The 53,429-nt window shown below is 41.4% G+C and overlaps 2 protein-coding genes across 2 annotated transcripts; one reads left to right on the top strand and one right to left on the bottom strand.

The window, feature by feature from the left end:
* Positions 1-2,274: 2,274 nt before the first annotated feature.
* LOC124118851 (meiotic recombination protein SPO11-like) lies at positions 2,275-14,204 on the bottom strand. The gene is made up of 13 exons (XM_046481122.2): positions 14,025-14,204; positions 13,379-13,492; positions 12,414-12,502; positions 11,814-11,880; positions 11,352-11,460; positions 10,954-11,040; positions 10,272-10,308; positions 9,884-9,993; positions 9,341-9,440; positions 8,690-8,727; positions 6,188-6,264; positions 5,109-5,220; positions 2,275-4,359 (listed from the first exon to the last, which is right to left on the bottom strand). The coding sequence occupies exons 1-13, from the start codon at positions 14,159-14,161 to the stop codon at positions 4,240-4,242; spliced, it is 1,197 nt and encodes a 398-aa protein (XP_046337078.1). The 5' UTR covers positions 14,162-14,204; the 3' UTR covers positions 2,275-4,239.
* A 255-nt stretch (positions 14,205-14,459) lies between these two features.
* Positions 14,460-46,310, top strand: LOC124118852 (ADP-ribosylation factor-related protein 1-like). Its single transcript, XM_048400135.1, has 8 exons — positions 14,460-14,532; positions 17,255-17,375; positions 18,498-18,585; positions 19,448-19,530; positions 20,124-20,205; positions 21,024-21,094; positions 29,713-29,813; positions 41,939-46,310. The coding sequence occupies exons 2-8, from the start codon at positions 17,283-17,285 to the stop codon at positions 42,027-42,029; spliced, it is 609 nt and encodes a 202-aa protein (XP_048256092.1). The 5' UTR covers positions 14,460-14,532; positions 17,255-17,282; the 3' UTR covers positions 42,030-46,310.
* The last annotated feature ends 7,119 nt before the right edge of the window (positions 46,311-53,429 follow it).

The following is a 53,429-nucleotide window of genomic DNA, read 5'->3' on the forward strand; positions in this document are numbered from 1 at the left end:
TATATTGGTGAGTATGTCTGTATAAATGTTCCTGGTCTATATTGGTGAGTATGTCTGTATAAATGTTCCTGGTTTATACCGGTGAGTATGCCTGTATAAATGTTCCTGGTCTATATTGGTGAGTATGTCTGTATAAATGTTCCTGGTTTATACTGGTGAGTATGTCTGTATAAATGTTCCTTGTGTATACAGGTGAGTATGTCTGTATAAATGTTCCTGGTCCATACTGGTGAGTATGCCTGTATAAATGTTCCTGGTCTATACTGGTGAGTATGGCCCCTCGTGGAGGAAGAGAGTTGTTCCGCGTGAGCTAATCTGTCAACGCTGCCAATGCATGTATTTTTTCAATTGCTATTATTTTGTTTATAAATAGGGACACATAAATCTGAAAACTTTTAGAAAGTTTTGATAATTGTGTACAGCGAACACAAGAAGCAGGTTCAGACAGATGGCCTGTTGTTATTTTCGCCTTTTGCAAATACCTGTACACAGAAGTCGTGAGAATATCCCAGTGCACCAGAATGCCTCATGTCGGTGCACACTGTTGCATATCATCTACGCAGCTGACAAGCAGCAGTTTCTGCATCTGTGTTATTTTGAACAAAACGTATGTGAATATTTTCTTTTAAATTCATTACTCTACAATGAGCCATTGAGCTTGGAAGCAGCTGTTATTATACAAATATGAGTTTTTGTATAATATATATCAATATAAGATAAAGACAAATTGTATTGTACGTATACACCCAGGGGCTCGGAACATTAAACACATTATACACTACGAGGGTAAGACATCTTAAACAGTAATGATAATGATAACACACAATGTCAGAGTATTGAGTAATAGCACCGTGGTGGAACCTACCCAGTTAGAGCACTTAGAGCAGTTCAAACATGCTGTGAACTGAACAGGGTGAACTTAGAAGGTATGTTAAAGCAGTATTATTGTCAACATAGGTAATATTTAGTACGGAAACGAAATATTTTCTATTTGCGATAATGTACCAGTAACAAGGTAAATTATAAAACGTAATTATTATTATTATCATATTTTTTTATATTATTATTAATATTATTATTATTATTATTATTATTATTATTATTATTATTATTATTATTATTATTTACAGGGCATAGATAAATGAAAATAAATTAGTATATCTGCTTCATAACAACTCAATGTGTCATTCAGTGGTGTATATATGAAATACCGGAGAGTACTCGTCGTTAGGCGAGCATCATAAACCGGGACATACTTTCTCAACGTCTACTGCCAACCCAGCTATCAAAATGACAATCTTGGTTTCGTTTCTATCCGCCCTGTCAAAATTAAAATCAGAAGTAAGTATCCCGACTCCAATAAAGTAATAAATCAAGCGCCTGAAAGGGGACTGTCGTTCCACGCACCACACTCCAGTTAGTAAAGTCAACACGAGATTAGTTAAGTGCACTTTAATAATACTTTAACTGTACGACCTAATCCATTACAAGAGAATGATAACTCCTCGACCAAGTCTACGGACACTCCACAGATTATCACATCGTTCATATAAACACGGCTGACTTTAATATAAATAATGTTCACAGATAATCTGACCGTGAATATATTTATATTAACGATTTATCGCGAGAATAAAATAATACAAAAATATTGCAATAATTTCCCAAAACGCAAAACATATATCAAAACTACATGGATATAATAAAACACAACTACAAATGAATGTATTTCTTTATTCCACTTTCTAAAAAAAACAATTATAACAAATTGACAAAAAGGCTTTATAAAATGCAGTGGTAATTATGTGGCCGATCATTGGACGAATGACCACATTGGTGTCAGGAACCATGCCCTGGTTGATGAATAATATAGCAATGTAGGGTTCGGATGTATGAGGAAGTCGTCAGTCAATTACTAGCAGTCTCTGTGTTTGTCAGAGTTTGTGTACCAACATTGCTCCTGGTTCAAGCACTTGTACATATTTTTTGTGTGGTCCGATGTAACTAATCTGATTGTGCTTTGCTAACAACTGTCATTCAAATTTAACATCTGCATTGTGTTGATGGCAAAATAAACACAAGCTATTAACACATGTTAATTTGATAACAAATCACTCATTACCGCAGCACCACCTGAAAACGGTTGGTAGTCAGCCGGTCTGTCGTGAGATTTGGAGTATTGGTAGAGCTAGTAAACAAAGATGACACAACGAGATAATGCGCGTCCTATACACGCCATGTCCTGCCACACATACAGGGGGGGGGGGGGGGGGGGGGGGGGGTGACGGAGATGTTGAAATAATTTATTTCGTGCTGCTGTAGTATAAATATGTCGAGAGTGACGGATGTGACGCCTCTCGTTGTCGAGATGAATTATGACACCCCGTTAGCTCGCTAGGTAGACTTTTTTTTGCAATTTAATAGACGAAACCAACCTATTCATAATCCAGATTGATCTTGATGGGCGGTCTTTCAGATACATCAATCTTTTAAAATAAGTGTCAGATGTATTTATTTGCAAGCATGACACCGACCACTGCAGTCACAATCAGCGTTACAACTCAGAGAGTCTTGTTAGATCTCAACTCACCTAAACACGAAATGATTGAGAAACTTAATCAAAGGGAGGTAATCCCACAAGAGGGAATTTGACAGGAGTTGCGTTCAAAAGAACCAACAACTGTTCGTATCCCCTTAGAGATTTTTTAATGCATTTACTTTATAGATTGTCAACAGAGTGGGAAATTATACAAGAAACTCGTGTTTTCAATATATGCTATTTCAACCATGTTTGTGGTCTGAACTCTATTTCTCTATGGCCCCATGTATTAGCAGGCCCCGATATACCCTCTTGTATCGTGTTCAAGCATATATTCCCATGGTAAGGCTACAAGAGTCAAGTACCCTACTCCAAACCTGTCCTATCTTATCTGTCGCTATGTGCTTGTGACAGATCACTTAATATTATCATACATCAAGTGGGATAAGGCTAAGTCGACTTATGCTATAGTCCATTTGTAGAGGCTGTTGTGAGTGCAATCTGGCCTTTAAAACCAACCCTAGAGATTCAAGTCTAACATTCAGTCTAACCGAGATAAGGTAGAGGACTTACCATATCATTGTGAACAATGTTCGTGAAGTGCGTTTACCTGAATCAGACTCTGTTATTTACAGGCCGTGGAAAAGATGAATATTGTACATTGCAGCATAAAACAACATTCACTCACTAAACAGCCTACTGAAACTAGAAACCACGAAACACCCTGAACAAGGAAACAATCACGTTGGAAGTTAACATCTACTGGTTAAGTTTTCACGCCTTGATGTTGGGACTGGTTTTGTATACTGCCGTACATGACCGGGGATAGACACTTGATGCATCATAACGTGATTTATGTTTCGCTTTCTGACAATTTGTCTCATTATATGCCAAGTTCATATTAAATATGGGAGCACGGAACACATGGGCACAAACAAGGGAGATACACGTGAACAGTTGTCTGGTTTGGTGGATTGTTGATGTGTATATCACAAATATACTGGACCGCAAAAGAAACGTCACTTCATGAAAATAATTCATGAGTTTCGTATTGAAATATCAAAGCACGAAGAATCAGAGAAACCCGGTTTTAGGACTACTGCATGCTGGCCTGGCTACACTAATGGTTGCCAATGCCTTTAATGTCCACACGTGAGAACCATCCACAGATTACAGCAACGATACCAGGTCACCAACAGCATGGGTCTTCCAAACCCTGTTTCTCTGATTGGCATGGCGCTAGTATCAATACAAGGATCCTCATATTGTGATGCCGTTTATCAGAAAAGGCACAAGGAAAAGCAAGGGAATTTTGCTTTTCATGCAAAGCATTCAGCAACTTGTACCATGGTCGTTTGTTAAGCTGCGTTTTAGCGACCCATTATATCCATATTTGTGGCACTTTTTGACCGTTAACACTGGATACTGACTAATGTGAAAGACGAGATACCTCCAAAAATGCATTGATATTTTAGTGGGAAGTATTTTCATTAAGTGACGTTTCTTTTGAGGTTCTGTATAGATTCAGATGTAGAGCGAGTTAGAGCCAGCCCCCACATTGGAGTTTAGATGGCAGGTAGACATCAAACATAGATTCAGGTGTCTGCGAGTATGAGCCAGGCCGACATCACACATAGATTTAGCTGTCTAGCGAGTTAGAGCCAGGCCGACATCACACATAGATTTAGCTTTCTAGCGAGTTAGAGCCAGGCCCCACACTGGAGTTTAGAAGGCAGGTAGACATCACAGAGATATGCTGGAGACAGGGAGTCCAGGCACTGGATTTCAGCCTTATGACCCAGCTGCAGCAGGTGTTGAACCTAAGGGAGAAGAGACGAGGATGATGCTACACATTTGTTGACTGCGATCCTACTTTTGCTTTTGATGATGATGATGATGATGATGTCGGTATGGTTTTACGCCGCTTTTAGCAATATTTCAGCAATATCACGGCGGGGACACCAGAAACGGGCTTCACACATTGTAACCATGTCAGGAATCGAACCAGGGTCTTCGGCGAGACGAGCGAACGCTTTAACCTCTAGCGTTCCCCACAGCTGCCGCATGATGATGATGATGATCATCATCATCATCATCATGGCAATATGACAATACTTTATTACCCCATGGGAATTCTGTGTACAGAGGAAAGTCCCACATAAACTGAAGACTATAGAGCAGCAGAACGGTACAGAATTAACAGTCATTTGTGAGGATGTTGCTTGAAGAGATAAAGTTCAAAGACACTTCTTATTGGAAGTGATACCAGGGGCAATAATTATTAACTGCCTAATAATTTGCAACACGACATATTAGGAGAATACACATTGGTGGCCTTACGGAAGAAGACTCAGAACCCACTCATATACCACCAGGAAGTATCAACTATAAAAGTGCTACTTGATGCGCTCAGTAGGTTGCAGCCCACGAAAATGCGCCACTCCAGGCACTTAATAGGCGAGAGACGTATATTTTACGAGCGCTTCGATGGGCCCCAGTTTCGGGGGTGGGGGGGGGGGGGGGGGTGTCCTGATTCTTCCATTGAGAAGAAAAGGGACGTGATACGTGCCTGTGTGGCGAGGGGTGGATTTGCCAGCACATAGGGTCGTCCTATCAGTTCCGAGGCCTTGTCCATGTCCTTCTTGGTGAACTGTATACACACCGACTCGTGGATATTAAGCCTGCACAAAGAGGACATAATTGCCAGCTTTTACAAACAATTTTGTCCATTTCACAATAACATAAAACGTCAAACACATCCATCAATATAACGTCAAACACACCCATCCATGTAACATCAAACATCCATCCATGTAACGTCAAACACATACATCCATGTAAAGTCAAACATCCATCCATGTAACGTCAAAAACACACATCCATGTAACGTCAAACACGTCCATCAATATAACGGCAAACACATTCCCCAAAGTAACGTCACACACACCTATCCATGTAACGTCAAACATCCATCCATGTAACATCAAACAAGTCCATCAAAATAACGGCAAACACATTCCCCCGTGTAACGTCAAACACATCCATCCATGTAACGTCGAACACGTCCATCAATATAGCGGCAAACACGTTCCCTCATGTAACGTCAAACATCCATCAATATAACGTCAAACACATCCATCAATATAACGTCAAACATCCATCCATGTAACGTCAAACATCCATCAATGTAACGTCAAACACACCCATCCATGTAACCTCAAACCGCATCCAAATGAAAAACAAAAAATAACAGTTCTATTGAAACATTTTAGGAACTGGTACTGTATTATAGTGAGGGAGGGGAGACAAAATATGAGACAGATCTAAGGCCAATCTCACCGGCACCCCTAAGATAAATTACCATGGCCGATTGGCCCACTATTTCAGTCATATTGCCGCGTGTCTACAGCAGAATAATGGGATGAACCCCCGTAATGCAGGCCTTAGACGTTTACCACTTTCATGAAGCCATGGGTATGGTGCGAGAAACCTAGAAACAGTGTCTTTACGATTATGGACATGAGTAGATTCACACCATCAGGGGCAACAAGAATTCTGTAATTATGATTTTGGACCAAAGCAAATCTATCCCCTGAAATGTAGACAACTACCCCTCTCCTCAATTTCATGTTTTTATATGCTCCATACCGGCCTAGGTCACTTGGTAAAATTCCTAGCCACTTCATACTTGGCACAGCAAGGTGTCTGTTTTCTGCCGCTTGTGCCTGCAAGCATATCATGGGCATACTCTATATGATTCTGTAAGTGTCATGGGCCATGCTTCTCCATGGTTGTGCACGTATATCATGGAGACACAGCGTGTATATATTATTACGTTTCTATGATTGAGACTAGTGAGTTGGCTGTATAGTTTATTTAAGTGTTCTAGCTAAATTCCGACAGTCTGAAAATAACCTAGTTGAACAGACAAACCAGTGATTAATATTATGAACAGAGTCACCGCAGTCGGGGTACAATGGCACACAACGAACAAACTCACCAAGTCTGACCATCCGAACCATTAAGGCGCCTCTTACAACACCATCAGGTTTGGGGAGACATCCAGATACCCCACGGTGTCAAACATAATGCCCTGATGGAACACACACTAGACTAGTACCATGGAACACACACTAGACTAGTACTAGACTAGTACCATGGAACACACACTAGACTAGTACTAGACTAGTACCATGGAATAGACACTGGACTAGTACCATGGAACACACACTAGACTAGTATCATGGAACACACACTAGACTAGTACCATGGAACACACACTAGATTTGTACTAGACTAGAACCATGGAATAGACACTGGACTAGTACCATGGAACACACACTAGACTAGTATCATGGAACACACACTAGACTAGTACCATGGAACACACACTGGACTAGTATCATGGAACACACACTAGACTAGTACCATGGAACACACACTGGACTAGTACCATTGAACACACACTAGACTAGTACCATGGAACACACACTGGACTAGTACCATGGAACACACACTAGACTAGTACCATGGAACACACACTAGACTAGTACCATGGAACACACACTACACTAGTACCATGGAACACACACTAGACTAGTACCATGGAACACACACTGGACTAGTACAATGGAACACACACTAGACTAGTACCATTGAACACATACTAGACTAGTACCATGGAACACACACTAGACTAGTACCATGGAACACACACTGGACTAGTACCATGGAACACACACTAGACTAGTACCATGGAACAAACACTAGACTAGTACCATTGAACACACACTGGACTAGTTCCATGGAACACACACTGGACTAGTACCATGGAACACACACTAGACTAGTACCATGGAACACACACTGGACTAGTACCATGGAACACACACTAGACTAGTACTAGACTAGTACCATGGAACACACACTAGACTAGTACCATGGAACACACACTAGACTAGTACTAGACTAGTACCATGGAACACACACTAGACTAGTACCATGGGACACACACCGGACTAGTACCATGGAACACACACTAGACTAGTACCATTGAACACACACTGGACTAGTACCATGGAACACACACTAGACTAGTATCATGGAACACACACTGGACTAGTATCATGGAACACACACTAGACTAGTACCATGGAACACACACTGGACTAGTACCATTGAACACACACTAGACTAGTACCATGGAACACACACTGGACTAGTACCATGGAACACACACTAGACTAGTACCATGGAACACACACTAGACTAGTACCATGGAACACACACTGGACTAGTACCATGGAACACACACTAGACTAGTACTAGACTAGTACCATGGAACACACACTGGACTAGTACCATGGAACACACACTAGACTAGTACGATGGAACACATACTAGACTAGTACCATGGAACACACACTAGACTAGTACCATGGAACACACACTGGACTAGTACCATGGAACACAAACTAGACTAGTACCATGGAACACACACTAGACTAGTACTAGACTAGTATCATGGAACACACACTGGACTAGTACCATGGAACACACACTAGACTAGTACTAGACTAGTACCATGGAACACACACTAGACTAGTACTAGACTCGTACCATGGAACACACACTAGACTAGTACCATGGGACACACACCGGACTAGAACCATTGAACACACACTAGACTAGTACCATGGAACACACACTGGACTAGTACCATGGAACACACACTAGACTAGTACCATGGAACACATACTGGACTAGTACCATGGAACACACACTAGACTAGTACCATGGAACACACACTGGACTAGTACCATGGAACACACACTGGACTAGTACCATGGAACATACACTAGACTAGTATCATGGAACACACACTAGACTAGTACCATGGAACACACACTGAACTAGTGCCATGGAACACACACTAGACTAGTACCATGGAACACACACTGGACTAGTGTCACGGAACACACACTAGACTAGGACCATGGAACACACACTAGAATAGTACCATGGAACACACTTTAGACTAGTACCAAAGAGATGTTTGGTTTCAAACGACTATAAGTCGCAATGTGGCTGAGATAATATATGCCACGTTAAATTTTAACTCACTCACTAACTCAAGGACCGTAAACTTACCTTGGATCCGAATCTGTACACACACATTATCTCTATACCTGAAATGTGAGAGGACAGACATAGCTACTGTCTACCACTGGTACATGAAACATCCACAGTTGTCACTCTAGAAGACATAGTCCATTATCTTTGGGAATCAATATTATCTCAACCAACGTATGTGTAATAGAACCAATGCAGACGAAGGTTGAAACTTCTACATACAGGAAGAAAACATTATTTTTTTTAATATTTCTTTAAATATTGCCCTGATACATACTTTTTGTATTGATATTTCCCTCATCATACGATGCTGGTATTTTAGTACTAAATACGAGATGCGCCAAACATCGAATCGTTACTCAATAAATGCAGATTATTTGCAGATTGAGAAACTCTACCATACCATGTTGTTTAACTCAACAATATGCCCGCTCAAAGACGGCGGTCTATAAACCATCAAGTCTGGACCAGACAATCAAGTGACTGACATCGAGCATCGATCTACACAATTGGGATACGATGACATGCATCTACCAAGTCAGCGATCCTGACCGACCAATTCCGTTAGTCGGCTCTTACACGCATTGGTTGCTGAAGATCAATTCTAATCGGGATCTTCAGGGATCATTAGCATCAGTACATCTAGTAGACAGCTATTCAAGATCATACCGTGAGGGTCAGCATCGACCAGAATAAACATGGGGAGCTGGAACCTGTCCCACAGAGCCCTCAACAGAAGCCTGGTTCCAAGGTCAGGAAAACCTTTACCCTGAATCACACATAATAAAATACCTCAGTTAATTGGCATGGAAATCAAGAGATCAATGTCACAGGGAGTGAGTGTGTCAGGTTTTACGCCGCTTTTAGCATTATTCCAGTCGCTGCAATATCAGGGTGTACCAGATTGTATTATTGAGGGGAATCGAACCCGGGCTTTTGGTGTGACCAGTGAACGCTTCTACCACTAGGCTACCCCACCGCCCGACCTTGCAATTACAACAACGTTACACCTGAAAGTTCAATTGTGTCTCTACTACATATAAAAACATGTAACATTGTAAACCCAACCCAAGTAGTTGTTCTATGGCTGAGATAATGCCGAGAAGACAATTCAAGTCACCTATAATTGTCAGCAAATAATGACTTACACTACACTAAGTACATGCACTGTACATGCTACATACACTGCTGGAATACAACGTTTCTACTCACAGTAATCATGATGCATGGCCCGAACTTCTGACAAAACTGGTCCCCCAGTAGTTTCTGAAAAGTTGCATCCTTCTCCACAATTAGGACAAGCCTGGCATGTGTGGTCATGTCTCCATGTGTTAAGGTTCAAACATGATGTGTACTCAAGATGTTAAAAAACACAACTTGTCTCAATGTAAACATTGGTTTTCTACTATCATCATCTTTCGAAATAGAGCGTTCCCAATACATTATTGAAAACCTTATTCATCATTGACTTGTAGCTCTTTCATACACAATTCAACTATAGAATGTTCAGTTAACGTTACAGGTTGTTTTGTGACAATCCGACCAGTGACATAGATATGACGTGTGATGTACGAAGCCTAATCTATTGTATGAAAGATACTCTGCATGTCCTTCATATGAGCTGGAACCGGGATCCCCTAAAAGTACATGGAAAATTCATATACAGTAAACTATGTTAATAAAGAACACACTTTTAAAGAACTGGTCACGTCCATTTGCTGTATATATGTAGTGTATATGGTGATAACGAACTACGCAAGGAACTAAAACTCTTGGTCCCTTTGAGTTCGTTCTAACCGTAGTTTTCTGTATATAATATTCATATGATATTCCTATTTCTTCATACATCTTCAATTGACCGTAGGAGTCAGTTCTTTATATCCAACATTCGCTCCAGTTGACTTCTGCAAGTTGGGGGCCCCACTGGGAATCTTACTGGTCAGCAATATTTGATGTTTCTGTTTGTTTGTTGTTTAAGGGCGCACGCGGCAATATTCCAGCTATATGACGGCGATGGGTAAAAAATCGAGTCTGGACCAGACAATCCAGTGATTGATATCATGAGCATCGATCCACGCAATTGGAATACGATGACATGCTTCAACCAAGTCAGCGAGCCTGACCTCCCGGTTAGTCGCCTTTTACGACAAGCACATGGCAAGAATGTGTTGCTGACGACCTATTGTATCAGGACCTTCAGGGTTCAGAAATATTTGATACTTGCGTTCAATGTGTTGGCTGTAAGGGGGAGTCAGCTGCTGGTTGAGGGCACCTGTACTTACTGTCCTCGTGATGCTGCAGTCAACGAAGTGGCCCTGGTCACTGTAAAACTGCACATCGCCTGCGACACTGCCTTTGCACGTAGCCAGCTTAATAACAAGAACATCATTTCCAATAATAATGAAACTTGATAATCTTGATGAATGAAAGGCAAAATGGTCTTATGTAATTGCATAACAGTTCAATGGTTCTTGAAGTAAACGTAAAATCCATGATTTACCTGAACACCCAGACCCTCATCGACATTGTAAATCCATACTCCACAGCTGTTTGGGAATTGCTGCTAAATGTTAACGCTCATTGAAATATTCGACTTTATACACTCAGTGCCGAAGAAATAACATTCGATATAAATATACAAACTGTGTGTTACTTTTACAAATCACAAATTCTCACTTACCACATGTAGTTCCCATCGTGGTGTTTCTAGTAGACAGGCGACGTTGTCCACCAGATTGTCCAAAGTTGTCTGACTCCCGAACAACTCCGGATATTGATAGTAAAGATCACTGTTCCAAGTTAAAATAGTATTGATGTTGCATTATAACTATGTGTATGGTGAAGGCGTGACTATATTTGTTTCACTCACATCATTGTAACTTCTTGGAAATATTTAGAATCTGCTGTCCGTTGGTCATATACCATAATAACGACAGGAAACCTAAAAACGTAAACTTATTGTCTGCTGAACAAAATATGCATCTAGGGAATGAGTTTTAATTGAACCTGATAAAAATGTTTTAAGCCATACCGTTTTGTATGTCAAATAAAGATGTTCAGGGGTTTCAAATCAATATCTGTGTCCTCCATGTTTATATAATTCATAGTTTCATCTTTGCGTTCAGAATATTTCCACACTTACCGTTTGGTACAATATTTATTCTGCTGAATGAGTTTATAGATGATGGACAGTATTCTTGTCATTAAACCTAAAACGACAACATTCGGTAGATATGTTTCCATTTGAAGAATAATGACGATACTGTGATCAGTAATACAGTACTAACCAGAGAAGTTATGAATTATCATAATATACAACAAACGCCCAGAATTTTCCAAAACGTTTATGTCCTTAGACCCATATACAAGATCAAAGATGCACTAGGAATCACCTGAATGAGTTTTGCACAGATTCTGTTAAGAATCTGCTTACTCTGCAAACTCAAATTATTTTATGTACAGATACATTCTTTTCCCGATCTTTTCCGACGAATCTATTTAGCTGACGCTGACTTGCGACTCAAATGTACAACCTTAGCAAACAAGCTTGGGCAAAGACGAGAACTCATGTCCATTCCGATAGCTTGGTGAAGGAAACAGTTCTACTTAAGTTATTATGTTTAATTACCTTCGATATGTATATATCAGCTGCTTCCAGTGGTGAGCAAAGATGGAAATAGAATGGTTTTAGCTAAAACTACATACATATTACCAGTTACTGGAGCTTACAATTTCAACTTACCAAACTTCTTTACAGATTGGAGACTGTCAAATCGTACATGAGACAACTTTTGATCTTTTGCAGGCTCAATACCGACGCTGTTTTCAAACCTGTACATACATAATATATTGCACTGAAACTAAATTTAACACTGCGCCATTTTCATTTCACCGAATTACGCAACTCCTAAACTTATTGTGTGTGATTGACACAAAAGAAAAGGCAAAGCAAATAATTGGGTATATTAGGACCAGTGTTTCCAGGGCATGTGTAATGCCTATTAACTGATAATAATTACTGTAGTTACTAGTTATAAAAGATACTTTATCTGACATATTAATCTGTGTCAGCATATGGAAAATATTCATACAAGGCACACTAGGCTCAGTGTTTCAGTTCAGCTCTTTCCCTCAAAAACTGACTGATGCGATTCTTTCCAAAAAAATTATTCTCTGTGATAAATGTAGCACTGTCCTATCAACAACGGAGGATATCATGAAACTGCTCCTTAATTTCATTATGCCATGTGTCTCTGGCTTCTTGTGGGCAATTTATGACACGTTTTGAGACTGAAGCATTGTGAGTCATAATGAACACTCTCTGGAACTAGATGACAACAGGAGTGTGCCAGGGCATGTAGATCATGATCATTTTGGCTCTTTCTCAATTTATGTCATTTGTATCTCAGAAACCAGACCACATTGTTGAAAGTTGTACAGGTCGTGGAGTCATCCCACAGATGAGATCCTTACCTTTTGGGCTTGCTGACGGGCTTAACCACTTTGGTCAAGTGGACAAGGCGTTCGTCCGACCTCGGATGTTTCGAACCCCATCACAGGGCTCGGAAATTGTATGGCCGCTACATAATGATTGTATTAAATCATATGACTTCAACTACCGAGGGGTTGTGTGATACAGGAGTTCAAAAAAAGAAGAAGTGAGCCGTAACAGTAATGGAACATTTGAAACTCTCGACGAAACATCACCTGACACTGTCCCATGACGACTTGTTTGTGTAGCTGAAGATAGGTGCATCACCTTTGGATATAGATTGTGTCATTTGAAGGATAACTTTTTCGATCTTCTTCAGAATGTCACCCCTGTAAGTAGAAAACTTTAAATGGGTAGTAGTCCCGTGAAGATTCCGGTTAGACTTGGGCTTCAGCAACCCATGTTTGTCGTAAGAGACTAACGGGATCGGGTGGTCAGACTTGCATGTCATGTATCCCAACTGCGTAGATCGATGCGCATGATGTCAACCACTTCATTGTCCGGTCCTTACTCGATTATTTACAAACCGCTATCATATAGCTGTAATATTGCGGAGGTAAACAACAAACAAATGGGTAATAGCGCGGATCTGTTAGGCCTATTGCATTTGCAGGCTAAATAAAGCGTAATGCTATAAAGAAGCGGGTCCTATATTATATTAAATCTAACGTGAACGTCAGAAGGATGCACCGTGTTCAAACAACATTCCTAAACAATCCTAACTCATAGGAACGATCGTAGGACTCGAAAGATATAATGGGTTATGGAAAATGATATTTTATGTAGGCCTATAACTATAAGGATCTATAAGTCTACTAATTCATATGTACAGTGGCACGTCCTTTATAAACTAGAACACACCTTTCATTGACAAATAAAACCGATTGCGCCTCCTGAGTATTCTTCGGGTCTTCCTTTCTTTTCGTTTGCCGCCACTGGACACATAAGTGGCGACTTAGAAGGTCCACGGCATGCCAAAAGTCTGCACTATTATTCATCGTCTGCTATTTCGTCAACAAAATACAATCTCGCTGAGAGTAGCCCCCCTTCTTTCAATCATTCCTCACACCAACATGCAGCGTGATCAATGTGCCTAAAATTATTACAAAAGCTGTTTCATTATCCTTAAAACAAAGGAGTTAGTACGCAGACGTTTACTAAGCAGCAGCATGTTTACATTTTAACGTCTGTATCACTGTGTATCCAGTAAATTACAGTAAGATTCAATCTTTTCAAGTTTTGAATTGGTATCAGCGATGTGAGGAGTTCAATAGGTCAGCTCACAAGTTACCTCCCCTGAGTAGATTGTCTGCCCCTTGCTCACGAGTCATCATCAGCTGGAATGGAAACATCCGGTCGTCAGTAAAGTGTGCGTGCTTTATTTGTTCTTCATTTCTTTGCTTATGTAGGTTAGAATTCATTTACAGGACTTGATTTACTCTAATTGATGGTGTTACTGACTGATTTCTGTGCGACGGATGTGAAAACACAGCAAGTTAATTTTACGTAAAGCCCCTTATTATTGATCAGCCTCAGATATGAAGATCCTGACGAACACACAATCTTAGGTGCTTATTTAATCTTTGGACAGAACATTGGCCCAACTATTTTGCACCCATCTTATTAAAACTATCAAGACAACTGTCGAAGACAGTCAAAAGATTTGATCATTTTTGCATGGAAATTTGATATTGCATTTGACGAGGTTACTTCCAAATAAACTGTCAAAAATGTATTTTGTTGAGAACCAACTCCCCTTACCAAATAAAAGTAATAAGTAATAAGAGATAGAAATAAATATTGATCTTCAATACCGCTGCTGATGAATAAAAAGAACACATCACAGTTTAAGGGACAGTACCTCCATCACAGTTTATAGGGACAGTACCTCCACTAGACCTTTAGTTCATGCTCAACTGATTTCACAAACCAAAACAACAGAGCTCAGTACAGCAAAATCAACAACCCAAACACTGTTTTTTATTTGAGGTAAATTGAAGAGAAATTTCATGTCTTTTCTTACAGATGAGTTGCAAATATTAATTGCCAGCTTGATTAGATTAGAAGCCAGTGTTTATCAAAGTCAAGATTACAATATACAGTAGAACATGGATATAACAAACTACAAGGGACCAGAGAAATCAGTTCGTTATATCCGTTGTTAGTTATATACGTTTTCGCTCGGAAATGTTCGCCATCTTGGATAAAACCAGAGACAATACACGTAATTGCAGCATTGACTTGTTTTAGCAGTGATTACTTCATAGCATTCAATTGATAACATTTGATAACATTCATTTAAGTTTAACAAGGTTAATCCATCACTGCTGATTGTGTTGATTGCCCACGATTGTGTTGATTCACTGCTGATTGCATACAGTCAATTGTCAGTGACACTTGACACTGAGTGAGATTTCTTAGTTTGCTATACACGTCACTAATAACTGATAGATGGGCTTGTCGGTGATCAGATATCAGTTTGCTGTATCTGTTGGTTCGCTGTAGAGAGTTTGTCATATATGTAAATTTTATATGATATTATATAGGAGATAAATCGGGGATTTTTTAACAGTTTGGTCTATCCGTTTGTTCGCTCTATCTGTGTTCTACTGTATATATGCCTCGGTTGTATGAAGCAAATTACTCTCCTACCCAGAGTTCCTTCCGTCCAGGCGAGTACCTCTGCCACATCATCACATCTTACACAGTCCATTCATTTGTTTTTCATCTGTTTCAAGTCTACACATTTAGATATACATATGTCATGAAATGTTTAACTTTCATATACAGAATATCCTAAAACATGAAACGCTATTTCCACTTGTGTATCTATTCTGTGCATGCTGTTATAGAAACTCTATGGAGAGCTAACAATATGGTCACTTTGATATGTAAAGCTATGTTGTCATGCGCCTCACTGTCGCAGATGTCGTGGTGTATCAATTTAATTATGCAAAACAACATGTAAGCATCTTCCCGAGGCAAGTGAGTTAACTGACTATAAAAGTCCAGTTTCCACCCTTGCCGAACTAGGCTGGTATTATGGAGTTAAATTTTGGCTGGACTAACGAGTCTATGCATAGTCCAATCAAAATCGCGCACTGAAATCGAAATCCGGTTCGTAAAGTGTCATGCAGATTTCGGTCGACTGCAGGATTTGCAAAGCATGTGCACCGCTAACTCGTTGTCAACAGATATTTTCTAAATCTTTTCATGCTTTTAATCAAGGTGCTCACGTGATTTGATGCACTTCGCGATGTAAGACTCGTTTTATCACAATACAGATCTTGATTATCAATCAGATCGTCTTGACTGGGCGCCACCGTTTTGTTTGAAGCAAATGCAAGTGATACGAGAGGTTGAATCTGTTTGGTCAATAGGAGAGGCATAGAAAGGACATAACTCGTAATAACCACTGGTGGCGCTACGATCGAGCCCAGGAATTCCAGCCTAGTTCGGCAAGGGTGGAAACTGGACTTTTAAAGTCAGTTAACTCTCTTGCCACGGGAAGATGCATCTAAGAGACAGGGCAAGGTTTTTCTGTTCTTATTTGAGAATAAGTGTGTTAGTTTACAAACAAGATAAAAGTCTGGTCATGTGATAAACCTACATCCACAGGGTGGTCATAGGAACAGAAACTTCTCTTGCGGAATAAGCGAGTAGAGCAAAATAAGCTCAGGGGTTATCAGGTATTGTTTACAAACAATGCTTCAGAACGGTCAATGTTCTGGCCCATTAAGTTACTGATAAATTGATAATATGTTTTATCCATACAATTGCTAAAAAACTGTCACAGCCATTGACCATGTTTGAGCCAGGGAAATGGAGGTAGACAGAACAAGTCGTTACATTTTTCTCAATGATTTCCAAGGCACAAGTGGCCCAGTGATCTACATGGTATAGAGTGCCACAACACAGTATAGTCCCTTTGTCTACCAGGATGTCCTGGTATGATCCTGGGTTAACCTGTGCTCAAGTGTTTCACTAATGTGGTGTATGTCTTTATGCCTTAATGCTGGGGCTTTTCTTCAGCAAGGTCAAGCATTGTGCATGCCATGATGGTGTAAACTGAGGTGTATCTTCTGTTACAGATCTGTCCATCTTCTTGCCACAGCCCCAATGTACACATTGCTATCCGGCCTGTATAAGTACTTGTTCCAGAAAGATGAATACTTCGTCCTCATCCTGGGACTTGACAATGCTGGAAAAACGGTAGGGATAATATTTATTTTTCTTTATTAGCTGTTGTTAAAATTTAATATTTCCCTTGAAGATTTATAACCCATAAAGTGACTAGAATCATCCTCAGGATATGTTTTTTTAGGAGGCAGAAGGGTAACTTTATATGAGGGAAAACACCTGTATCATCCCAAACTGGTTCCAACAGGAGATATCGCTTGGGTGATGTCTTATGCGATGTTCTACATTTAATGAATGAACACTGAGTCAATTCCTAGACTTAACCAATTTGATTTATCCACTGTTAACCCCAGTATGCAAAACAGACCCTGATTATACTTCATGATGATTCCTCAAATAATGCATACTTTTGTGGAGAATTGGTAGGTGGTATGAAGCAGTTAAGACAATCATAAGACGAATAAGATACGACTAATACAACATATTTATGAATAGTTTGCGAAAATCGGTACATTTCCTGACACTTTGGCATGTTCTTGGGTCCCGAAAGGCTGGCCAACCCATCATTTCCACCATGGAGGTTCAACGGAGAGCATGTGTTGCTCTGGTTCTGGCCCTTGGGGAATCATGTTGTTCTTACTTAATTTTTACATGATTCGTAGTTGACTCGGGACATTTGTGGCTTTTTTGGGTTGAGGACAAGAAATTCTGGGAGCCACAAATCGCTAAGAATAGCCAAGAATGCAAAAGAATCGATTATGAAGCTGTTACGGAACATTAATTACGAATGGATTATGATACAGCCAAGAAATTGCAATTCGGGGACCCTTCCACGAAAGTTTTTGACAAACAAAACCTTTCTCACCGATTCAACGAACTCCCGCAAACTGAACAAATGTTTTGGAATCAAATAAGATTCATTTAAGAACTTAAAGGAATGATCGAGATTTATCTATGAGCATGAACAATTTCCTATTCGGTGTGATTTGGGATATTCATGGATGTAGTGAAATGGGGGCATTAGAAAGAACATGTGGTTGGTCGACTGTTGAGCCCACATGCAAACTAGACTGGTCATGTGTATGATACCTGACCTGATACATGGGAGATACCTGATCTAGTTGGTACATACCAGCACTAGTTGTGAGATATTGGTACTATATAGAAATGTCTACAGTTGTTACTTTTGTCCAGACATATCTGGAGCAGACGAAGACCAAGTTCAACAGGAGCTACCAGGGCATGAATCTATCCAAGATCACCAGCACAGTTGGCCTCAACAGTAAGTCTCTTGGTTGGTTGGTCTCTGGGGGCACTGGTGGCGATGGTTGTAAGGAAATTATAATGGCTAAATCGTATTTATTTAAAGTGATGTCTTACAGGGTGGATCCAGGATTTTAAAAGTGGAGGGTGATCCACTTGGGTCATTTGTAACTTCTGTGGGGTGGGGGGCCACCAAAAAGCCACACTATTTTTAAACCATTATTAATTTTACTTTTAACAACCAAATCAACATGTTATCATGGTAGGCAATATGCATACAATATGCATGTTAAAAAGCAAACCTGGATCCGCCACTGCCTCAGACATTTTATTTACACCATACCTCAAAGAGTTACTTCCCTTCCTCCATCATGTCCATGGATCTACTTCTGTTCAGGGGAGCAGTAAACGAGGTAGGGTGAAATGGGGTTTGACGTCGTGTCCAAGATTATTGCACTTACATAGCGACATGCATGCATGTATGTATGTGTGGCTGCTTGTACTAGTCCAGACTGATGCCAAATTATAGTGCTGGCCCACTGAGAAACGATGCTGCAGTTTAACATAAATACCCCACTCAGACACAGGATATTGACTCCAAGCCGACCAGTCCTTGTTTAAGCCCCTTAAATGTCAAGCGCCAGACAGGGTAACAACAAGTACCATCTTTTAACGTCTCTTGGTGTGACGCCACTGGTGATCTAACCCCGGATCTTCCGCTCTCCGGGCGGACGCTCTACCACTGGACCACGGAGGCGAACATCAGTAAACAAAGTAGTTAAGACATCAATACATCTTCTGTACCAAGGCATGTTTACAGAAAGTGCTGCCTTAGAACTTCTGCAGGCTGCTCTGAGTGATTGTCTCCCTTTCATTTCTAGTTGGGAAGATTGACTTGGGCAAGGTGCGTCTCAACTTCTGGGATCTAGGGGGTCAGGAGGAACTTCAGTCCCTGTGGGACAAGGTGAGACCAGTTGCGGACAAGTCTAGTATTCCCTGGTCATAATGGCTGTCCTTTCATGCAGGCCGGGAAACAAACATAGCAAACAATTCCCTCATTTCTGTTATAACCTCACCTTTTTTTTCAAGCGACGTTGCTTATATTATGATGAATGATAAATCAAAACTAAAATATGTGTTCTACAGGTAGATGATTTCTTCCACCATATATTTCAGCTATATCCTGATAGAAAAATATCCTCATTGAAAGGCGTGATCTCCATTGCCTATAAACATCTGCTGCATTCAAGTGATGTCACCTGTTTTCGAACACCTGATTAGTTTTGTACTTTTGCGGGATTTCCATGAATGAACTGCCATGTATGGCACACACTCAGACTGGGAGTGTGCACTGTCAAGTCGGCAGCTTTGATGACATCACACATCTTATTATAATTAGACAAACCACGATTAATATGGCTGTTCAAAAACAGGGTACTCAACAATATATAAAAAGCCAGTTGCAAAAAAAGAAAGTTTCGAAATATTTTTATTTCTCGTGATTAAACATGTAAAGTTTCCATGTTGTAACAGTGTGTATCTGTGTGTGTGTTTCAGTACTACGCCGAGTCCCATGCAGTCATCTACATCGTGGACTCCTCCGACACAGAGAGACTGGAGGAATCCAAAACAGCATTCGGTATGTTGTGATATGTGCATGCTTTTACTAGTCCGGACTGATGCCGATTTTATAGTCCAAGCCCACTGAGATACCATGCCTCAGTTTAACATGAATACCCCATTCACATTCAGTATAATGAGTCCGAGCCTTGTTTTACTCCCTTAATGCCGAGCGCTTTTACCATGTTTACGTCTTTTGGAATGACGGGGCAGGGGATCGAACCCCAGACCTTCCACTGTCCGGACGGACTCAGACACTACGGAGACGGTCTTTATTCTGAGACATGTTACAGTGATTTGCAACCTCAGATTTATCAATCAAACTCTGGATGGGATGGTAAATCAGACATTCATTCCAACATGTGTTCTGCTTGTCATGACCGTGTGTTCTGTTTGTCGTGACTGTGTCTTCTGCTTGTTGTGACTGTCTTCTCCTTTTCATGAGTGTGTCTTCTGCTTGTCGTGACCGTTTCTCTGCTTGTCGTGACCCTGTGTTCTGTTTGTTGTGACCGTGTCTTCTGCTTGTCGTGACCGTGTCTTCTGCTTGTCATGACCGTGTCTTCTGTTTGTCGTGACCGTGTCTTCTGCTTGTCGTGACTGTGTCTTCTGCTTGTCGTGACCGTGTCTTCTGCTTGTCGTGACTGTGTCTTCTGCTTGTCGTGACTGTGTCTTCTGCTTGTCGTGACCGTGTCTTCTGCTTGTCGTGACCCTGTCTTCTGCTTGTCGTGACTGTGTCTTCTGCTTGTCGTGACCGTGTCTTCTGCTTGTTGTGACTGTGTCTTCTGCTTGTCGTGACTGTGTGTTCTGCTTGTCATGAGTGTGTGTTTCTTTGTTTAGATAAGATGATCACGAACAGCAGCCTGTGCGGAGTGCCCCTGATGTTGCTGGCCAACAAGCAGGACCTTGATGTAAGAATGACACGCTAACTTGTAACAACCCCACTGCAGCACAGTGTAGGCATGTTTGTTTGTTTGTTTGTTTGTTTTTTGTTTAACGCCGCACTCAGCAATATTCCAGCTATATGACGGCGGTCTGTAAAGTATTTGAGTCTGGACCAGACAATCCAGTGATTGACATCATGAGCATCGACCCACGCAATTGGGATCGATGGCATGTATCAACCTAGTCAGCAAGCCTGACCACCCGATCCCGTTAGTCGCCTATTATGACAAGCATAGTCGCCTTTTACGGCAAGTATAGGTTGCTGAAGACCTATTCTACCCCAGAATCTTCACGGGTCGTGTAGGCATGTATATACCCACCACCAAAATAAACGCAAACAATAGAATTATTTAGAGAAGTATGTACTTTAAGAAGAGATGTTTCCAGTGTGTACCAATTATTGACAAGACTAACAATCGGTTAGCACAGAGTGTCTTTATTCTTATCAAGATATGCTGCACATGATTTCCAAACTTTACACGCTAATCCATGAAGATCCAAGATACAATAGGTCTTCAGCAACCCATGCTTGCCATAAAAGGCGACTATGCTTGTCGTAAGAGGCGACTTGCGGGATCGGGTGGTCAGGCTCACTGACTTGGTTGATGCAAGTCATCGTGTTCCAATTGCGAGGATTGAGCTCATAATGTCAATCACTGGATTGTCTGGTCCAGACTTGATTATTTACAGACTGACGTCATATAGCTGGAATATTGGTGAGTGCAGCGTTAAACAACAAACAACAAACCAACCAACAACACGCTAATCCTGCACGAGACACATGGTTTATGATGGTGACGTCTTACTGTTTATGACGGTGACACCACACTGTGACATCACAATGTGACACCACACTGTTTATGACGGTGACACAACAATGTTTATGACAGTGACACCACACTATTTATGATAGTGACACCACACTGTTTATCATGGTGACACCACACTGTTTATCACGGTGACACCACACTGTTTATCACGGTGACTACTAACTATTGATGACGGTGACACCACACTACTTATGACAGTGACACCTCACTGTTTAAGAAGGTGACACCACACTGTTTATGACGGCGGCACCACACTGTGACACCATACTGTTTATGACGGTGACACCACAATATTTTATGAAAGTGACACCACACTATTTATGATGGTGACACCACATTGTTAATGACGATGACACCACACTGTTTATCACGGTGACACCACACTGTTTATCACGGTGACACCACACTGTTTATTACAGTGACACGTAACTATTGATGACTGTGACACCACACTACTTATGACAGTGACACCTCACAATTTAAGAAGGTGACACCACACTGTTTATGACGGTGACACCACAATGTTTTATGAAAGTGACACCACACTATTTATGATGGTGACACCACATTGTTAATGACGATGACACCACACTGTTTATCACGGTGACACCACACTGTTTATCACGGTGACACCACACTGTTTATTACAGTGACACGTAACTATTGATGACTGTGACACCACACTACTTATGACAGTGACACCTCACAATTTAAGAAGGTGACACCACACTGTTTATGACGGTGACACCACAATGTTTTATGAAAGTGACACCACACTATTTATGATGGTGACACCACATTGTTAATGACGATGACACCACACTGTTTATAACGGTGACACCACACTGTTTATCACGGTGACACCTAACTATTGATGACTGTGACACCACACTACTTATGACAGTGACACCTCACTGTTTAAGAAGGTGACACCACACTGTAACACCACACTGTGTATGACAGTGACAACCTCATTGTTTATGATGGTGACACTACACTGTTTATGACAGTGACACCACACTGTTTATGATGGTGACACTACACTGTTTATGACAGTGACACCACACTGTGTATGACAGAGACACCACACTGTTTATGACGGTGACACCACAATGTTTATGACTGTGACACCACACTGTTTATGACAGTGACAACCTCATTGTTTATGATGGTGACACTACACTGTTTATGACAGTGACACCACACTGTTTATGACGGTGACACTACACTGTTTATGACTGTGACACCACACTGTTTATGATGTTTACAACAAACAACAAACCAACCAACAACACGCTAATCCTGCACGAGACACATGGTTTATGATGGTGACGTCTTACTGTTTATGACGGTGACACCACACTGTGACATCACAATGTGACACCACACTGTTTATGACGGTGACACAACAATGTTTATGACAGTGACACCACACTATTTATGATAGTGACACCACACTGTTTATCATGGTGACACCACACTGTTTATCACGGTGACACCACACTGTTTATCACGGTGACTACTAACTATTGATGACGGTGACACCACACTACTTATGACAGTGACACCTCACTGTTTAAGAAGGTGACACCACACTGTTTATGACGACGGCACCACACTGTGACACCATACTGTTTATGACGGTGACACCACAATATTTTATGAAAGTGACACCACACTATTTATGATGGTGACACCACATTGTTAATGACGATGACACCACACTGTTTATCACGGTGACACCACACTGTTTATCACGGTGACACCACACTGTTTATTACAGTGACACGTAACTATTGATGACTGTGACACCACACTACTTATGACAGTGACACCTCACAATTTAAGAAGGTGACACCACACTGTTTATGACGGTGACACCACAATGTTTTATGAAAGTGACACCACACTATTTATGATGGTGACACCACATTGTTAATGACGATGACACCACACTGTTTATAACGGTGACACCACACTGTTTATCACGGTGACACCTAACTATTGATGACTGTGACACCACACTACTTATGACAGTGACACCTCACTGTTTAAGAAGGTGACACCACACTGTAACACCACACTGTGTATGACAGTGACAACCTCATTGTTTATGATGGTGACACTACACTGTTTATGACAGTGACACCACACTGTTTATGATGGTGACACTACACTGTTTATGACAGTGACACCACACTGTGTATGACAGTGACACCACACTGTTTATGACGGTGACAACCTCATTGTTTATGACGGTGACACTACACTGTTTATGACAGTGACACCACACTGTTTATGATGGTGACACCACACTGTTGATGACAGTGACACCACACTGTGTATGACAGTGACACCACACTGTTTATGACGGTGACACCACAATGTTTATGACTGTGACACCACACTGTTTATGACAGTGACAACCTCATTGTTTATGATGGTGACACTACACTGTTTATGACAGTGACACCACACTGTTTATGACGGTGACACTACACTGTGTATGACAATGACACCACACTGTTTATGACGGTGACACCACAATGTTTATGACTGTGACACCACACTGTTTATGACAGTGACAACCTCATTGTTTATGATGGTGACACTACACTGTTTATGACAGTGACACCACACTGTTTATGACGGTGACACTACACTGTTTATGATGGTGACACCACAATGTTTATGACTGTGACACCACACTGTTTATGACAGTGACAACCTCATTGTTTATGATGGTGACACTACACTGTTTATGACAGTGACACCACACTGTTTATGACGGTGACACCACCATGTTTATGACTGTGACACCACACTGTGACACCACACTGTTTATGACAGTGACAACCTCATTGTTTATGATGGTGACACTACACTGTTTATGACGGTGACACCACACTGTTTATGACAGTGACACAACACTGTCACACCACACTGTTTATGATGGTGACACCACACTGAGACACCACACTGTTTATGACAGTGACACCACACTGTTTATGATGGTGACACCACACTGTTAATCAAGGTGACACCACACTGTTTATGACGGTGACACCACACTGTTTATGACGGTGACACCACACTGTGACACCACACTGTTTATGATGGTGACACCACACTGTTTATCAAGGTGACACCACACTGTTTATGACGGTGACACCACACTGTTTATGATAGTGACACAACACTGACACCACACCGTTTATGATGGTGACACCACACTGTTTATGATGGTGACACCACACTGTTTATCAAGGTTACACCACACTGTTTATGACAGTGACACCACACTGTTTATCAAGGTGACACCACACTGTTTATCAAGGTGACACCACACCATCTATGACTTGTGACACCACACTGTTTATGGCAGTGACACCACACTGTGACACCACATTGTTTATGATGGTGACACCATGCTCTATATGATGGTGACACCACAATGTATATGACGTGCGACACCATGCTCTATATGATGGTGACACCACTCTGTATATGACGTGTGACACCATACTCTATATGATGGTGACACCACTCTGTATATTACGTGTGACACCATGCTCTATATGATGGTGACACCACACTGTGACACCACACTGTTTATGATGGTGACACCAAACTGTATATGACGTGAGACACCATGCTCTATATGATGGTGACACCACTCTGTATATGACGTGTGACACCATGCTCTATATGATGGTGACACCACTCTGTATATGACGTGTGACACCATGCTCTATATGATGGTGACACTACTCTGTATGTGACGTGTGACACCATGCTCTATATGATGGTGACACCACTCTGTATATGGCGTGTGACACCATGCTCTATATGATGGTGACACTACTCTGTATGTGACGTGTGACACCATGCTCTATATGATGGTGACACCACACTGTGACACCACACTGTTTATGATGGTGACACCACACTGTATATGACGTGTGACACCATGCTCTATATGATGGTGACACCACACTGTGACAACACACTGTTTATGATGGTGACACCAAACTGTATATGACGTGAGACACCATGCTCTATATGATGGTGACACCACTCTGTAAATGACGTGTGACACCATGCTCTATATGATGGTGACACCACTCTGTATATGACGTGTGACACCATGCTCTATATGATAGTGACACCACTCTGTATATGACGTGTGACACCATGCTCTATATGATGGTGACACTACTCTGTATGTGACGTGTGACACCATGCTCTATATGATGGTGACACCACACTGTGACACCACACTGTTTATGATGGTGACACCACACTGTATATGACGTGTGACACCATGCTCTATATGATGGTGACACCACTCTGTATATGACGTGTGACACCATGCTCTATATGATGGTGACACTACTCTGTATATGATGTATGACATCATGCTCTATATGATGGTGACACCACACTGTGACACCACACTGTTTATGATGGTGACACCACACTGTATATGACGTGTGACACCATGCTCTATATGATGGTGACACCACTCTGTATATGACGTGTGACACCATGCTCTATATGATGGTGACACCACTCTGTATATGACGTGTGACACCATGCTCTATATGATGGTGACACCACTCTGTATATGACGTGTGACACCATGCTCTATATGATGGTGACACCACTCTGTATATGACGTGTGACACCATGCTCTATATGATGGTGACACTACTCTGTATATGATGTGTGACACCATGCTCTATATGATGGTGACACCACACTGTGACACCACACTGTTTATGATGGTGACACCACACTGTATATGACGTGTGACACCATGCTCTATATGATGGTGACACCACTCTGTATATGACGTGTGACACCATGCTCTATATGATGGTGACACCACTCTGTATATGACGTGTGACACCATGCTCTATATGATGGTGACACTACTCTGTATATTACGTGTGACACCATGCTCTATATGATGGTGACACCACACTGTGACACCACACTGTTTATGATGGTGACACCACACTGTATATGACATGTGACACCATGCTCTATATGATGGTGACACCACTCTGTATATGACGTGTGACACCATGCTCTATATGATGGTGACACCACTCTGTATATGACGTGTGACACCATGCTCTATATGATGGTGACACCACACTGTTTATGATGGTGACACCACTCTGTATATGACGTGTGACACCATGCTCTATATGATGGTGACACCACTCTGTATATGACGTGTGACACCATGCTCTATATGATGGTGACACCACTCTGTATATGACGTGTGACACCATGCTCTATATGATGGTGACACCACACTGTTTATGACGTGTGACACCATGCTCTATATGATGGTGACACCAGACTGTATATGACGTGTGACACCATGCTCTATATGATGGTGACACCACTCTGTATATGACGTGTGACACCACACTGTTTATGATGGTGACACCACACTGTATATGACGTGTGACACCATGCTCTTTATGATGGTGACACCACACTGTTTATGACGTGTGACACCATGCTCTATATGATGATGACACCACACTGTTTATGACGTGTGACACCATGCTCTATATGATGGTGACACCACTCTGTATATGACGTGTGACACCATGCTCTATATGATGGTGACACCACACTGTGACACCACACTGTTTATGATGGTGACACCACACTGTATATGATGTGTGACACCATGCTCTATATGATGGTGACACCACTCTGTATATGACGTGTGACACCATGCTCTATATGATGGTGACACCACTCTGTATATGACGTGTGACACCATGCTCTATATGATGGTGACACCACTCTGTATATGACGTGTGACACCATGCTCTATATGATGGTGACACCACACTGTATATGACGTGTGACACCATGCTCTATATGATGGTGACACCACACTGTATATGACGTGTGACACCATGCTCTATATGATGGTGACACCACTCTGTATATGACGTGTGACACCATGCTCTATATGATGGTGACACCACTCTGTGACACCACACTGTTTATGATGGTGACACCACACTGTATATGACGTGTGACACCATGCTCTATATGATGGTGACACCACTCTGTATATGACGTGTGACACCATGCTCTATATGATGGTGACACCACTCTGTATATGACGTGTGACACCATGCTCTATATGATGGTGACACCACTCTGTATATGACGTGTGACACCATGCTCTATATGATGGTGACACCACTCTGTATATGACGTGTGACACCATGCTCTATATGATGGTGACACCACTCTGTATATGTCATGGGGCACCATGCTCTATATGATGGTGACACCACTCTGTATATGTCATGGGGCACCATGCTCTATATGACGTGTGACACCACTCTGTATATGTCATTGGGCACCATGCTCTATATGATGGTGACACCACTCTGTATATGACTTGTGACACCATGCTCTATATGATGGTGACACCACTCTGTATATGACGTGTGACACCATGCTCTATATGATGGTGACACCACTCTGTATATGATGTGTGACACCATGCTCTATATGATGGTGACACCACTCTGTATATGACGTGTGACACCATGCTCTATATGATGGTGACACCACTCTGTATATGACGTGTGACACCATGCTCTATATGATGGTGACACCACTCTGTATATGTCATGGGGCAGTGGGGCAGAAGCCGCTTGACTATACACAAGACCAGCTGTCACCATGTGATGATACCAAACACAATGTGAGTCATTCTCTATCTATATGTATCATTTCACAAATTATTTAATTATCTGCACAGCAGATGGTCTCCCATTTGATGATATTTTGCTTAACCATTGCAATTAATTCTTGAGCAATGTTGACTCTAACATTCTGAGCATCTATTGGCTTAAAGTAACCTGAAAGAATAAGAATATTTTTCCCCTCTCTTTTATCAAAATGGGAATACTCAGTTTATCATAGGAAATATATCCAGTCATGGTGTATTGTTTTGGTCCCTTTCTTGACTTGCCTTTCCTCCAGATATTGTTTGACACATAAGATGTCTCCTATATACCCTCACACCAAGTCAGGGATCTCAGAGACCTATATCAGTTCAACGTTCCAGAGTTTAGTATGTTCATATCACCTATATACCCTCATACAAGTCAGTTCAACGTTCCAGAGTTTAGTATATTCATATCACTTATATACCCTCACACAAGTCAGGGATCTCAGAGACCTATATCAGTTCAACGTTCCAGAGTTTAGTATGTTCATATCACCTATATACCCTCACACAGGTCAGGGATCTCAGACACCTATATCAGTTCAACGTTCCAGAGTTTAGTATATTCATATCACCTACCTATATACATTTAGGTGAGGGCAGTGTGTTAGACCAGACCAGTGGATAAAGTGTTTGTCTTGTAGTGTAAGACCAAGGTCAGATTTGTCACAGAGGTTCTAGATGTTATATTTTAAAAGCCTGTCCCCAACTAAAATTGGTTTGAAACTAAAATCACTTCAAATAAAATGAAGTTCCCCCAGCCTACAATGAAGTATGATGCTCTCCCTACAAGTTACAGAGAGAGGTCTACAAAAATGGGGTTTTCATTTCAATAATTACTTCCTTCCAGTTGAAGGACATATGCTGGTGATTGCCAGGTATATCATGTCACAAGATAATGTTTGTAAGTGATGGGTTCATGGAGGACAGGTACATATGGAATAGTCTCTCAAGTTTGCTATGTTGTCCCCAGGGCTGTGTGAAGGTGTCCGACATGAAGGCTATCTTCAGCCCCAGCCAGGAGCTGATTGGCCACAGAGACCTGCACGTGTCGGGAGTGTCTGCACTCAAAGGGTGAGTACGGAGATGTTATACATTTAGGATAAAGCACGTCTAAGGGTTTTTATCCCAAGGATAAGAGTTTTAAATTTCATAAAACAAAGAAAACATTTGTCATTTGATTTTACGTTTCATTACATTGTGTTAAAATGCAAAAAAAAATTCTAGCCAGAAACATTCATATGTTACAGTCTAAACAGAAGTTAATTAAATCCCTGGGGTATTATATTAAATCCCTGGGATATTATATGAAATACCTGGGATATTATATAAAATACCTGGGATATTATATTAAATACCTGGGATATTATATAAAATCCTGGGTATATTATAACATCCCTGTTTATGAGATTTAACCCTACTGGAGAACATTAGGATGACGTACGTCACTGGAGGTTTAAAAAAGGTGATGTGGTAGATACAATACAACAGTATGCAATAACAGAATATATCTTACCCTCAGGCTATAACATCAGTGCACACATTTGCATATTCAGCTGATAATCAATTGTGTGAAACATATTCGTTCAGGATTAGCAAGGAATATGGGCTGTCTCCTCGTGGTAGGCCTGTCACCCTCAGCTGACATAAAACAAAGTACAAATAGTTCAACTCCACGGTCAGAGACCCAGTTTCTTCCCTGATATCTGTGAGGAACAGTTACTGTTAGACACTATTGTCTTGCTACTTGGGCGGCCCTCGCTTGTCACCAAGGACCACTCACTACTAGACCCGGGCCTTATGTTCACTCACATCTTCACACTTGTGTGCGGGCAGTAGGGTAGCCTAGTTGTTAAAGCGGTCTCTCGTCACAGCGAAGACCCGGGTTCGATGCCCAACATGGGTACAATGTGTGAAGCCCATTTCTGGTGTCCCACGCCGTGATATTGCTGGAATATTGCTAAAAGCGGCATAAAACCATACTCACTAACTCACTGACTCACTCACACTCGTGTTTAGGATCCAGTCTCATTCAAATCAGATCTTTCACTTCGACACAATACACTCTCGGTGTAATGATCTGGGAACACTCTCATAGGAGGATGCATCAGGGTAACTTTCTGATTAGCCAATCAGCAATGAGGCTTCCAACTTCTTGGTACAGGTGAACGAAGTATTCAGACCACAGATTTCTGTATCTCGAAACGAGCTCAATAGACCTTTGCTGCCTTTATGTTGTTGTGGATGTTGTTGTGGTTGTTGTTGTGGATGTTGTTCACCCTGTCTGGTCTGTCTCTGAGTCACGGCCAAAAGAGGGTATGGGAGGTAACTCCAGGGAGCAGTTACTGGGATACGACTGGTACAACAACTTTATTTATATCAAGAATACAATCCTGTGAGTCTTTTTCCATGGATACACGCGACCTGAAATCAACAATATGCATAATGTAATGCAGGCTAATAGGCATTAAATAGAGAATATATTCTGATATTCTAAAAACATTTTGAACAATGTTTCAAATAATTATTTTTTGTTTCATTTTGTGAAACATATTGGGAAACATTATATAAGATTTAATCTGATAAAATGGAGACAGCTTGAGTCTAATCCTGCATGAGTCATACATACCACCTGGTACACAGCCAGTGACAGACACCTGATACATGTAGACACTACAGTGACAGACATCTGATACATGTAGCCACTACAACAGCTGAAGTACATACTGTGGCTTCTGAGCTTTCTTTCTTTGTCTTTGTTTGTTGTTTAACGCCGCACTCAGCAATATTTCAGCTATATGACAGCGGTCTGTAAAAAATCTAGTCTTGACCAGACAATCGAGTTAATGACATCATGAGCATCTATCCACGCAATTAGGATACAATGACATGTATCAACCAAGTCAGTGAGCCTGACCACCGATCCTGTTAGTTGCCTTTTATGGCAAGCATAGTCGCCTTTTACTGCAAGCATGGGTTTCTGAAGACCTGTTCTACCCCGAATCTGTTTTTGGTTTGAGAAAGTAACACGGGATGAGTAATAGTTGGAAAGATGTAAACAAACTTTAAAAAGAAGCTTTATCTTTGTCTCACGTGTGTATACATGCATACATAAGAAATACATAAGTAATTTATCAAATATTCCTAACCTTAAATTATTACACTTATGTTATTTGGCAACATTCATGAAAGGGAGACTAAACAGGTTTACCTGCCCTAGAGCACTTGCGCTCCTCGTCTTCAGCTGCTAGGAGGTGAGAAATACAAAAGTAATTTATCAAATATTCCTAACCTTAAATTATTCATGTTATTTGGCAACATTCATGAAAGGGAGACAAGACAGGTTTACCTGCCCTAGAGCACTTGCGCCCCTCGTCTTCAACTGCTAGGAGGTGAAGGGCAGGGTACCTGTCTAGCTCTAGCTGGCCTGTTTCCCCATACAGCGTTTAGCTTCAGTGAAACGTTGACCCATTTCCTTGAAGCGGGTCTGTCTGTCATGAGGACCATGGACAAGTAGCGAGGTCTGCCTGTCGAGAGGGCTGGGGACAGGCCTGTAGCATATCGCTATGCGGGAAACGTTGATCCAATTTCCGTGTAGTGAGACATGAGCACTTTTGGACAGTGTGAATAACAGACATGTCAGGCTCCAGGAGTAAACAAATTACCATTAGGGACGTAACTCTCAGAGAGAAGTATGGTTCATGGTTAAAAATAACAAACACACTCAGACAGTTCTGGGTTTCAAGTTTAACAATATCTGCATGTCTCCTCTGATCTACTTCATTATAAAATATTATTGCAACAATGCAGCTATTACTTTGAAAAGATTATTATGAAAAAATATTAATGACTTTACCAACCCCGAAGTCGTGATGGCTGTGACATGACGCCTGCCGCTCCCTCCTCTCGTCGTCGCTGTCTCCGAGCGAGGGTTGAAGGCAGAGTAGGTTTACTTACTTCTTGATTCCATGCTCCCTACATCCCTCAATTTTAAGGGTCCTCGCAGACAATATGAAGGTCCTGCCAAGTATTGAAATGGAGTTACTGTATAGTTAGGTAATTACGTTAGAGCCTGGAATGAATCCATAAGGATAAAATGACAGACACCCATAACTGCTCTTTATGCGCTGTAGGTACAATGAATGGTAGTGTGCATCCCTCAGGATGCAGTATTTTCTTTTTCTGCTTCCGATGTCAACATTTGTGTATTGGATGTACATTTGACCGTTGTGTTAAGCCCTGCATTGTAACCTGTTGTAACCATGGTAACCTATTGTAACCTATTGTACTTTGTAGTCTGTGGTCTTACAGATTAACCTATTGTATGCACAATTGTTTTGTGGAACACTTTCAATCGTATTTGACGGAACAAAAAGAAAATGGTGCTTTTTGGATTTGATTTACTTCCAGTTTTTGATTAGTTGGGGTCTGCAGAATTTGTAATTTTTTATTTTATTTTATTTTATTGTTTTTCCGAACAATTGCAATTATCATACCTCCATGTCGGAATGATGCGATCTGATTGGTTCACGTGATTTTGATAAAATACTGTGTATCCTGCCTTGGAGGAAATTAATTTCTCAGCATGAAAATAAGTCTATTATGCCCCACCACGACAGGCTGCACGTGGATTGCTGAGGGGAAGAATAAATCCCTTATACCCCACCACTTCAAAGCAAAAAGTTGCATGCTTTTTCTGATTCAGTGAAAGTTACATGAGCACAAGTTAAATATACATTCAATCAAACAGTTGTTTTCTGTCAATTGTGAATTTGTGTTAATTTTTAATTGTTTTACAATATCATTTTAAAGTAAGATGAAGTAAGATAAATTTGTTGCAGCAGTATCACTAGGGGTACATGTGCTTTTAATTATCCTGTGTTAGGTGTTATACCACAAGCTGGAGTCTGGGATACCTGGAACAAGTGAATATATTGATGAAGAGCAAATATCAAAATTCAAATTATTATTTTTATCCCTATTTGAAACTTTATATGATCCAAATTATTATTCAAATTATTATTTTTGTAATCCCTACTTGAAACTTGATATGATCCAAATTATTATTCAGATTATTATTTTTGTAATCCCTATTTGAAATTTGATATGATTCAAATTGCTATTTTTGTAATCCCTATTTAAAACTTGATACTATCCAAATTAATATTCAGTTTATTATTTTTGTAATCCCTATTTGAAACTTGATATGATCCAAATTATTATTCGAATTATTATTTTTGTAATCCCTCTTTGAAACCTGATATGGTTGTAGTGTGGTTTGATAGTCTTTGTATCAGGGATTCCATTTCCAAGGCAACGTAAATATACACACTGACAGGATTGTGTCATTGTCATTGTTGTAATACAGTCACCCTGATTGGTTAGAATAGCCCCCTATAGCCTGGCCAAAGAGGCAACTGAATTGGATGGAACTGTGAGGCGTGGTGACCAGTCTGACTGGGAGTGTCTGGCACCGTGCTCATCCTTCCTGTCACAACTATGGCCCAGACTCTACTATTGACAGGTCGTCGTGTTATAACTGGAATATTGCTGTAACAATCGTTCTTGTCACAGCTATGGCCCAGACTCGACTATTGAAAGGTCGTCATGTTATAACTGGAATACTGCTGTAACAATCGTTCTTGTCACAGCTTTGGCCCAGACTCGACTATTGACAGGTTGTCGTGTTATAACTGGAATATCGCTGACACAGTCGTTCTTCTCACAGCTTTGGCCCAGACTCAACTATTGACAGATTGTCTGGAATAACTGGAATATTGCTGTAACAAACGTTATATACTCACCGACAAAAGAAACCCAAATACCATACATGTTGGCTAATATATGAAGAATTATTCATGTTCAAGAGATATTAGGTTGGTTCGACACTAGTATGTTGTGTAAACCCACGCTCATGAACACATAACATGTTGTGACGTCATAGATCCATGACTCGAGATGCACCATTTGTCTCATGCAGGATTAGCCTGTAAGGTTTTTAAGTCACGTGCAGCATGTCGAGATAAAAATAAAGACACTCCGTGGTAACACTTGACTGATTGTTAGTTTTACTAAAATTTGTACTTTACTGAAAAAATGTTATCCCAAACATAACATTTGTTACATTTTTACCACTTTCTAAATGGCATGGTGTATTCATGGAATATTGCTGTCTGTGGAGTGAAACAACAAAATGTAGATTACATGTCTTTGAAAGGCATTTAGAAGTGATACACATAAGGAAGAGAATTTATGGATGTCAACTTCTTTATGATGAGGAACACAACGTTTCGGAGTACATGCTTACTCCTTCATCAGGTGAATGAATGCCATGAGGCAGAGAGCATATATATGTACATGTAAGGACAACAAAATTAATAAGATAACAAAAGGTGGAAAATAACAATGGGAGAAACTAACAAGATTGGCGCTGATACCTGTGATTAGCAATAGACAATGGGCCACCAGTATATTGGAGAAACCCTCAGACCCCTCAACACCAGACTTAAAGCACATCTGACCTCTGTTAACAAACTCGACCTGAAATCCACTATTTCCGAACACATTCTGAAGAACCAAAACCACAAAATCATGTGCGAAGCCACCAAAGTCCTGTCTACCAACAACAACAACTGGCGACAAAGAAAACTACAAGAAGCCATTGACATCCATCAGCACTAATTACTGTCAAGTCTTGGCTTCCATTGTCTATTGCTAATCACCTATCAACGCCTATCATGTTTCCCATTGTGTGCAGTTGACATCACTGAGAGCCATCTTCTCTGAAGTCAAAACAGGGTTATGTCCCTTGGACCAGGAAGTGAAAGGCCAAGACAAGGCCATTTGGTGATGAGACCTTTAACACCCAGAGACAACACGATGCACATACTGATGGGGTGGCTATGTCTTTGTAGTGTATACATTAGCAGTATTAATACAATACTGTGCACAACTTTATCTGGAGTGCTTCATAATATCCTCAGCTGTGAGATCTGTCATTGAAATAATCCCTCCTTTCTGTATAGTAATAACTTTGTGGAGATTTTATAAATTATTGCCGTGGCAGAAAGAGGTGTGCACAAGGTCAACACATGATGCACTGAATGCCACAAGCCTGTGTGGGGAAATGTGGTTCTATGTTTGGCGAGTAAGCCAAATACTGTGAAACTTGGCAACTTACCAGATTTAAAATAATCCACAGGTATTATGGTTTAGGGGGGGTGGGGGGAATACGTATTAGTTTTAATAGGCAGATTGGAAGCTCAAAGGACATGTCTGTTGTGTACTGTAACACAAGGCAAGTGTGTTATAACGCAACAAGGCAGGCATGTTTTTGTATGTTATTACACCAGGCAAGTGTGTATGTCATATTTTATAACACAAAAGGCAGCATTAGAAATTGGCACAGGTCCTATTGTCCTTGCCAATCTGCCCAATAGTTAAGGTAGCCAAAAGACCAGTAGAAATCTGTCCTTTTTAAGTGTTTTGCTATGTTATCATCATAAGGACTAGTAAGGCTCAAACTGTAAGTTTCTATCACTGCAAGGCAAGTATGCATGTCATATTTTAGAACAACAAGGCATGTGTGTATATCCTATGTTATTATACAAGGCACATGTGTATATCATATGTTATTACACAACAAGGCATGTGTGTATATCATATGTTATTATACAAGGAGCGTGTGTATATATGTTATTACACAACAAGGCACGTGTGTATATCATATGTTAGTATACAACAAGGCACATGTGTATATCATATGTTATTACACAACAAGGCATGTGTGTATATCATATGTTATTATACAAGGCACGTGTGTATATATGTTATTACACAACAAGGCACATGTGTATATCATATGTCATTACACAACAAGGTATATTATACCTGTTTGTATATCATATGTTATTACACAACAAGGCAAGTGTGTATATCATATGTTATTACACAAGGCACATGTGTATTATGTATGTTATTACACAAAAAGGGAAGTGTGTATATCATATGTTATTACACAAGGCATGTGTGTATATTGTATGTTATTACACAACAAGGCATGTGTGTATATATCATATGTTATTACACAACAAGGCACATGTGTATAACGTATGTTATTGCACAACAAGGCATGTGTGTATATCATATGTTATTACACAACAAGGCAAGTGTGTATATTGTATGTTATTACACAACAAGGCATGTGTGTATATCATATGTTATTACACAACAAGGCAAGTGTGTATATTGTATGTTATTACACAACAAGGCAAGTGTGTATATCGTATGTTATTACACAACAAGGCAAGTGTGTATATAGTATGTTTTTACACAACAAGGCAAGTGTGTATATCGTATGTTATTACACAACAAGGTATGTATGTATATCATATGTTATAACACAACAAGGCAAGTGTGTACATCATATGTTATAACACAAGGCATGTGTGTATATCATATGTTATAACACAACAAGGCATGTGTGTATATCATATGTTATTACACAACAAGGCAAGTGTGTATATCGTATGTTATTACACAACAAGGCAAGTGTGTATATCATGTGTTATGACACAACAAGGCAAGTGTGTATATCATAAGTTATTTCACAACAAGGCAAGTGTGTATATCATATGTTATACAACAACAAGGCAAGTGTGTATATCATATGTTATTACACAACAAGGCAAGTGTGTATCGTATGACGATTGTATGCTTGCCCCGGGACATGCATTTGATAACACAAGATGGCAAAGTGAGAGGTGCACGTGTGAAAGGCTCGGGGAATACTTATCACGTTCATCACGCAGGGCTGACTCACACAGTGTTCTCCCAGTTAAGCATCTAGTTCTTGAAACTCATTTGAAATACAGATATCAAAACACAGTTGTTTTAACACTTTACACGCTAATGTTCTTTTAATGTTGGCCATGGTTCAAATAGGTTAGAGGACTCTGACCATGGTATCTAACCAATACATAAAGTTGACACAGCTTATGTACACTCCACATTACTAGATACTGTGTCTGGCGCTGTGCCAAGTCCTGCTTTTTCTGTAATCATCTGATCGTCTATAACGTTGTTTAAGTGGTAATTCTGATAGGTACTGGTGTACTGCTTACACTGGGTCCCAATTAAACCGAAAATTTGATGCTTTATCTTGACAAGATTGCTGTAGACACAATCAGTGCTCACTGTCTGAAACCGGTCAACACATTAACACACAAAATAGAATATTTATTTCTTAATAATTAATGCTTAAAGCTGATCGTGTTGTGTCATGTTTTACTGAACACATAATTAAAGTAGTTTTGTTCCACCGTATGACTTGTAGCTGAGTGATCATATGACCTGATGTTTGTGATAAAAAAAATATTGCATCTTAAGTAGAGTAGTTGCTTCTTGCTCTGTGTCTTGAACTGCCACTGGATGTGAGTTGGGAGAGGAGGCAGTCAATGAGAGTTGAGAGAAGAGGCAGTGGATGAGAGTTGAGAGGAGGCAGTGGATAAAAGTTGAGAGGAGGCAGTGGTTGAGAGTTGAGAGTAGGCAGTGGTTGAGAGTTGAGAGAGGAGGCAGTGGATAAGAGTTGAGAGAGGAGGCAGTGGTTGAGAGTTGAGAGAGGAAGCAGTGGATAAGAGTTGAGACAGGAGGCAGTGGATAAGAGTTGAGAGAGGAGGCAGTGGTTGAGAGTTGAGAGAGGAGGCAGTGGATAAGAGTTGAGAAGAGGCAGTGTATGAGAGTTGAGAGGAGGCAGTGGTTGAGAGTTGAGAGGAGGCAGTGGTTGAGAGTTGAGAGATGAGGCAGTGGATAAGAGTTGAGAGGAGGCTGTGGATGAGAGTTGAGAGAGGAGGCAGTGAATGAGAGAGGAGGCCGTGAATGAGAGTTGAGAGAAGAGGCAGTGGATGAGAGTTGAGAGGAGGCAGTGGATAAGAGTTGAGAAGAGGCAGTCGTTGAGAGTTGAGAGAGGAGGCAGTGAATGAGAGAGGAGGCCGTGAATGAGAGTTGAGAGAAGAGGCAGTGGATGAGAGTTGAGAGGAGGCAGTGGATAAGAGTTGAGAAGAGGCAGTCGTTGAGAGTTGAGAGGAGGCAGTGGTTGAGAGTTGAGAGAAGGCAGTGGTTGAGAGTTGAGAGAGGAGGCAGTGGGTAAGAGTTGAGAGGAGGCAGTGGATGAGAGCTGAGAGAGGAGGCAGTGGTTGAGAGAGGAGGCAGTGGTTGAGAGCTGAGAGAGGAGGCAGTGGATGAGAGTTGAGAGAAGAGGCAGTGGATGAGAGCTGAGAGAGGAGGCAGTGGATGAGAGCTGAGAGAGGAGGCAGTGGATAAGAGTTGAGAGAGGAGGCAGTGGTTGAGAGTTGAGAGAGGAAGCAGTGGTTGAGAGTTGAGAGAAGAGGCAGTGGATGAGAGTTGAGAGAGGAGGCAGTGGATGAGAGTTGAGAGAAGAGGCAGTGGATGAGAGTTGAGAGAGGAGGCAGTGGTCCCTAGTTGAGAGAGGAGGCAGTGGTCCCTAGTTGAGATGCAAGGCAGTGATCCCTAGTTGAGATGCAAGGCAGTGATCCCTAGTTGTGAGGCAAGGCAGTGATCCCTAGTTGAGAGGCAAGGCAGTGATTCCTAGTTGAGAGGCAAGGCAGTGGTCCCTAGTTGAGATGCAAGGCAGTGATCCCTAGTTGAGATACAAGGCAGTGGTCCCTAGTTGAGAGGCAAGGCAGTGATCCCTAGTTGAGAGGCAAGGCAGTGGTCCCTAGTTGAGATGCAAGGCAGTGGTCCCTAGTTGAGATGCAAGGTAGTGGTCCCTAGTTGAGAGGCAAGGCAGTGGTCCCTTGTTGAGATGCAAGGCAGTGATCCCTAGTTGAGAGGCAAGGCAGTGATCCCTAGTTGAGATGCAAGGCGGTGGTCCCTAGTTGAGATGCAAGGCAGTGGTCCCTAGTTGAGATGCAAGGCAGTGGTCCCTAGTTGAGATACAAGGCAGTGGTCCCTAGTTGAGAGGCAAGGCAGTGATCCCTAGTTGAGATGCAAGGCAGTGGTCCCTTGTTGAGATGCAAGGCAGTGATCCCTAGTTGAGATGCAAGGCAGTGGTCCCTTGTTGAGATGCAAGGCAGTGGTCCCTAGTTGAGAGGCAAGGCAGTGATCCCTAGTTGAGATGCAAGGCAGTGATACCTAGTTGAGATGCAAGGCAGTGGTCCCTAGTTGAGATGCAAGGCAGTGGTCCCTAGTTGAGATGCAAGGCAGTGGTCCCTAGTTGAGATACAAGGCAGTGGTCCCTTGTTGAGATGCAAGGCAGTGGTCCCTAGTTGAGATGCAAGGCAGTGGTCCCTAGTTGAGATGCAAGGCAGTGGTCCCTTGTTGAGATGCAAGGCAGTGGTCCCTATTTGAGAGGCAAGGCAGTGATCCCTAGTTGAGATGCAAGGCAGTGGTCCCTTGTTGAGATGCAAGGCAGTGGTCCCTAGTTGAGATACAAGGCAGTGGTCCCTAGTTGAGATGCAAGGCAGTGATCCCTAGTTGAGATGCAAGGCAGTGGTCCCTAGTTGGGATGCAAGGCAGTGATCCCTAGTTGAGATGCAAGGCAGTGGTCCCTAGTTGAGATACAAGGCAGTGATCCCTAGTTGAGATGCAAGGCAGTGGTCCCTTGTTGAGATGCAAGGCAGTGGTCCCTTGTTTAGAGGCAAGGCAGTGGTCCCTAGTTGAGAGGCAAGGCAGTGGTCCCTAGTTGAGAGGCAAGGCAGTGGTCCCTAGTTAAGAGAGGACTCTAGTTGAGATGTAATGAGGCTGTTGCTCCTACCATGTGATGGAGAGGCAGTTGTGTGTGTTGAGAGGTACTTGATACCTGCTTGTGCTGTATTTACGTAAGACTTCACGCCGACACATGCTCCTATCTCCCGTCGAAATAACCCAGGACTTACCTGTGCTCAAGCTTCATTCTCCCCCAATCTCTATTCCCGATCTCTCATGACCAGTTGTGCAGAGATTGCTGAGTGGCAAAGGCTATGATTCACTGGAGTAGGGAACCGTGTCAGTTCTTGAGTACAACTAATTACTCAAACAACCTAGTCTTGCTTGGTGTATTCAATATTTGGCTGTTTAAGATTTGAATATAATCATTGTTTTGTCAACATTTGTATGAATGCCCTTGTGGTATTGAGACTTAAATGATATATTATATTTTTATCTTCCAACAATATTTATTCGTAGATGTTTCTGTAATGTTCGTCCATCTACATGTTTAGGAAGACGTGCTGTGTCACCTTACCCCTGTGTCTTTGATCGTCATGGCTACCACAAAGTTTCATGAGCTCAGTTGAAGCACTGCAATGGTCATAACTCCTATTCTTTGTAGGGAGAACTAGACTCACATTTAGTCCCAGAAATATAGTGATCTTATTTAGAAATATATATCTACAAAATAAGCAAAATAGACTCTAAATGGAGCCCTGGAAACAGTCCTTAAGCCTAGAGCTGAGGTAGTCCAGACTTGCCAAATCAATTTTGACTTTGAGTTGGACTCCCTTTTTTTAATTTATTCTCCAGGGTCTGGAGACAGGCAAGGGAGAACCTACTCAAGCTTACTGGCAGTCGCAGTTCATGCTTAGAGAAGTCACTCAAGCACAACTTTGTCTACTTGTTCATTTTTATGATCATTATGTCATTCAAACAGTCATTGATAAGGCTAATTACAGAGACACGTCACACTAAATACACAGAGATAATTTCTTCATTTACACATCCCATTAACAGAATAAAGACTCTCTCTTGTTTGACAATGGTATTAGGATCTATACCTAAACATTGCATCATAACAGAATAAAGACTCTCTCTTGTTTGACAATGGTATAAGAATCTATACCTAAACATTGCATCACAGCAGAATAAAGAAGTTGTAATCCATAAAATGTCTCGCCTTCACTGTTACTTACCAACTTGTAACACAGTTCACTCAGGGTGTATATGGAGCTAGTGGTAAGCTGCCTGTTTACCTCTCGCTGCATGTTTCACCCTTTTCACGATCACCTGGCATCATCACTGTTTGATAGTGATTCAAAAGCACAAGCTCATGATATAGTCAGAATCGTACAATCAACTCTGCTTAATGCAGAGATTTCTATTTGATATGAAAATAGCTTTGTCGCATTATCATCATCATTACTTCATCATCATCATCGTCGTCATTATTATTATTATTTTTATTATTATTATTATTATTATTGCAGGGATGGTGTCAACGAGGGCATCCACTGGCTGGTGGAGAGCATCAAGAAGAACAGCATACAGAGACCCCCAACCCTGAAGGACATTACCTGACCCCCTCATGGCTCTCTCTGGGGGGTGGGGGTGTCCTGTACAGGGGGGTAGGTCATGCAGTTCATGTCAGCGCAGTCCGCACACACAGCAGACTGAGGGGATCATGTTTGTCTTCTGGTTCATACCATAACTGTTCACATGGTGTAAACAGAATGAAGAACTTGTCATTTGTCAAGTCATTAGCTGCTTCCATAACTTCTTGACGTGTACCAATTTCCATGATTCACAGCTGTAGGGTAGCCAGACTACAGTCGCACACATATTCCTAGTTCTATTTTCAAAATGAATTCCATATTCAAGTCCATACAAAAACTCTCAATGTTTCTGTCCCAGAGACTATTCCATTGTCGTCTTCTTAGAAAGAACTGATGTTTGCCCTTCATGTACTTGAAATGTGTCTCTCCTACTTATGTACAGTATGTAGTAATCCTGGTAATCCTGGTCATCCTAGTATTCCTGGAACATCCTTAAAACTGTTACTATAAATAGAAACATTGATTAGGGCTGCATCATGCACTTTTACTACCCTGACATTAATAGAATCTTTGTGTAGGATTAAGAAGAATCATCTTCCCGAGGCAAGAGAGTGAACTGACTTTAAAAGTCCAGTTTCCACCCTTGCCGAACTAGGCTGGAATTCCTGGGCTCGATCATAGCGCCACCAGTGGCTATTACGAGTTATGTCCTTTCTATGCCTCTCCTATTGACCAATCAGATTCAACCTCTCGTATCACTTGCATTTGTTTCAAACAAAACGGTGTCGCCCAGTCAAGACGATCTGATCAATAATCAAGATCTATATTGTGATAAAACGAGTCTTACATCGTGAAGTGCATCAAATCACGTGAGCACCTTGATTAAAAACAGGAAAAGATTTAGAAAAAATCTGTGGACAACGAGTTAGCCGTGCACATGCTTTGCAAATCCTACAGTCGACCTAAATCTGCATGAAACTTTACGAGCTGGATTTCGATTTCGGTGCGCGATTTTGATTGGACTATGCAGAGACTCGTTAGTCCAGCCAAAATGTAACTCCATAATACCAGCCTAGTTCGGCAAGGGTGAAAACTGGACTTCTATAGTCAGCTAACTCACTTGCCTCGGGAAGATGGAGAAGTATTAGCCTGGAGGCTCAATCCCCACCTCATCCGGTTGTTGCTATGTAAGTGCAATAATCTTGAACCTGACGTTAAACCCCATTTTACCTCACCTCACCTTAATCCTGTGGGAGAATGGCTGCTTAGTCTATTCAGCATTGTAGCATGCTGGTAGTGAATGGAATATGTGTGTAGCTGTGCTCTGGTTGATACATCTTATATAACATTGGGCATTATGTCTCATAGCACACGGACCTTGTGTGGCAGGCAACACGGAAGTAAGTCATCTGTGCAAATGTAGCTCACCTATAGCAACCCTATCACAGATCACTGGCCCACTGATTGTGGGAGACTTTGTATGGCTTCCCTGTCCAAGGGAAGTTCAAGCTTTGTGCCATGAGACGTGGGTGCTTCACCAGATGTTTACAACCAGGAATCTGCCAACGAGGAAGTGATGAACGCTCACTGAGCTGATAATCATTATAGGGGTAATACTATTATTCAGGGCATTATCATTTGCTGAAGCTTGAGGTCTTCCATTAACTGCCCGATGCAGAAGGGCAGTTGAAAAGACGGAGACTGATGCTTAGTTGTGAAAATATATAATTTTGATAAAAACAAACAACTCATTTTCATTTAAACTGAAAAGGAGCCCCAGTGAGATAGGAGATTCTGAACCTGTGGAAAATCTAGACTTGCTTCATTTAGGGCGAAAGCATTGCAGTAAGGGCTGGGTGGAAGGGAAAATATAAGGTTCAGGGAATGTGAGACAGGCTATAATGGACCGCTGCAAGAAATGATATCTGTTTTGTTGATGTTGTTGTATGATGATACCTGTGAGTGATACAGACAGCGTTCCAAGTACACTATATATTTTAATTTATTAATTACTTCATTTATTGTTTATGTTCATGATCTGTTTTAGCCTTATGTCTTTACAAATACTTTCCATTAATACCAAGTTCGAGATCACAGAATTTCATTTGTGTGAATACTTTCAGTGCATATGTTCCTGACTGACAGTTTCAGGGGTTCTTAGTGGGAAAATCTAGGGGTAGACTTGATGGAGGCTGATACCGATGGCCTGAAGTGATTGCTGTGGTGTGGTTCCAGAGTGTCCCTGTGTCACACAGCCTTGCTACACATGGTGTGGTTCCAGAGTGTCCCTGTGTCACACAGCCTTGCTACACATGGTGTGGATCCAGAGTGTCCCTGTGTCACACAGCCTTGCTACACATGGTGTGGATCCAGAGTGTCCCTGTGTCACACAGCCTTGCTACACATGGTGTGGATCCAGAGTGTCCCTGTGTCACACAGCCTTGCTACACATGGTGTGTTCATACAACACATTCTGTGGACAACAAGGGACATTCACTAACTTTAACAATTCACTGTCAACAATTTCTAGGATTATTTGTAAATGAAAGCCACGGGAGTCATGCCCATTTCCACTTGTAAGAGGGGTACACAAAGTATGTGAAATGGTTGAGTGGGTTAGATCGCTGACTTTGTGTGCTGGTGATTAGGTGCCTCACTCTGGCAGTGTGGGTTCAAATCCTGGATGGGACTCGACTCCAAAAAAGGACTAGAATCTTTACTTTACTAAGATGGTGTTATCCCAAATATAACGTTTGTTACATTGTTTCTAAATCTTTGAAACACTGGGTTGTTTCAACAGCATTATGAAATCATGAATGTGCAGTTTGGAAATGGACCCACTGACAAGGCTTGGGGGGGGGAGTTCACTAGTCAACGTGTTTACTGGAAGCTTACCACATTCAGTTCAGCTCCAGGGAAGTCAGCCTTTGACGTGCTGATGTCTGTATGAAAGCTGGGCCAGTATGGACTTATCATTAGATTGTCATCTCCAACTGCCGGCTCCCTCTAGAACTTTCCACCTTCAGGTCATTTTGTTAGTGATGTGTTGAACTCCTGGACTGAAATGAAACGACATAAATCAGGTTGAAGCAAATAGTTCAGGAACACAATAACCCAATCATAGATTTCTACAGCTGTAACATTACGCTCTAACAATATAACAATATCAGGTCTCATGCCCTGAACCTGGCTGTATAATGAGGCTATAACAATATCAGGTCTCATGCCCTGAACCTGGCTGTATATCGAGGCTATAATAATATCAGGTCTCATGCCCTGAACCTGGCTGTATAACAAAGCTATAATAATATCAAGTCTCATGCACTGAACCTGGCTGTATAACGAGGCTATAACAATATCAGGTCTCATGCCCTAAGCCTGGCGGTATAACAAGGCTATAACATGCCCTAAACCTGGCGGTATCAAGAACGGACACGCTCTGTGACCCCCCTCCAGGCCATTGACACTCACCCCTAAACTCCCACCCCCCAAACCCCCACCCCACATGTCAGATCCTATTTGTACATACCAGTCTCTATTTATTATCATGTCACGGTGTTATTATTCATTCAGGTTACCATGGTTTCTGTAGATAGACACCACAAACGGGAAACAGGACAAAAAAGTTGGGGTTTTCACCTCAAGCAAAAGTTTCAAGTCAGTGCTTTAGAACATTCACTCCTCAAGATATTTTTTCAACAAATCCAGATTAGGCACCAAGTTGCTTTTATCTCTCGGATCGTCCTTGTAGGTTTAGTGGCTGATGAAAGTAATGCAATGATTATTTCTTATATTGTGATTTTGTTAGACTAAAAATAAGATCAATGGTGGAATAATCTTTTTCTCAGACAATGACTGAAAAAGAGCTTTGTATATTGGTTTCTTCCATGCAGTGTGAAAGGGTTCTCCGATGGACACAGTTCATTTCCAGAATGTTTCCCTGCTGCTTTTGTTGAACTGTTTGCGCTCTGTCGGACTTTTTGTAGCTTTGTTATTGAAATAACCCTGTATATATGAGTATATATGTATGTTGTTTAGTGATATAGACCACTGACTGTCATATGGTGTTTGTCATGATGTATGGTAGCCTGACTGTGTGATATCTCAGCGTATACCCCACATTGATGGCGCCAGTAGTGTGTATATGAGAACCTTGTATATATATGTGTGTAGTGTGGTGACTGCGTAGTTGTACATTGTATATATCAGGTGACAAGCCAGAGAAATAACCCATGTTTCTTGTGCTGTTCTGTGGATTCAGCTGATTCTGTCATCATTGATTAAAAGATGCTGTGGCAAAGGAAAATCTTTGTTTGTTTTGGACATTAATCTTTATTTTAGTTCAGATCATTTTTTATTGTCACAGATTTGAACATGATAATTTTGTTTTGCAAAGGCTCACAATGTTATTGATCTGATGGATGAGTGACATTGTGAGATGCAACAATACTTGCTCAATAGGCTGGGGATTTATCATCACTTCTGGCGATGATTCATTGATAAAAGGAGACGCAACCCTCATCCTGGTCCTGCATATGGATTAAAAGAATTTCACCGGGGGCTATATGAAATTGGATTACAAACTTCAAACTTTTGAATTAGCTGCATAAAAACATTCAGTGATGAAGATGGCTAGATGTTTTGATAGAAGCAGCATCATTCACATAGGCTTTCATGACATGTGTGGATCTAGGAAATATTGATCTGTGTGAGTAGACAGGCAGTAGGGGGATCCATGGCATGGACAAGGTGTATAGCTGAACCCAGGACAACAAGGCTTCAACTGCCACGTGGTGATCATGGACTAGTTGTATAGCTGAACCCAGGACAACAAGGCTTCAACTGCCATGTGGTGATCATGAACTAGGTGTACAGCCAAACCCAGGACAACAAGGCTTCAACTCCCTCGTGGTGATCATAGACTAGGTGTATAGCCGAACCCAGGACAACAAGGCTTCAACTGCCATGTGATGATCATGAACTAGGTGTACAGCCGAACCCAGAACGACAAGTCTTCAACTCCTTCGTGGTGATCATGGACTAGGTGTATAGCCGAACCCAGGACGACAAGGTTTCGACTGCCACGTGGTGATCATGGACTAGTTGTATAGCTGAACCCAGGACAACAAGGCTTCAACTGCCATGTGGTGATCATGGACTAGTTGTATAGCTGAACCCAGGACAACAAGGCTTCAACTGCCATGTGGTGATCATGGACAAGGTGTATAGCCGAACCCAGGACAACAAGGCTTCAACTCCCTCGTGGTGATCATGGACTAGGTGTATAGCCGAACCCAGGACGACAAGGCTTCAACTGCCATGTGGTGATCATGGACAAAGTGTATAGCCGAACCCAGGAGGACAAGGCTTCAACTGCCCCATGGTGATCATGGACTAGGTGTATAGCCGAACCCAGGACGACAAGGTTTCGACTGCCACGTGGTGATCATGGACTAGGTGTATAGCCGAACCCTGGACGACAAGGCTTCAAATGCTTCGTGGTGATCATGGACTAGGTGTATGGCCGAACCCGGGAGGACAAGGCTTCAACTGCCACGTGGTGATCATGGACTAGGTGTATAGCCGAACCCAGGACGACAAGGCTTCAAATGCCTCGTGGTGATCATGGACTAGGTGTATGGCCGAACCCGGGAGGACAAGGTTTCGACTGCCACGTGGTGATCATGGACTAGGTGTATTGCCGAACCCAGGACGACAAGGCTTCAAATGCCTCGTGGTGATCATGGACTATGTGTATGGCCGAACCCAGGGGGACAAGGCTTCAACTGCCATGTGATGATTCCACCTGCAAGGGCCTGTTTGTCCACCAGGAGACTGCAGCCAGAGTACCTGCTAGATATACCACTGAATTTAGTCAGAACAGAGCCGGAAAAGTCTCCCCCGGTTTGCTTAGGTGACCATTCTATGAATGGAGATGGATAATGATGAAAGTTGTCTGTCACACAAGTACACATTCTGTGAATGGTGCCACTCATGATGTCCTGTCTCATTGATCGTGTCGTATTGACACAGTTAATGCCGGCAGTGAATCTACCCTACAGTGTTAGGACGGCTGTATGGCCACTTCTCATTACGTGTGTGCTCACACAATATTGATACATGTCCCTCGCTGTTTGTCTTCCTCTCTAACAAGCATATCAGCATGAACACAAGCTGCCCAATCTTTCTACCTCAAGCAAACAGTTTAATACAGCATCTTCTGAAACATGATAAGTACTTGCTATGTATAGGAACTATTTGTTTACCGGTTCCATGGATGATTACTGTCCAAGACATTTACATGTAATGATGACAAACAACGCTATCTACTGATGGTATTCATGTACAGTAGTCAGTGTAATAACTACACGACATGCTTTCATGTAACGATGACAGACAACGCTATCTACTGATGGTATTCATGTACCGTAGTCAGTGTAATAGCTACACCACATTCTTTCATGTAACGATGACAGACAACGCTATCTACTGATGGTATTCATGTACCGTAGTCAGTGTAATAACTACACCACATTCTTTCATGTAACGATGACAGACAACGCTATCTACTGATGGTATTCATGTACCGTAGTCAGTGTAATAACTACACCACATTCTTTCATGTAATGATGACAGACAACGCTATCTACTGATGGTATTCATGTACCGTGGTCAGTGTAATAACTACACCACATTCTTTCATGTAACGATGACAGACAACGCTATCCACTGATGGTATTCATGTACCGTAGTCAGTGTAATAACTACACCACATTCTTTCATGTAACAATGAGGGGGCACTGGTGGCCCAGTCGTCTAAGGCGCCGCGATTCGCTGTGCAGAGTTGCGTCCCTTGGGCACGCCTGAAACCTATGATTGTGGGTTCGAATCCCGGTTCGCCCCGATCATGTTTCTAGGTTTGTCAGCACCATACCTGTGCCCGTGGGTTTCACCGAAGTGGTAAACGTCTGTGACCTGCATCACTTCGGGCTTTCCTCCCACATTTAGCTGACACGCCGCGATATAACTGGAATACTGTTAAAAGCGGCGTTAAACCAAACTCACTCACTCACTCATGTAACGATGACAGACAACACTATCTACTGATGGTATTCATGTACCGTAGTCAGTGTAATAACTACACCACATTCTTTCATGTAACGATGACAGACAACACTATCTACTGATGGTATTCATGTACCGTAGTCAGTGTAAAAACTACACCGCATTCTTTCATGTAACGATGACAGACAACGCTATCTACTGATGGTATTCATGTACCGTAGTCAGTGTAATAACTACACCACATTCTTTCATGTAACGATGACAGACTACACTATCCACTGATGGTATTCATGTACCGTAGTCAGTGTAATAACTACACCACATTCTTTCATGTAACGATGACAGACTACACTATCTACTGATGGTATTCATGTACCGTGGTCAGTGTAAAAACTACACCACATTCTTTCATGTAACGATGACAGACTACACTATCTACTGATGGTATTCATGTACCGTGGTCAGTGTAATAACTACACCACATTCTTTCATGTAACGATGACAGACTACACTATCTACTGATGGTATTCATGTACCGTAGTCAGTGTAATAACTACAGCACCTTCTTTCATGTAACGATGACAGACAACACTATCTACTGATGGTATTCATGTACCGTGGTCAGTGTAATAACTACACCACATTCTTTCATGTAACGATGACAGACAACACTATCTACTGATGGTATTCATGTACCGTAGTCAGTGTAATAACTACACCACATTCTTTCATGTAACGATGACAGACTACACTATCTACTGATGGTATTCATGTACCGTAGTCAGTGTAATAACTACACCACATTCTTTCATGTAACGATGACAGACAACGCTATCTACTGATGGTATTCATGTACCGTAGTCAGTGTAATAACTACACCACATTCTTTCATGTAACGATGACAGACTACACTATCTACTGATGGTATTCATGTACCGTAGTCAGTGTAATAACTACACCACATTCTTTCATGTAACGATGACAGACAACGCTATCTACTGATGGTATTCATGTGCCGTAGTCAGTGTTATAACTACACCACATTCTTTCATGTAACGATGACAGACAACACTATCTACTGATGGTATTCATGTACCGTAGTCAGTGTAATAACTACACCACATTCTTTCATGTAACGATGACAGACTACACTATCTACTGATGGTATTCATGTACCGTAGTCAGTGTAATAACTACACCACATTCTTTCATGTAACGATGACAGACAACACTATCTACTGATGGTATTCATGTACCGTAGTCAGTGTAATAACTACACCACATTCTTTCATGTAACGATGACAGACAACACTATCTACTGATAGTATTCATGTACCGTAGTCAGTGTAATAACTACACCACATTCTTTCATGTAACGATGACAGACAACGCTATCTACTGATGGTATTCATGTACCGTAGTCAGTGTAATAGCTACACCACATTCTTTCATGTAACGATGACAGACAACGCTATCTACTGATGGTATTCATGTACCGTAGTCAGTGTAATAACTACACCACATTCTTTCATGTAACGATGACAGACAACGCTATCTACTGATGGTATTCATGTACCGTAGTCAGTGTAATAACTACACCACATTCTTTCATGTAATGATGACAGACAACGCTATCTACTGATGGTATTCATGTACCGTGGTCAGTGTAATAACTACACCACATTCTTTCATGTAACGATGACAGACAACGCTATCCACTGATGGTATTCATGTACCGTAGTCAGTGTAATAACTACACCACATTCTTTCATGTAACGATGAGGGGGCACTGGTGGCCCAGTCGTCTAAGGCGCCGCGATTCGCTGTGCAGAGTTGCGTCCCTTGGGCACGCCTGAAACCTATGATTGTGGGTTCGAATCCCGGTTCGCCCCGATCATGTTTCTAGGTTTGTCAGCACCATACCTGTGCCCGTGGGTTTCACCGAAGTGGTAAACGTCTGTGACCTGCATCACTTCGGGCTTTCCTCCCACATTTAGCTGACACGCCGCGATATAACTGGAATACTGTTAAAAGCGGCGTTAAACCAAACTCACTCACTCACTCATGTAACGATGACAGACAACACTATCTACTGATGGTATTCATGTACCGTAGTCAGTGTAATAACTACACCACATTCTTTCATGTAACGATGACAGACAACACTATCTACTGATGGTATTCATGTACCGTAGTCAGTGTAAAAACTACACCGCATTCTTTCATGTAACGATGACAGACAACGCTATCTACTGATGGTATTCATGTACCGTAGTCAGTGTAATAACTACACCACATTCTTTCATGTAACGATGACAGACTACACTATCCACTGATGGTATTCATGTACCGTAGTCAGTGTAATAACTACACCACATTCTTTCATGTAACGATGACAGACTACACTATCTACTGATGGTATTCATGTACCGTGGTCAGTGTAAAAACTACACCACATTCTTTCATGTAACGATGACAGACTACACTATCTACTGATGGTATTCATGTACCGTGGTCAGTGTAATAACTACACCACATTCTTTCATGTAACGATGACAGACTACACTATCTACTGATGGTATTCATGTACCGTAGTCAGTGTAATAACTACACCACCTTCTTTCATGTAACGATGACAGACAACACTATCTACTGATGGTATTCATGTACCGTGGTCAGTGTAATAACTACACCACATTCTTTCATGTAACGATGACAGACAACACTATCTACTGATGGTATTCATGTACCGTAGTCAGTGTAATAACTACACCACATTCTTTCATGTAACGATGACAGACTACACTATCTACTGATGGTATTCATGTACCGTAGTCAGTGTAATAACTACACCACATTCTTTCATGTAACGATGACAGACAACGCTATCTACTGATGGTATTCATGTACCGTAGTCAGTGTAATAACTACACCACATTCTTTCATGTAACGATGACAGACTACACTATCTACTGATGGTATTCATGTACCGTAGTCAGTGTAATAACTACACCACATTCTTTCATGTAACGATGACAGACAACGCTATCTACTGATGGTATTCATGTGCCGTAGTCAGTGTTATAACTACACCACATTCTTTCATGTAACGATGACAGACAACACTATCTACTGATGGTATTCATGTACCGTAGTCAGTGTAATAACTACACCACATTCTTTCATGTAACGATGACAGACTACACTATCTACTGATGGTATTCATGTACCGTAGTCAGTGTAATAACTACACCACATTCTTTCATGTAACGATGACAGACAACACTATCTACTGATGGTATTCATGTACCGTAGTCAGTGTAATAACTACACCACATTCTTTCATGTAACGATGACAGACAACACTATCTACTGATAGTATTCATGTACCGTAGTCAGTGTAATAACTACACCACATTCTTTCATGTAACGATGACAGACAACACTATCTACTGATGGTATTCATGTACCGTAGTCAGTGTAATAACTACACCACATTCTTTCATGTAACGATGACAGACAACACTATCTACTGATGGTATTCATGTGCCGTAGTCAGTGTAATAACTACACCACATTCTTTCATGTAACGATGACAGACAACACTATCTACTGATGGTATTCATGTACCGTAGTCAGTGTAATAACTACACCACATTCTTTCATGTAACGATGACAGACAACACTATCTACTGATGGTATTCATGTACCGTAGTCAGTGTAATAACTACACCACATTCTTTCATGTAACGATGACAGACTACACTATCTACTGATGGTATTCATGTACCGTGGTCAGTGTAAAAACTACACCACATTCTTTCATGTAACGATGACAGACAACACTATCTACTGATGGTTTTCATGTACCGTAGTCAGTGTAATAACTACACCACATTCTTTCATGTAACGATGACAGACAACGCTATCTACTGATGGTATTCATGTACCGTAGTCAGTGTAATAACTACACCACATTCTTTCATGTAACGATGACAGACAGACTACACTATCCACTGAAGGTATTCATGAAACGTAGTCAGTGTAATAACTACACCATATTCTTTCATGTAACGATGACAGACAACACTATCTACTGATGGTATTCATGTGCCGTAGTCAGTGTTATAACTACACCACGGGCATGACACGCGTGATATTAAGAGACTCTGTAGGAACAGCAGTTACTGAGTAGTTTTCTGAAGGTCCATATGTGTGATGACTGTTGTTGCTTGAGTGAATAGGAGGCAGACATGATTGCATTCTGGGGAGCCGTGAAGATCCGAGTAGAGATTAGGTCTTCAGCAACCCATGCTTGTCTTAAGAGTCGACTATGTTGTCGTAAGTGGCAACCAATGGG

The sequence above is a fragment of the Haliotis rufescens genome, unplaced genomic scaffold (genome assembly GCF_023055435.1).
Source record: "Haliotis rufescens isolate VD_foot unplaced genomic scaffold, xgHalRufe1.0.p SCAF_2, whole genome shotgun sequence".
Lineage (NCBI taxonomy): Eukaryota > Metazoa > Mollusca > Gastropoda > Lepetellida > Haliotidae > Haliotis > Haliotis rufescens.

Coding starts and splice junctions, on each gene's coding strand:
- LOC124118851 (XM_046481122.2), bottom strand. CDS start 14,161: ATGAATAATAGTGCAGACTTTTGGCATGCCGTGGACCTTCTAAGTCGC. Junction 12,503..13,378: donor TCGTCATGGGACAGTGTCAG/GTGATGTTTCGT, acceptor ATGTATGTACAG/GTTTGAAAACAGCGTCGGTA. Junction 11,041..11,351: donor CACGATGGGAACTACATGTG/GTAAGTGAGAAT, acceptor CTTGTTATTAAG/CTGGCTACGTGCAAAGGCAG.
- LOC124118852 (XM_048400135.1), top strand. CDS start 17,283: ATGTACACATTGCTATCCGGCCTGTATAAGTACTTGTTCCAGAAAGAT. Junction 21,095..29,712: donor CCAACAAGCAGGACCTTGAT/GTAAGAATGACA, acceptor TGTTGTCCCCAG/GGCTGTGTGAAGGTGTCCGA. Junction 29,814..41,938: donor GGAGTGTCTGCACTCAAAGG/GTGAGTACGGAG, acceptor TTATTATTGCAG/GGATGGTGTCAACGAGGGCA.